General features: G+C 60.8%; 1 protein-coding gene across 1 annotated transcript; it reads right to left on the bottom strand.

The window, feature by feature from the left end:
- Positions 1-9,537: 9,537 nt before the first annotated feature.
- FOXO6 (forkhead box O6) lies at positions 9,538-48,203 on the bottom strand. The gene is made up of 2 exons (XM_071576706.1): positions 47,767-48,203; positions 9,538-14,241 (listed from the first exon to the last, which is right to left on the bottom strand). The coding sequence occupies exons 1-2, from the start codon at positions 48,193-48,195 to the stop codon at positions 12,829-12,831; spliced, it is 1,842 nt and encodes a 613-aa protein (XP_071432807.1). The 5' UTR covers positions 48,196-48,203; the 3' UTR covers positions 9,538-12,828.
- Positions 48,204-55,000: the final 6,797 nt, after the last annotated feature.

Here is a 55,000-nt window from a genome sequence, read left to right as displayed (position 1 = left end):
CTGTGCCAACCCCACCAGGAGCCCCAGGGACAGGGGTGCTTGTGGCAGCAGTTTGGGACCTGGAGCACCCCCAGGTGCTGCCCCAATGAGAGCAGGGATGGGTTTCTCAGGACAGGAACCAGCTGGGACACCTGCAGGCCATGGAAAAGAGTGAGGCTGGAATGCAGAGGCCTGGATGGACCCCAGAGTCAGCTCCCATGAGCTAATCCTCCGTGATGTGTTCTATTCCCTGCGCTGCCTGTGCTGGGAGATCAAGGCTGGGAGGAGGGAGGGTCTCTCTTCACTAAGGTGCTGGAGAAACGTCTCCTTCGATGAGATTTCACCTTACCTCTCCTTGCCACATCTGTCAACTTCTGCTAATTACCGAGTTTGCTATCACCCTCTGCACTGATGTGAAGGGTAGGGAAAACAGAAAAAGGAGGTTAAGGGATTCTACAATTATAAATGATGTCTGGCAGGCTAAGGTACCATATAATGCATTATAAGCACTTAAAAAGCTAACCCATTCTGTCTTCTTTCTTTGGCATAAATAATGGCTTTTTTATGAATAAATCATGCAGCCAAGGTCTCTGAAAATAGCAGGAACCTGGAGCAGAATGTCTCCATCCTCATTTTTGCTAGGACAGCAGAGAAGTCAGCAATGCACTCCATCACTGCTGATAAACGGGGCGAGCACAACTCCCAGTAATGAAATAGGGAGATAAAGTTTCGGGAGGGCGAGCGGGGCAGGGGGATGTTCCTGCCAAAGCACCGGTTGCACCCGCGCTCCAAACGAAACATAATGGACTCCGAGGAGATAAGCATTTTTATCCTGCCCCATGAATAAAGCAAGACCTCATAACTCATAGACAGACAAAGCTGCCAGCAACTTAAAAGTGCTTCCTTCTGCTTCTGGTTTGTGTTTCCTTTTAATGAAGCTCCTCCAAAGCCGAGGGGGGGCTCAGAAGTGGGGCTGGAAGCAAGCCCTGCCTTTGCGCGTGTGGAGTCCGGCTGGCGGCGGGCGGTGGGCGCTGGGGAGGGCTGGGAGGGCGGCGAGGAGGACTGGGAGGGATGGTGGGATGGTGTGGAGGGCTGAGAGGGTGGCGGGGAGGGATGGTGGGATGGTGTGGAGGGCTGGGAGGTCGGGAAGGATGGTGGGATGGTGTGGAGGGCTGGGAGGTCGGGAAGGATGGTGGGATGGTGTGGAGGGCTGGGAGGTCGGGAAGGATGGTGGGATGGTGTGGAGGGCTGGGAGGTCGGGAAGGATGGTGGGATGGTGTGGAGGGCTGGGAGGTTGGGAATGATGGTGGGATGGTGTGGAGGGCTGGGAGTTCGGAAAGGATGGTGGGATGGTGTGGAGGGCTGGCTGGGCGGCCGCAGCCACCCAGACCTCGGCACAAAGGACTCCCAGCTGCGATGATGTGCCGGGCCAGGCAGAGAGGGAGGTCCTGCTGCCCTCACAGGCAGGGCGGAGTCTGCCTGTGGGCTGAGAGGGGGCTTGGGGGGGATGGGCACAGATGCTCTGCTCAGCCCCGGCTACCTCTGCACCCTGATTTGCCCTTCTCCAAAGGGTCTCTTGTCTCTGGCCATGTGGACACCCAGCGGTTCCCCTCGCCAAGGTTCTCTCCCAGCCCACTGGTGAGGCTGCAGATGTCCTGCTCCAGCCACATGGAGGGATCACATCGAGGCAGGGCTTCAGGTTCGGACCTGCCTTGCCGGGCACAGGGGGTCAGACTCCCCGTTCACAGTGCCCTGCACCCCACACCACTGGGTGCTGCCACAGGCCTCCCTCTTCCAGGCACAGCCCACCCTTCTGCTTCTGAGAAGCCAGTGAGGAAAAGCTCATCCCCTTAAAAACACATCCCATGTGAGGGCAGCGGCACCTCCATTCCCATCCCACACTGCCGTGGGGTTGGGATTCACATCTGCCCCAAGCACCTCAGGGATCCCCTGCAGGGTGGTAGGTGCAGACCAGGTCCGGGGGCTCAGCCCCCCACCAGCACTCTCCAGTGCAGGGGCCAAGCATGGGAAGGATTTTAGGGCTGTCAGGCCTCCCACAGCTCCCAGCATCAGGTGCCAGAGAGTGCACAGGTCCTGGACAGAGGGACTCTGGCACTGCTTCTGACCCAAGGCTGGAGAAAAGCCACACAATGGGGAGTGGGGACAGCTGGATGGGATGGGGACACTGGGTGTCACCCCCTCAGGTCACACTCAGACAGAGCAGCCCTTATTCCCTGCTGAGGCACATGGGTCCACTGCAGCCCTCACCTTCCCTGGACCATGGGATGTGTTTGCAGTCAAGTCCTTCCCATGCCAGGGCAGGGCAGGTGGCACCAGAAGAGCCAGGAACATCCAGTGAGTGCTCAGTGGGGAGAGGGACTTTGTGCTCACAGCAGGGCTGGGCACCTGCCAGGTGTGTTTGCAGCAGGGCTGAGCCAGGGGATGTCACCAGAGCTCCAAACAGACCTGGGATCAAACAGTCCATGGTGACAGGAGTGAGGGTGCCCACCTGGTCATGTTCCCACAGGCACAATTTGTGAGGGTCCAGCCAGGGAGCTGATGAGTTTGGGAAGGAGATTGTGTTACCTCCACTCAGAGCATTGCCTGCAGCAGTCATCACAGTTCCAGCCCAGCAGAGCTCCCCTACAGTGTCCCAGCCTTCCCAGGACATTGGGATGGCCTCAGACTGAGGGACTGTTCAGCAGCAGCCACAGCCCTGAGTCCCTGCTCTGGGGCTGGGACTAAACCCTGACTTCCCGAGGAGCTGCTGCTCCCCAAAGCCAACTGTGCTGCCAGGCCTGGGGCCGTGCACGGGGTGGGAAAGGCAAAGCTCCAGCCTGTCCTTGGAGAAGGATGAAGGAAAAATGGAGCTGGAAAAAAAAAACAAACAACAAAAAACAATTAAAGTGACTTTGGACAAGGGCCTGGAGGCACAGAACAAGGGGAAGTGGCTTTCCACTGCCAGAGGGCAGGGTTAGATGGGATACTGGGAAGAAACTTCTCCCAGTGAGGGTGTTAAGGCCCTGGCACAGGTTGCCCAGAGCTGCTGTGGTTGTCCTATCCCTGGAAGTATCCGATAGCAGGTTGGACAGGGCTTGGAGCAACCTGGGCTGGTGGAAGGTGTCCCTGACCATGGAAGGCAGGGGGGGAGATGAAACGAGATGATCCTTATGGTCCGTTCCAACCCAAACCGTTCTGTGATTAAAGCTATACGGGGTAGGGTCCTTTGCCCAGCAGCCCACTGTGCCAGTGCTCTGCCCTCAGGGCATGGCTGGCCCATCCCCTTGGAGGGAGGCAGCACTGGGTCCTCCCCTCCTGGGGACTCCTGGGGCTGTGCTCTCTGAGGACCTGTTCTCTGGGGACATCATGCCATGCCATGGACTGTCTCACTCTGTGCCAACCTCCCCGAGGGGTAAATGAGCACATGCCTCTGCACATACAGGCGTGTGCACACACTGTTCAGAGCCCCTCTGCCCAATCATTCTGGGGGGCAAGCTCAGTCAGAGCTCAGCAGAGGTGAGCACAGCCTCAGAGGGACCCTTTGCACACCCCTGCAGCTGTGGCACACACCAGCGCCTGGTGCCAGAGGCTTGGGCTGGAGCTGGAGTCCCTGTGAGCTGCCTTCTGAGCTGGTGGCTCCCATCCCATGACAGGGCTATGAGGTGCAGCCCTGCTGATCCCAAAACACCCACGGGCTGTGTGTGGGGCTGCACGTTCACCCACACCTGTGCAAAATGTACAGGCAGCTACCTCCCCAGGGAAACACCAGTTTGCGGGACCTGTGCCCCTGTGGCACAGCTGGCACACCCTGGCAGCGCCGGCCCTCTTTCATACAGGGGGTCCTGTGCTGAGCTCACAGGTTGGGGATAGAGGATCTTTGTGCTTTCCCAAGGTCTTCATGCTTTCACAGCAGATTCTTCCCTCTCTCCTCTTGTTTTTGCTGCAGGGAAATGAAGGTTTCCTGGGGACAGCTCCTCCTCCTTCTCTTTTTTTCTCCTCCTCCTCTTCCTCCTCCTCCTCCTCCTCCTCCTCTGGGTGTCCCCAGCCTGCCCACAGTGTATCAGCCATGCAGCCCATGCTGAGGGGGTGCTGTGGAGGATGAGGAGCAGGGAAGAAGTTCTCCCTGCCCTTGTGCTGGCTCATGCTGGCAGCCCCCAGGCCAGGTGGTTGGGTTGCATCCTTGGGCTTCATTCAGCACGAGCAGCTTGTGCTGTTTCTCCTCCTCCCTGGGGTGGGCTGCTCATTTCTGCCCCATAAGACAATGCCCTTTTTCAAAAACAAAGAAATTATAAAGTACATATGAGCATATGGTAACATATATTCTAGGCTGCCTATGTGGCCAATTTTCTGTATGTTACCATATGGTGCCGCGTATTTAGCAAAAATATAACTTGACTGTTTCTCTTTCCATATGGGGATTCTTTTGCCTTAATTAATAACATTGAGCAAAAACTCTTTCTAAGGTTTCCAAGATTTCTGCAAGGGAGTATCTTATGACAGACACATGCTCCTGAAGGCTTTCCTCCTTGTTTGTCTGCAGCCTTCTGTCCCCGTGCTCTCCCGTGTGCTCCAGGGGTGGCTGTGGGGCCGTGTGCCCGTGGGATTGTTGGCAGGGAGGTGCTGCCCCCAGCTTGGCTCCTGGCTCAGGGAGCCCCTGTGCCCCTCAGGACCTGATCTGCAGCCCCAGGAAGAACACAGTGATGTGCCTGTGGGTTGGAGCCCTCCAGCTCTTCCAGCAGCTTTGAGGAGCTGAATTAATGGAGCAGAGGGGGAATGGGGAGGGTGGTGGTGCAGCACAGAGAGGATCTGTGGCCACACAGGGACTGCTGTCTTCAAAGGAGCAGAAAGCAGCACACTTTGCAGCTCTCCAATTAAGTCTCTCAAGTGCCAGTTACCTCACAGAACAGTAAAATATGCCAAAGGATCCTGTCAGGATGAGCCTGAAGCCAACACCAGTGAGAGGAGCCAGCCCTGGCTGTGTCAAGGCAGGATGGGGTGAGAAGGGTCAGTGGCACAGCCCCAGCTGCCAGAGACCCTCCTGCTCTGCCAGCCAAAGCCTGTCAGTGAAGACAAATCTCTGTGTGGCTCCAGATGTGTCCCTTGTCCCTCAGGGATGTTCCCACAGGCAGAGCAGAGCTGATGTGGATGGAGAGCAGGGGTAGCAGGGGAGATGCTGAATCTCCACATCTCCCCATTCCCTGGGTCTTGATGAGGATGCTGAGCTTCCTGCCTTCCTCCTGCACACTCTGGGGGTGGAAAGGGACACAGGCAGTTCCTGGGATGGCTTGACTTTTGGGATGAGCCTCTCCCTCCTCCTGCTCAGCAGTAGCACAGCTCACCAGGCACTGCTCGCCGAGGGGCTGCCCCACTCCCACCAGCAGGCAGATCCCTCATGGTGCTCTGCTTGAGTGTTCTCAGCCTTCCTCAGCCCCCCAGATCCTCTTTCCTACCCTGTGCTGATCAGATGGGCCAGCTGTGCTTGCAGGAATGGGATAGGAAGCAGTGCCTTGCAACTGGGCATGAAGGTGGAGGGGCTTGGCTTTCCCTGCCATTCACCCAAGGCACTCAGTGCAGCCCATTTATGGGCAGAATCGAGGCTTTGGGGCCAGTGGGAACCAAGGGCTCCTCGCCTGGGCTGTCCTGGGCCCCCTGGCTCCTCACATCCCAGAGCTCCCCATGTCAGAACAGTTCTCTCCTGAGGAGGTCACCAGGAGCTCTAATAAACCCCTTCTGCCCCTGCCTGTTCCATTCCCTATCCTGCTCTTCCTCAGCACCTTCCCACATCCCTGCCCTCAGCTCTGCATGGATGGTCTGGGTCCACACGTACCTCCTGCCCTTCCAGAAGGCCTCCTCATGGGGATGCTCTGGAGGACAGGTCTTGGGCATCCCCTTCCAGTGGCATTGCAGTGTCTCCCAGGCTGCACAGGCATGGGCTGAGCCAGCTGCCCTCCTCAGCCCTGCTGGCTTCATCCAGACCCCTTGGATGGGTGGGATGGGGAGGAAAGGCTCCCATGGACCATGTGCAACCTCCCTAAGGGTTCCTTGGGCAGTCAGGGCAGCTCTGTGTGACCTGGACAAGCCAGCTCATGAGTCAGCTCTCGATCTCTCAGCCTTGTTCTGCATCCCCAGAGCTTTCCTCTTGGAGACCTGAGCTGAACTGGAGCCCAGGGCTCTGCCCAGCTCTGCCACCTGGTACTCCCTGCACTCCAACTGGTGTCTGTCCAGGCTGAGCACCTCCACAGCAGATTCTGGCAGAGTGGGACACAAGGGAACTGGCAGAGTGGCAGTCACCAACACCTCTGTTGTGATGGGGCCCTACCAGCACCTTGTGTGCAGCTGTTCTGGCTCAGGACCTCACAGTTGCCATTTAGGTCTGTTCCACCATTTCCTTCTGATCCCCAGAGCAGGACAGAGAGTGGGACATGTGCAGAGCAGGCCATCCTTGCAGCCAGATGGAAATCCTCCACGGCCTGAGAGTCCTGCTGGGGAGTGTGTCTGGTTGGTGGCTTGGGCATTTGCAGCATGGCTTTGAGCTCATGACATTTCCAAAGGGTAGGACAGCAGTTTCACCAGCAGCCTGGATTCCTAAATCTGTGTGACAGGCTGGTTGCATCCAGGGTATCCATGTGCCATGAATGAGGTACTGGTGGGATGCAGCTCTTTCACAGAATCATGGAATGCTTTGGGTTGGAAGGGACATTAAAGCTCATCCAGTTCCACCATGGGCATGGGCAGGGACACCTCCCACCAGCCCAGGTTGCTCGAAGCTCCACCCAACCCACCTTGAACACTCTCAGAGACAGGGCAGCTACAGCTTCTCTGAGGGACCTGTGTCAGGGCCTCAACACCATCTTGGTAAAGAATTTCTCCCCAGTGTCCCATCTACCCCCGCCCTTTTCTGTGGGAAGCCATTACCCCTTGTCCTGTCCTTCCAGACCCTTGTAAGCCCATCTTGACCCTGATGTTGTGGTGCTCATCTTCCCATCTGGGGCAATGAGACTGAGGAGGTGGCTCAGGGAGGGGCAGAGGGACATGAGACCTGCCAGGACACAGAGAGCTGGAGCTGGAGGCCAGCTCTGGGCACACCTGGGAGACTGAGAGCACAGGGAGTGGAGGACGAGCAGGATAAGCTAGGAGAGGGTTGGGATGAAATCATAGAATCACAGAATGGTTGGGGTTGGAAGGGCCCTTAAAGATCATCTCATGCCACCCCCTGCCATGTTCAGGGACACCTTCCACTAGACCAGGCTGCTCAGAGCCCCACAGTAGGGGAGCAGCCCCTCCTTGGCAGGGTGTCCCTGAGCCAGCCTGCGTTTCATACCAACAGCCCCTGCCCCCTCCTGCCCAACCTCTTGGCACAACATCAAAGCCCACCCTCCCAACAGGCTGCCAGTCGTGCCTGGGTAAGGGCAGTGGGTGCTCCAAGAGCGGTGGAAAGGCTGAGCCTGCCAAGCTCCTGGGGACGTGGTGGCATTCGGAGACGGCACTGGGAGAAGGTCAGTGCGTGCAGAGCAGGCACAAGCTGTCAGCACAGAGCTCTGTGGAGCCTCTGCAAGGAGGACAACCATGGGCACTCTGCTCAGGAGCTGTCAGGTGATGCCCAGCACTGGGGGTTTGCAGTCCAGGGAGGAAAACCAGGACACTTGGCTGAAGGACATCCCATAGAGCTGTTGCTGAGTTTTGGTGCAGAGCACACTGGAATTTCCAGGGCCCTGGGAGAAAAGTGGAGGTTGGCCTAATGTTTTAAAAGGGGAAACAGGGCGACGTGGGTAATTTCAAGTCTGACAGCCTGACATTGATCCCAGGGAAAATAGTAGAATGGCTGATAGGGAACACAATGAATAAAGAATCCAAAAGGGTGATATAATTAATGCCAATCAACAGGGATTTATGGAAAAGAGATCCTGTTAATCCAACTTGACAGCTTTCTTCCTGTTGCTTTTTTTTTCCTTTTTTCCTTAAGAAACAGGATTACAAGTTTCTCCAGTGAAATGGTGAGGTTTGCTGAGGACATGGGACCAGCAAGGGATCACCTGGACACTGTGTGTTTTATCAAAAAAATGGGAAAACCCAACCAACCATGTGGGGTGGTTTAAGACCACATGCAGGAGATCATGAGTGGGCACAGACTGACACTGCAGGACCTGCAGGGCATTCTCCCACTGGCTGGTCCCACCAGTGATGGGAGGATGCTCTGGGCTGTGTCCCAGCAGCTCAATGGGCGCAGGGATGTTCTGATGTCACTGGTGGTGCCGGAGGAGGCAATGGGGGTGATTTACACAGTGGGGAGCACTGGGCATCAAAGCTCCATGGAAAGACCTAATAATGCTGATGGAGAGTCCAAAGGAGGCGACGGAGATGCCCCGAGAGCTGGAGCTCTTCTGCTCTGGAGAGCTGGGGCTGCTCACCTGGAGAAGAGAAGGATCCAGGGAGACCTGAGAACTCCTTCCAGTGCTTAAATGGGTTCCAAGAGAGCTGGAGAGGGACCTGGGACAAGGGATGGAGGGACAGGACAAGGGATGGAGGGATAGGACAAGGGGGAATGGCTTCCACTGCCAGAGGGCAGGGTTAGGTGGGATATTGAGGAGAAATTCTTCACCAAGAGGGTGGTGAGGCCCTGGCACAGGTTGCCCAGAGACATCCCTGGAAGTGTCCAAGGCCAGGTTGGCCAGGGCTTTGAGCAACCTGTGCTAGTGGAAGGTGTCCCTGCCCGTGGCAGGGGTTGGAATGAAGCTGGGCAGGAAATAAATTCAATGCATAAAGGGGAAATTTTGATCTAAATTGCTGAAACAGCAGATGGAAAGGGATTTCCAGGCCAGTGGCTGGGGCTGTACCCAGGGAGCCTCGGTGGGGGGGCAGGGGGGAGTGGGTTAGGGACAGCAGGGACAGGGCACAAGCACTGACAGGAGCTGGACACGTCCCCCATCACTCCACTGGGCAGCAGTGACTCTGAGGCAGATCAACAGTCTCAGAAAATATTGGTAAAAGTCAGTAAATACATTTTCTTATGGACTGTCCAGGGAGATATGCAGAGGTCTGTGCCCAGGTGGGACTGCACCTTCTCACTCTCTCCCACTCCCTGACAAGGTGGTGGAGTCAGGTGGGGGTTGGGCTCTGCTCCCGGGGAACAAGGGACAGGGTGAGAGGAAACAGCCTCACACTGTACCAGGGCAGGTTTAGGTTGGATATTAGGGAAAAGTGTCTTCATGAAAACGTGTCAAGCCCTAGAACAGGTTGCCCAGGGCAGTGGTGGAGTCACCATCCCTGAAGGGAGTTAAAAGACATGTGGATGTGGCACTTGAGGACATGGTTTAGTGGTGAGTTTGGCAGTGCTGGGGGAATGGTTGGACTCAATGGTCTAAGAGGGCTTTTCTAACCCTAAAGATTCTATGGTTCTATTTCTATGACCTCCATAGCCCAACGGTCCCCATGGTCTGGGTGCAAGCTCAGTGTCACCATCCTCTCCTTGGGAACACCCCAAGTTCCCCAACTTCCCTGGGGGCACCATCCCCCCTTTCTTAGCCCCAACACACAAGCACTGACTGTGGCAGCCCCACCTTGTAATATTTAAAACAATTTTATTCATGAAAATATGCTGTACAATGCACTATACACAGTTCTTTACATTGCCACATACACAAACTCTAATAGCACAACCAAGAAAGTTACCATTGCCTACGATAGATGCGTGGTGAGAGATGACACCCTCCCCCCCAGTCTGTACAGTTATAAATACGAGGGAAAGGATAGACCCAAAACCGCCGTGTGAAGCAAACCAGGGGCCCTTGGGCATCCCCCCACACCAGCTCCAGGCAGGGCTGGGAGCAGAGGGAGCTCCTTGTCCACTGGGCTACACTGTGGGGCAGGGGCACCAGAGGGAGAGGGAGAGATGGAGCAGGGAGGGCGAAGCTGAGAGGGGTGGGATGGGAGGTGGCCTCACTGTTTCCAGAGAGGGAACCTGGAGCCTTGGGCACCCTAGGCAGTGACATAAAGCCCTGGTGTCCCCTTCCCCACACTCACAGTCACAGAGGGCAGAGCCATGCCAGTCACCCCCAGGACCCGCCTGCCCCACAGGCATGAAGCACAGCTCCAAAACCCTTGTGCCACCACCACCAATACCCAGGCACCATGGCCCTGCATCCCCAGGTCCCTCGGCAGGGCCAGCCTGTGTCCCCTGCCCCTGCAGCCACCCCCTGCCCCGGGGTGCCAGCCACTGTGGGGGTCTCTGTGCCTGCCCCCCGCCGTCCCTCGCACCGCACGACGACTGTACACACGACGCTTTGAAACCAACACGACTCCACCGCACACACGACAACCCCACGGTCACGAACCACAACGACAGCTTGGCAATGGGACGTGCCCCGGGGGGCCCGGGGGCTCCAGCAGCAGGCAGGGGGGCAGCGGGGCAGGCGTGGGACAACGGGAGGCTTTCCTCCTGCTGTTGGTGCAGCTCCCCCTCTGCGCTGATGGTTGGCCCATGTCTGTGGCAGCACAGGGGGCTTGGGGGTCCCTGTGCCAGAGAACCCCATCTTCCAATGCCTGACTGCTGGCCCGTGCTGCCCAGTGTGCTGGTGTGCTGCTGGATCTGTGCCTTGAGACTGGATGCCTGGAAGAGCCAGGACCCCAGGACCCCCTCCCCTTCCTCCCATTCTGGAGGGGCAGAGCCCCCCTTTTCCTCCAGGGCAGCCCCAGCTGCCCTCCCTGCCTCTGGGTCCCTCACACCCCACGTGCTGAACCGGGGGGCCAGGGAGTAAATAGCCATTTGCAACTGCTTTCCAAGGATTTGAAATATTCCTGAAACGAGAAGCGGAGTATAAAAGGAATATGGTAATGATCCTGACCAAAGAATAATCCTTTTTAAAAAAGCATTCAAGAAAGATTATATATAATAGAATATATTAAATTCTGTACATGATCAAATAATGTAAACATAATTAATTAACTTGTAAGAATGTCTTTAGAGACTGTGCCTGCCATGTGCCCCGGGGGGAAGGTGGACGGTGGCACATGGGGCTCCTCTGTCACACTTTGCCACAGACCTGTGGGTCAGGAGAGGAGCGGGAGGTGCCCACTCACGGGTCCCCCTGCCCTGGCTCCAGGCAGCTGTGCTGTCCCGGTGGGCTGGCTGGGACCCCGTGCCTGCACTGTGCCAGAGAAGCTGGTCCTGGCGTGAGAAGGGAAGAGCTGGGCTGGTTCAGTGGGCTGACCCTGCTGCCAGCCGGGGGCAGGGGTTAGAGAAAGCCTGTGATGCCCAGGAGGGAGAACGGCTGAGCAGAGACTCCACAGGACAGAGCAGCAGCTCCCACTGCCTCCTCCCAGCCCCTCCACTGCCTCCAGAGCACACACCAGTTGCTCCTGCTGCCCACCAGCCTGCCCCCTCCAAAACCCAACTGCACCCAGAGCTGAGTTGCCCCACAGCTTTGCAGGAGGGCTGTGGCACCCTGGCCCACTCCTGCCCCACTGAGCAGTGGAGCCAGTCTGGTGTCCTGACACGCAGCAGGACCACATGTCAATCGTGGTCCCCATCCCCACAGAGCCTCAGCCCCTGGCAGGTGGGTGCACCCCTCTAGCTGACAGGCCTCTGGACCAGCTCTCCTGGCACCTTGGGGATGTGCAGTGAGCCCACTTGGACAGGCATGGTGGCACTGGCCCCCCAGGAGCCCCACAGCCCTGGCTGTGAACCCTGTGGCACCTCCCTGAGCAATGTGGGGCACCCAGGCTTGGGGCAGGATGGACCCCACACTGCATCCAGAGGCCTGGCCACCACGTCCCTCCCCTCCTCCCACACACACCCCCACTTCTCAAAGATGACCCACATCACACCCCCCAGCTTTCACCCCATCATCCAACACCCAAAGCCAAGGCCAAGCCAAGATGATCCTTGTGATGGGACACAGCCACCAGCCATACTCACAGCCTCTCTCTCCTTTCACTAAGCTCGACCCTTTCTTCCTTCCAATGCAAAAACTCAATGGCAAAAGAGTGCATGAAATCAAATAAATACGCTCCCCTCCCCGACTCTGCGAGCTGCCCCTGAGCCTCCTGCACGGGGGACCCATTCCAGCAGCACATCACTCCCAGCAGGACCACTCGGGACCCTGCCCATGCCTGTTCTGCAGCGTTCCCATGGCACCCCAGCCACCGGTGGGCATGGGGGCTGCCGAGGTGCTGTTCCCAGGGCTGCGGACTGCACACCCTCCCCTCCATCACCACCCCATTCTCACTGCTCAGTAAGAGAACCTGCCTGAAGCCACACCAGGACACCCACAGTAGAGGTGGCCTGTGTGTGTGGGCTTGGCAGAGCTCTGACCTCCACCAGGACCAAGGGGTGATGAACCCCCTCTTGCCCTGGGACAGAGTCCCCACTCCTGACACTTCTGCCCAGAGGACTTGTTTCCCAAGGTGGCTGAGAGAACAGTCCCTTCCCATGGGGGATGACCACACAGGGGGTTCCCACACCACCAACCATCACCACACCATCACCCAGCCCAAGGGCAAATCAAACTGGCACCATCACAGCAGAGCACTGGGACTATCTGGAAAGGCTTTCCCTTTCTGCTACCCCCCTGGATCCGCCTGGCTCTGGCTGCCTCTACCACCCAGCTGCCCTGTGTCTTCTGGAGGATGCTCATGGGAGGACCCAGCAGACCGGGCACAAGTGGGGCTGGGGGCCCTTCCCCATCTCAGTATGTCACCCTCCAGTTTGTGTTTCATGTTCAACCTTAAGCTCAGACCAATGGCTCTCGCCCATCTTAACAAACAAAGGCAGAAGAGAAAGGAAAAAAAAAAGTTAGTCTCAATGTTCCCCTCATGGCTTCCCAGTGGTGAGCCCCCACCCCGGGGTGGGTGTCACCCGGGCACCCAGCTCTGGTTCGTGGGCTGTGGGCCCCCGGGCAGCGCAGGCACGTTGAGCCCGTTCTGCGGCGGGAGAGCCGAGTCGAAGTTGAAGTCCATCTCGTCGCTGTCCATAAAGTCATTCAGGATGATCGACTCCACATCGCACTCCAGGCTCCCGTTGAACATGTCCAGGTCCAGGTCTGCTGGGAACCTGTCTTGGCCCAACATGGGGGGGTGGACGGCCCCCGGGTAGGGGCCCTGCAGCGAATCCAGCAAGCTCATGTGTGCCCCTTGGTTATTAGCATAGGAATGCAGGTGCCCGTGGTGCGGCATGGCCGTCATGCTGCACGAGTCACTGGGCAGGCTCATAAGGCTGACAGGATTGGCTAAGGCACTGGTGTGGACCGCAGGGTGGTGACCGGCTGGTGACGGGTGGTACAACGCGTTGCTCTTCATGAGAGAGCCCGGGTGGGACGGGTAGGAGGACAGAGCCTGCTCCCCGCCCCCGCACAGCAGCGCGTTGTGTCTGTGGCCACGGGCCGGCACCATGGGGCTGGCCTGCGGCAGGGGCAGGTCCCCCGGGACCATGCTCTCCTTGTGCGCGTAGGAGATGGAGGAGAGCAGGTCCTGCAGCGAGGCGTTCCTGTAGGAGCTGACAGGCGAGAAGGTGGCCTGCTTGTTCTCCTGGATGGTCTGCATGGGCAGGCGGCGCATGAGGCCCATGGCCGGCTGGCTGTAGATAGTCCCGCAGTAGGTGTTGCTGGCAGCCCCCATGCTGGAGCACTTGGAGTTGAAGGTGAAACTGGAGCTCCGCTGCCGCAGGGCGGCCGGGGGGAGCTGCTGGGAAGGGCTCATGGTGTAGCCGTCCTGCAGGTCCTCCAGCATGCTCTCCCCGAGGCTCTCGTTCAGGCTGATGGTGCCGGTCAGGTCGGTCAGACGGGGCAGCTCCACAGAGCAGCGGGCGTTGAGGGAAGGAGACATGGTGCTGGAGGGGCTGGGGTACATCAGCGGGGAGGAGGGGGTGCCATCGTCCTCCTCCAGGTCATCGGGCTCATGGTTGGCCATGATGGGCGAGAGGCGCCCGCTCAGCGTGCTGGCCGTGGAGTTGGCCCGCGTCCGGAAGTCCGCCCAGGCGTCGTACTCGTCGCTGGCATGGGACGCGGGGCTCTCCGACCACTTGGCCTGCTGGGAGGAAGGGCTGTCCTCCCCGCGCTCCTGCGTCACCTGCAGCTGCTTCTTCTTGCTGGCCTTGCCCTTGATGCGCAGGAACTTGCTGTTGTTGTCCATGGACACCGCCCGCCGCCGCGGCGTCTTGCCCGTCTTGCCACCCTCGGGGTTCAGCATCCACCAGGAGCTCTTGCCGGTGCCCTCGTTCTGCACGCGGATGAAGCGGGTGTGCAGCGACAGGTTGTGCCGGATGGAGTTCTGCGGGGACAGCAAGGACAGGGGCATGGTCAGCGCTGCTCCAGCACCACAGAAGGAAGGGGATGCCCACGGGGCTGGGGGTACACAGGGCATCGTGGGGGCCTAGGCTTCATCCCCTGGGACACCACAGATGTCTGAGCCAGAGGGTTTGGGGCTGGGAAGGCTCAGCTGGCACGACCCTCCCACAGCCTTGCCAGGCATCCCAATGCCAGGCATTCCACTTCCAGGAGCTCATGGGGCACAGCCCTTTGCTGCATCTACCAGCTCTGTCATTAGGGCAGTTATTGTCATGGCAGGGACCTGAAGAAGCAGGGCCAGGCCTCAGGGGACCTTTCTTCCCTGGAAGAAGCCTGGGGGAGGGACAAGGTGAGGAGGCAACAAATGCACAGGTCCAGGTTCTCTCCATCCCTCCCAGCCCCAGCCCACCACAGGCCCAGTAGATCCCATGGGATGCTCCCAGCACAGCCTGCACCTCTGCAGAAATCCCACCCCACTCTCCACCAGCTCCACAGGGATCCCCTTTGGGCACCGACCCTCTGGGGTGGACTCCAAGCCCCTTCCCCTGCCTGGCATCATTCAGGATGTGCTCCCCTCCTCCCTCAGCACCAAGAGGTAGGAGCATGCCCTGTGCAGGGTACATTGGCACCACCACAGCCCAAAGCAACCTGCTGGCACCATGTAAGTGAGATCTTGTCCCCAGAATGCCTGTCACTGCCTATGAGCAGGACTAGGGGCCCACACTGTGGTGGTCTGTCTCTCTGTGTGTCTGCACGATGGCCCTGGTGGCAGGGACACACATCCTGCTCTGGGAGGCTCAGGTACCACCACACAGGGGGTCTGCAAACCCAGCAGAACCCCCACTGGCCAGAGCAGGACTGGCTGGGGCTGCTTCCTCCCTGGACACTTCTGGCTCCTTTTTCCACATCCAGTATCTCAGGGGATTCCCTGCTGAGAGGAGCACTTGGTTCCCTTGGCTCATGCTGGCAGACACAGCTCTGCTCCCTGGCCAGCACAGGGATTGCCTTCCAGGAGGCAGGAGCAGTGGGTCATGTCCCAACACAAGCATCCCCAGACATCCCTGCCCTGTGGGGTGACAGGCTGGGGTGACCCTGGAGTGATGTCTTCAATCCCTTGGCCTGGGGAGGAGAGGGGTCGGAATTCGAGTACAGACTGGGAGAGGAACCAATGGAGGGCAGCTCTGGGGAGAAGATTCTGGTGGGTGAGAGGCTGGACATGAGCAGGCCATGTGCACTCAGAAACCAACTCTATCATGGGCTGCATCAAAACAGGAGTGACCAGCAGGTTGAGGGAGGGGTTTCTCTCCCTCAGCTCTTGTGAGACCCCATCTGCAGTACTACATCCATCCCTGGGGTCCTCAGCACAGGAAGGACATGGACCTGTTAAAGCAGGTCCAGAGGAGGCAAAGGAGATGCTCCAAGGGCTGGCGCCCCTCTGCTCTGCAGCCAGGCTGGGAGACCTTGGTGTGTTCACCAGGGAAAAAGCTCCAGGGACATCTGAGAGCCCCTTTCCAGTGCCTAAAGGGGCTCCAGGAGATCTGGAGAGGGACTTTGGACAAGGTCCTGGAGGGACAGCACAAGGAGGAGTGGCTTCCCACTGCCAGAGGACAGGGTTAGATGGGATACTAGAAAGCAATTCTTCCCAGTGAGGGTAATGAAGCCCTGGCACAGGTTGCCCAGAGAAGCTGTGGCTGCCCCATCCCTGGAAGTGTCCAAGGCCAGGCTGGACAGGGCTTGGAACAACCTGGTCTAGTGGAAGGTGACCCTGCCCATGGCAAGGGGTGGAACAAGATGTGCTTTGAGGTCCCTTCCAACCCAAACCACTCTGGGATCCTCTGGCACCTGCCTCTTCCTGCTGATGTGCAGCTCGTGGGATGCCACCCCAGCTCCCTGTGCCTCAGTTTCCCCAGGAGCCACAGGAGAAAGGCAAGGTGCAGAGCCCATGGAACAGCATCATTCCACAGTGTAGAGACCCTTCCTCCAGCTCTGCCTGCAGGCTCAGGGCTGGGCAGGGGCTGCTGGAGGGGGGAAGCAGCTCCCTGGCCCCTGCCCAGCTACAGGAGGGACGGAGGGACAGGGAGGGGGTGGAACCCACAGTGCCAGGGAGAAAGTTTGGTGCTGTTGTGGTGTACAGTGGAATACTAATGAAGAGGCGAGTGAGCTCCAGTCTCATCTATCATATTATGTAATGGCTTACTTCTCTGCACTTCATTTATTTGGAGATTGCTCCCAGGCTGGCTCCTCGCCAGCAGCCACCAAATCCAAGTCTACAGAAATCAATCTCGCGCTGACTGATTAAGCCGTGTTTAGAACTAATTGCTCCTTCGTGTGTGGGGAGAATAAATTACGGGCTTTAATTTCACATCTTTAAAATGCAACTGCAGGTATGGGCCAGCCATTAACCCCTTCCTGCAGGCTGGGGAGGGGGCCCAGGGGTTGGCTGGGACACTGAGCTGCCAGAATGCTGCTCATCACCTTAGAACAGAGGAAGGCCAGCCTGCCTGGCAGGGAGAGCTCCCTGACTCCTCCAGCACCTCTCCCTGAGCTGCAGGATGACCCAAGCTCTCCTCCACACGACCAGGCTGCCATGCAAGAGGCAGAGACAGAAGCAGAGCGCGTGGCTGTCACTGCCTTGGCGGGGCACGGTGCCCCACGGTGCTGCCCTGCACCCTCAGACACTGGGGAACGCCCAAGCTGGGCTGGCTGGTGAAGCTGCTGGGCCCTTCACAGAAGGAGGGACTCCCAGAATTGCCGCAGTCCCTCCCTGCCAGCACTCCCCGTGTCTGCTCAGCCAGGGAGGCAGGAGATGCTGCAGTCCCATGCAGCTGGGACGGAGCTGCCATGCAGAGCAGGGGGGCAGGGGCTGGGGTTTGGAGGGTTTGGGGATGCCACAGCTAGATGGGGTGACATTCAGCATCCTCTGCTACTGCATTCCCCCACCCCACGGCTCCAGTGCAGGGCACTCAGGCACCCCACACCCCCCGTGGTCCCCAGGCAGGTGACAGGGCTACAGGGCTGGCAGGGTCAGACTGCCGACGGAGAGGCGGGAAGGGGAGGCTGCAGCTTCTTCTGCAGCCCAACTTCATTAAGAGCCAGAAGGCAGCAGCAATTAAGTGCGAGGTGCAGCGGGCCCGGCTCTCTCCTCATTAGCACCCCGACACGCTCGGCTGGCCGTGGCTCGGCACACCAAGCGGGTCCAGGGGCGGCACCGGGGCGGGCTGGGAGCTGATTAACGGCGGCCTGGCAGGGACCTGCTCACCCACGACCACCCCAGCGGCTCCCAGACCCGGCTGGCAGGGAGCGGGCAGTGATGTGCAGCAGGTGGGGACACAAGGGGGACATCAGGGCTGGCAAACTCCCCCGACAGCAGCTGCTTTGGCAGGGGGGTGTGCTGGGGATGCAGGAAAGGCGGGTGCCAGCCCCAGGGTCCCCACGATGCCTCTGACACTGCTCTGCCCTGCACCACTTCTCACAGCCACCTGCACCACTGGCCATGCCCTGCACCCTCCCCGTGCCCCCCTCCCCATCCCTTCTGCCCCCCTGTCACCCCTGCCCATCGACCCCGCTCCGATGGCTCGGCTCCTGGCCCGCCATGGCCCCACAGCCCCAGGTACCCAAACGGCACCGGGCACGGAGCACCAGTCCCCAGCGCACACCCAGGCCGTGCCGGGGGTGATACCCTTCCCTTCGGGCCCCAGCGCTCCCCCCGAGCCTTTGCCGAGGGACCAGGGATGCTCTGGGCAGCAGAGGCGAGGGCTGCAGGTGGACCGGAGACCTGCTCAGCCCAGTCTGGCACCAGGGAGAGACGAGGCTGAGCCCGTGCCAGTCCCAGCCACCAGCTGCCGGAGGCTTTGCAAGCTGCAAGACCCGGGTGCCATCCCGATGCCCGTCTGCCGGGGGCTGGTCCTGCTGCGGGGCCCGAGGGGGGGCAGTGGGCACCCACAGAGCCCCTCACCCCTCCCCAGGAGCCCTCCTCCGGCGAGCCTCATAGTCAGGGGAACAGGCAGTGTGAAATCGGTCTGATTAGCAATTAGTCCCATTGTAAAAGGATTAGCCAGACCTATTGTTTGAGGGAGTGACTTGACTGTCAATGGGCATCTGGCAGCACTGATGATGATGATGATGATACTGCGGTGGGCGCCATTCCCCATGTCCTCTGTCCAGACAGGATCCCCTAAACGAGCATCGAACCCCGAGATGAGCCTCGACCACCGAGACAAGTACGACCCCCGAGATGGGCATCGCTGCCAGACCCAGAGGGGCCCTTTGGAGGGTCCCAAGCACCTGCCCAGCCCCACATCCCGGGGTTACTCCTCCAGCCTTGGGGTGCCCGTGACTGCTGGGGTAACCTTAGCACAGCACGGAAGGGGTAAACAAGTGTAATTCGAGTGAGAGCAATGGGAGAGCCAGAGATGGGGAGAGCAAATGAGGGGCCCTGTGGAGCCGTTCCATCCCTGCCACATCCCCTGCCCTCCTCTGCTGTCCCCAGCACTATCCCTGGGCTGCCACCCTTCCCTTCTGTCCCCTCAGCACCTAACCCACCGAGCCCAGCTGCTCCCCACACAATGCCGCACCTCCAGCCCTGCACTCAGAGCCCCCCATGGCCAGGGTGTGGCGGGGGCCGCCTGCCCAGGCTGCCAGTCCATGCAGCTAATGAGCCCGTTCATTACCTGGTGGGGATTCTCACTCACGCAGTTGACAGGGACAGGGACAGCGCTGCTAACAAGAGCTCTGCCGGCTGCTCTCTGGCAGCACAAGGACGGCTCCAGGGGTTAATTGATGCTTATTCACTTCTTGCACATAGAAATTGCCACTGTTGGAGGAAATACTGCGGAGGGCAGAGGCTGCCGAGAGCCTCGATGGGGCCCCATCCCTGGGGACGCTGTACAGGGCAGGTGGTGGCATGGGAAATTCAATGGTGATACCCCCAAACACACCCTATTCACCCAAGAAATGGCTTTGCCCACGGGCACCAGCAGCTGAGAGTAGGATGGCCATCCCCGTGGCCTCCTGGCACCGTTCCCTGGGCACTGCCAGCCCTGGTCCCGCGTTGGTGTCACCATCGTGCCCGGAGCAGCCGGTAGCTGAGCGCAGCCCACCAGCCCTGGCAGCGCCGCATCCCGAGCGGGGCCCACGCCCGCCTGGCGAGCAGATGGCAGCTGGCACACGTGGCAGCACGGCCCACACGCCGAGGGATGCCAGGCACCCCAGATGCTCACGAGTGCCCCGTGATGACAGCAGCCGGATCCCCGTGCTGTGCCAAAGGCAGGGAGCGGGCAAGACCCCGTCATCTCCAGTGGCTTCAGATGCATCAGCCCCTCATCAGCCCAGCCCACATCAGCCCCAGCGCACCCCACCCCAGCCCTCCATGCACGGGTGGGACAACTCAGCGAGGGGACATAAACCCAGCCCCGCGAGTGCCAGGGTTCCTCCCTCCTCGCACCGGACTCCACAAGGACAGGACCCAGCGGCACTGGGAATCCCTGCCGGCCCCTCTACCGTGAGCAGCCCCCGTGATCTCGCCCTCGCCCCGCTGCCCTGGGGGCACACAGTGCCTTGTCTGGAAGGAGAAGCCCCCGGCACAGGGCTTGGCGAGGCAGTTTGGAGCAGCCTCCCTGTGTGTGGCACCTCCCCCTGCCCCACAGCTGCAGCCTGAGCCCTGCCCCGCCCCACTGCACATCGCGGTGTCACTGCCCCATAGCAGCCCCCGTGCTGCTGTCTCCCATCACGGGCAGCCCTTTGCAGTGCCCTGGGGCCAATACAGCCGCCCCACAGCCAGCCCTTGGCACTGCCCCACACACGACCCCTACACCAGCCCTCTGCATGACCCACAGCTTCCCACACTGTTCCCCACAGCAAAACCCATGCACTGCTCCGTCAGCTCCCAGGTGCCCTATGGCAGCCCACAGACAGCCTCCGCAATGCCCCACAAGCCCCTCAACACCCCGCAGTGCCCCACAAGCCCTCCCAGCCTCTTGCTCTGTCTCGGCATCCCACTGCCAGGTCACTGCCCCCAGCCGATGCCCAGGTCCTGTCTGCCACCTCCCCCTTGGGGGCTGGGGCTGTCCCCCCTCCCCAGCACGTCCTTCCCCGGGGCTGGAGCTGGGCGGGGGGCACAGGGGCTGCCCGCTGCCCCCGGAAAGGACACGGCAGGGGCAGGGGGAGGCACCCGCCTCCCCGCCGCGGGGGTCTCGCCGGCGGCTGCGAGCGGAGGCAGCGGATTCGGGTCAGCGCGTCCGCTGAGCCGAGCGGGGCTGACGTGCTGCTAATTGAACCAAATGCCCATTAGAGGCGTGAGGGGCCGTGCCCGCCCGGCCCCGGCGCAGGTGGCTGACACGCGAGGAGCCCACGGCGGCGGGGCCGGCGGAGCATCCCCGCCCCCGCTCCGAGCGCGGCAACAGCTCATTAGCAAGCGCTAATCACCTCCGGGGCTGCGCCGACGCGAGGGGCAGCTGCGGCGGGCGGGCTTCCCATGCTGCAGCCCCCTCCCTGAACATCCCCCTGGCCCCTCTCCGTGCCACCCCCCGTGCCAACCCCCCTCAGGGACCGGGCAGGGGTGCAGCCTTGCCCTGCTCCACAGATCCACGATGCCATGGGGCAAAAGGATGGCTCCAGACAAGCCCCATGCTCTTGAGTGAGGGAGTCCAACTGGGACCCTGCTCTGTGGGGCCAAGCTGTACCAACCCCTCCCCACATCCTTCTGGCATTCCCTGGGGTTGGGGTGATGGTGTGTCTAAGACAAACCTCTCCTGAAGGAGAACGTCCACGTGGGAACCACCACCATGACCCTGACCCTCTGCCAGGATTCTCCAGTCCCATCCCAACCCCTAAATCCAGACAGAGCCTGGCTGGGGCTGCCTGAGCTCCAGGCAAGTTTCAGGACCAACATAAGTGATATGGAACTGGGTGGGCCCCTGGGGTGATGCCCATCCCCTGCCTAGCCCTGTGCTGGTCCTGGCCCACTTCCACCACACACCTCATGGCTCACAGGGGGTTCAGCCCTGGTGAAGCCCCTGGTGCAGCCCCCCAGTGCAGGCCCCCTGCACACCCTGGCATGGTGCTGCTCCTCACCACCACTGTGCACTTGGCAGCAGAGGTTGTTCCACAGTTGGCTCTGTGCCTCTCTGCGCCTCCTGACCACAAGTTCTGCAAGCAGTTCCCAAACCCACTAGAGACATGACTGATGCCAATTAAACAACCCTCCACTTCCCGCACCCCCCAGCAGACCCCCATGCCCAGCACTTGTTCCACAGCCCTTGCCCAGGGATACTGGGGCACCCCCACACTGCAGCTTCCCCTGTACCCTGGTCCAGCACAGAGCCCTGGGGGTGCCAGGCCATGGCGGGTGCTTGGCTCAGCCCTTAGGCCACCCAGAGGGGTGAGTCCCTCTGCACCCCTCCTGGCCAGGAGGGTGCTGGCAGAGGGAGATCAGGCACACCAGCACCCTCCTCATGCCCAGGCTGAACCTGGGTGTCAGCAAGGCACGGGTGGCAGGCACAGTCCAAAATCCCTCTCCCAGCCCTGGAACTGTTGCCATTGCCATGGCAGTTGCTTTATTTTAGCCAGCTGCCATCACTCCACATTCCCTTCAAAACCAGGAGCATCCTCCCTGCCCTGGTGGGTGTTGCCTTGTCCCCCTCCCCGGGCACCTCGCTGAGAGCCCAGCGAACACCTGCAGTGCCCATCCCTGTGGAATGGCTTTTCATTGCAACCCAGAGGGGACAGAAACAGCACCAGCATCTTCTCTACATCCCACCATGGTCAGTGAGGTTCACACTGGGCTCCAGTGAGGTGGCTCAAGGGACAGGTCATAGAACCATAGAATGTCCTGAGTTGGAAGGGACCCCCAAGGATCATCAAGTCCAGCTCCTGGCCGTGTACAGGACATCCCCAAGGATCCCACCATGTACCTGAAAGTGTTGTTCAAATGTTCCTTGACCTCTGGGTCTCCACAGCCTAGGGGGAAGGGGAGGGAGGGATGGATGGATGGATGGATGGATGGATGGATGGATGGATGGATGGATGGATGGATGGATGGATGGATGGATGGAGACAGCATCAGGACAAGTACTGGGTAATTTCAGTGTTGGAAGGACACCTGGATGTTCAATCCAGCTCCCGCAGCCTACACTAAGACACCCAATGGGCTTCTTCTGATGGGGCCAGCACAGCCCCAAAACCCACTGTGACTGTTCTGGGGCTCTGTGTGACATCCCCTCCTCCAGTGATGGCCATGTCCAAGCTGGCTCAGGAGGGGCCAGAAGAGGCAGTTCTAGTGCAGCAGGAGGGGAGAGGTCCCCTTACCCCACAGTGTCTGTCCCAAGCCCTGTCCTGCCCCATCACCCCAAGGGGACTGTGCTGCCCTCCCAGCTGGGACTCTGTCCCTGAAGGGGTGGCAGGAGCAGAGGAAGAATGGGGAAATCAGTAATCCCTCTGCAGCCCACATGCAGAACCACAACTCCATGAATCCCCCAGCACCCTCTGTCCTGCCCCATGTGCTCCCCAGGGGGCTCATTAGATCAGAGCAGGGCTGTGGATAACGAGCAGGCACACACTGCTCTCCGGGGACACGGGCAGAGCGTGGGCAGGGCTGGGGATCTGGGGACCTCCTGTGGGAGTGGGGGGATGTTTTGGGAGAGCCTGGCCTTTCCCCACTCCCTGCAAGCAGGCTGGAGCCCAAGAGGTGCACCACACAGCTGTGGGCACACAGAACCCCACTGCAGGCTCAGCCTGGCACTAGGTACTCCCAGAGCCACGGCCCAGGCAGAGCCAGGCAGGGGCAGCAGGATGCCCTGAGGGCACGGGGATGGGCTGGCTCCACACCCTCCTTGGCTATGGGGTCTCTACCTGCAGGCTGCAGATGCCAGTGCAGGGCTGGCAGAACACAGAGGACAGTCAGGACCCTTGCCCACCTCCTGCCTTCCCCCAGCCCCACACATCCTGTATCCCTGCCCGGAAATGATGCCAAGGGGAAGGGGGGTGATGGACCAGGTGAGCCATGTGTCACCCATCCCTGTGTGGGCTGGCCCTGGCACAGCTGCCTGCTCGCCCTCAAGAGCTGGAGGTGCCTGGGCCACCTGCCCAGGGCAGATGCCTGGGGGACCTCATGGTGCCACTGGGCACAGCCTTGCTCAGGGGACTTGTACCAGACCCTGCTGCTTGCCCAGCTCATGCCCCACCCCACAGGGATGCTGAAGGTGGGCCGTGGGGCAGGGGGTACTGTGCAAGGGAGGAGCAATGGGTCAGACTCTGCCTCCCACTCTTTGCAGCAAGAGCTCCAGCAAGTCCCAGCACCCTGGTCTGCAGCACCCCGGTACTCACAGCTGGAGTCCACATCCTCTCCCTGCTCCACCACAGCACCAAGCCATGTGCTAACAAACCCCCCAGCTCCTCTCCCCAGACATGCTGAGCACCCCCTTCCCCAAGAGAACCACACATAGGGTGCCATGCCCCCCAGAGCCACCCCAGCACTGGATGGGACCTGGAGCCTCTCCAAGGGTGCTGGTGAGTCATGAGCTGCCAGTACAGCTGGAAATGCCCTGTAAGGTGCCTTCATCCAGCTGAGAGACATCAAACCCCCTGCCCTTGGGGGCAGAACACACTCCCAGCCTGCCTAGACCCCTCTCTAAGATGTGAGACCAGGTGAGATGCCTTGGGAAGACCCTCTCCACCAGCAGCCACTTACCCTGTAATGCTCTAATGACACCCCAGAGCTGCCCACCAAAATAGCTGCAGTAAATCACCCCGAGCTGCCATGTCATTTTTGCATGAAATTACAGGATTTTTTCCCCTGGGTTCAATTTCCTCCACACCAAGTTCTCACCGCAGCCAAATCATTAAAGCAGCCACACTCCCTTCTTCTCAGGTACCACTTCATCTCCCTGCTGGCTGCCCCCCCTGCTGCTGGCACTGGGGCTAGGGCTGGCTAGGGACAGCAGGTGCCCCAGTGCCACAAGCCAGCCCTGTCTGTGCCCCCACTGAGTGAACACAGAGGTGCTCTGGATCCAAGGCAAGGCCCATTAAATCATGCCCGGAGTCCCAGGGGAGAGCTGAGACTCACCAGGGACGGAAGGAGTGCCCCAAGCAGGATGCTGAGCCCCCATGGTAGGTTCAAACCCCACCAGGCAGAGGAGCTGCTGTTCCCAGGAGAAAACCATTCTCCTCCTCCTCCTCACAGCCTGCAGGAAGATGAGAGAAGCAGCAGGACTCAGCCTGCACCATCCCACATCACACAGCAATGCTTGGACAGCCTTGGGGGTGACTCTCCTGTGGGGTGGCATGAAACACCATCTCTGGGTCACCTGGCCAGCTGAGAGGGACACGGGTCTCACCCACATGTCACCCCTGTGCCTCTGTCCTGCCCGAGTGCACTGACCACACACAGCAACACTGAGCAGCAGCAGCAGGAACCCCAGACCCAGCAGGGTGTTAATCCAGCCCCATCCTCCTCCCTGTCTGTTCCATCCACACTGTCCTGATTTTCAGTCTGAGAGCTGCAGCAGAGCTGGACTGTTCCCAACAGAGCGTGCTGGGCAGGGAGCCATGCACGGGGCACCCGTGTTCCCCAAGGGCTCGCTCTGCTCCGGGTCTTCCCTGCCTGCCCCATGTCCCCATGTCACACCAAGGGAGCAGCCCCACGGGGATGCTCAAATTCCTCTGTGCTGTATCCTCCAGCTCCAGGCACGGGGCTTTCAGGGAGCTGGGGAGCAAAGCCAAACCCTTCCTGACACACTGTGTCCCACCAGGACTCCCACAGGACTGTGCTGGCTGCTGGGCAGAGACAGGCACCCCAAACTCTGCAAACTGGTTTGGCTGTGCATGGAAAGGTGCCTTTTGCTTCTCAAATAGCAACAGAGAATCCCAGACTGCTTTGGGTTGGATGGAACTTTAAAGATCATCCAACTCCACCCCCTGCCATGGGCAGGGACACCTCCCACCAGCCCAGGGTGCTCCAAGCCCTGTCCAACCTGGCCTGGGACACTTCCAGGGATGGGGCAGCCACAGCTTCTCTGCCCAACCTGTGCCAGGGCCTGCCCACCCTCACAGGTAATAATTCCTTCCTGCAAGAGATTTCATCCTGACACCAGCAAGCACAGGCTTGGGAGAACTCAGGGCTCTCAGTCCTGAGCAGGATGGGGACCAGAGGGGTGGCCAAGACAGCAGGGACATCCCTGCCACCAAATGCTCTTGGCTGAGAGATTTTTCACGGAACAGTTTTATTCCAACAAAAGAAAAAATATCACAGTTGCTCAAGAAAACAAATGTTTGTACCAGTTTACAGGTTTCGGGCCCAAGGGTGGGACCTCTGAGGGAGAAAATCCTCACCGTGGGGACCTACTGCACAGAAATGTGGCAAGAAGCACTATTTCAAAACCATCTCTGAAAATAAGGAGCAGTTTCCAGCCAATGGTGGTGTCGGGTCCATCTGGTCAAGCTCATGGCACCCCTGCCTGTCCTGGCAGGCTCTTGGCTGTCCCTGCTGTCCCCACACTGCTGTCCCTCACAGGACTCTGCCCACAGCCCAGCCCACTGCAGCACACACCACGGGCCCCCTCCTTGCTCAGCCTCACTCATTCCTCAGCCCCAGCCCCTCCTCCAGGGCCAGCACATGCTGAAACCCTCCAGATCATCCCTGGAAGTGCCCCATCCCTTGATGTGTCCAAGGCCAGGCTTGGATCACCCTGGGCTAGTGAAAGGTGTCCCTGCCCTTGCCAGGGGGTAGAACTGGATGTGTTTAAGATCCCTTCCAATCCAAACCATTCCATGACTCTATAAAACCCCCACACAACTCTCTTTTTTACACTTCCATCTTCATTTCTTGCCCTTATACATAGGAGATGGAGGGAATGGAGCCCCATGTCCTGGGCACAGCCCACCTGGGACAGGCAGGATTCGGCCACTGCAGGGAGCAGAGATCCCCATGGCCACCCACTTGGCAGGGGCAAACACAGCACACCTGGAGCTCACAAAGAATGGGGACAGGGAGGCAGTGGCAGGAGCTGACACAGGTGTCACCATGTCCCTGCATGGCCAGAAAGACAGTGGGAAGTGGCCTCACGCTGATGGCCCTCCCAAGTCCCAATCCATGTGCCAGGGAATGTCAGCCTGGAAATGCTGTCACAGCTGAGATGCCCTTGAGTGTGGCACCCTCTGCCACAGGGACCTGAGGGACATCAGGCACCCCCAAAGCAGCCCCTGGAAAGCAGCCCTGTCCCCAGGGTCCCACTGCCTGCTGGTCCCACACAGACAAAGGGGCTTGGCTACCCCACACCCACAAGCACGCTGGGGCTGTCCCAGCAGGGCTGAACCCAGCGAGCCTTTCATGCCACTCAGGCAGCCAAAGTCTCAGTGTGTGCCCGGGGCTGCCCTGCTGGCCCAGCCACACACAGACCCTGCTGGGACAGACAGCAAGACACTGGGGGGAGCAGGGAGGACCCCTGGCCACAAGCAGCCTGTGTCACACACCCACCCCAGAGCCCCCTGAGTGAGCAGCCCGTGTCACACACGCACCTGAGTGAGCAGCCCGTGTCACACACCCACCCCAGAGCCCCCTGAGTGAGCAGCCTGTGTCACACACCCACCCCAGAGCCCCCTGAGTGAGCAGCCCGTGTCACACACCCACCTGAGTGAGCAGCCCGTGTCACACACCCACCCCAGAGCCCACCGAATGAGCAGCCCGTGTCACACACCCACCCCAGAGCCCCCTGAGTGAGCAGCCCGTGTCACACACACCCACCCCAGAGCCCCCTGAGTGAGCAGCCCGTGTCACACACCCACCCCAGAGCCCCCCGAATGAGCAGCCCGTGTCACACACCCACCCCAGAGCCCCCTGAGTGAGCAGCCCGTGTCACACACACCCACCCCAGAGCCCCCTGAATGAGCAGCCCGTGTCACACACCCACCCCAGAGCCCCCTGAATGAGCAGCCCGTGTCACACACACCCACCCCAGAGCCCCGAATGAGCAGCCCGTGTCACACACCCACCCCAGAGCCCCCTGAGTGAGCAGCCCGTGTCACACACCCACCTGAGTGAGCAGCCCGTGTCACACACACCCACCCCAGAGCCCCCTGAGTGAGCAGCCCGTGTCACACACCCACCTGAGTGAGCAGCCCGTGTCACACACACCCACCCCAGAGCCCCCTGAGTGAGCAGCCCGTGTCACACACACCCACCCCAGAGCCCCCTGAATGAGCAGCCCGTGTCACACACACCCACCCCAGAGCCCCCTGAATGAGCAGCCCGTGTCACACACACCCACCCCAGAGCCCCCTGAGTGAGCAGCCCGTGTCACACACACCCACCCCAGAGCCCCCTGAGTGAGCAGCCCGTGTCACACACCCACCCCAGAGCCCCCTGAGTGAGCAGCCTGTGTCACACACCCATCCCAGAGCCCCGAATGAGCAGCCTGTATCACACACCCACACCAGAGCCCCCTGAGTGAGCAGCCCGTGTCACACACCCACCCCAGAGCCCCGAGTGAGCAGCCCATGTCACACACCCACCCCAGAGCCCCCTGAGTGAGCAGCCCGTGTCACACATCCACCCCAGAGCCCCCTGAGTGAGCAGCCCGTGTCACACACCCACCTGAGTGAGCAGCCCGTGTCACACACACCCACCCCAGAGCCCCCTGAATGAGCAGCCCATGTCACACACCCACCTGAGTGAGCAGCCCGTGTCACACACCCACCCCAGAGCCCCCTGAGTGAGCAGCCCGTGTCACACACCCACCCCAGAGCCCCCTGAGTGAGCAGCCCGTGTCACACACACCCACCCCAGAGCCCCCTGAGTGAGCAGCCCGTGTCACACATCCACCCCAGAGCCCCTCTGGCACTGGCTCACCAGCCAAAGTCATGCAAGTGGAGCAAGGTCAGCACAGGCCCCCAGGGATGTTTGTGAAGCCCCAGCCCCACGGGCTGTGGGAAGGAGGGATGCTGAGTGTTCCCCCCCAGTCCATGACTGCTGCAAACATGGGGAACTGAGGCATAGAGGGGGGGTTGCAAAGGGACTCCGTGCTCCAGGAGCCAGCCCTGCTATGTCTCACAGGCCCAGCCTGTACCCCCTGGGTCAGCCCAACCCCTCCCAGACACCCACCCCTCTCACTCACAGAGGGGGTGATGGCACCCTGGGGTGCCCTGTGGGTGTCCCCAAGGAGGATGTTCTCAGGGGTCACTGGCACAGCATGTGAGGTGAGGGGCTCACAGCAGGGCTGGTGCCCGGGCAGGACAGGGTCCTGGGGATGAAGAGGGATGGGGGGGTCCACCCCTGCTCTGTCCCAAGGAGCACCATCACTGTGCCCCAGGGTAGCAGCCAGCAGCTCCTGGGGGTTCCCACCCCCACTGGATGCTGGGCAGGAACTAAAGGCAAACGTGCTCTGGGAAGGGAGATGGAAAAACCTCCCTTTTCCCAGGGGGCTGAAAGAACAGCCCCATGGCATGGGCCAGCCCCAGGTGTGTCACACAGCCCTGCCCAGGATGTCCCCAGTCACACACTCAGAGGAGGCACAGCCTGCACCCATCCTGCACATGCATCCCCTCAACCACAGTTCACACCACCCCTCCATCCCATCCTGCAGCCCCCTGCACCCCTTTCCTGTGCCCCCATCCCCACATTCCCTTTAACTGCCCACATTCCCAGCGCTCCCTCCCTTTCCCCTCCCAGCCCCATCACCCTCTGGTGCTCCTCCCCTGCCATCCACGCCGGCTGTCCCGTGACTCAGCTGACCCCCAGAGCAGCAGTTTGCTCTGCACCTGCTCATGGTCCTCCCCCCACCACCCCCACAGCTCTGGGCTAGGGTCCCACCAGCCTGGGCTTATTCACAGCACAGGGAGCCAGGAGGAGGGAAGGAGGAGAGGAGGAGAGGAGGAGAGGAGGGGGGCCTTCCCCATGCTCAGCAGCTGCCCAAGGGTGGGCTTGAAGCCCCTCCTGTGCCTCAGCACATGCCTGTGCCGGTGATGAAACTCTCCAGATAAGGATGTTCCCAGGCATTGCCAGCATCCAGCAGCTTCCAGGCATCCCTTGAGCCCTTTGGGGGTCACTGGGTGTCCTGCGCAACACTGCCCGTGACTCCCACAGCTGAGCAAGGCACAGGGCAGTCCACAGACCCCTTGTGTCACTCCACAGACCCCTCGTGTCACTCCACAGACCCCTTGTGTCACCCTACAGACTGTTGGCGTCACCCCACACTGACACACTTGCTCACACACATGAGGTTGCACCCTGTGGGCTCAGCCTCAGTGGTGGGCTGGAAAAACAGAATCCCCCTGGGACATTCCTCTGCCTGGGGGGCTCTGCAGGAAGGGGCAGCTGGATCCCCTCAGCATGGGGGATCACCCCTCAGGTGATGCTGCCAAGGGGGCCCATGCAGGACAGGGACTGGCTGCCAGCAGGGCTGTGGCTCCCTAAAAGTGCCCCAGAGGTGCCCCTGCCTGTGCTCAGGTCCTGCCCAGCACACAGGGCAGAGGACAGGATCCAGGGGAAATCCCGGCCACTGCCACGCCACAGGCTCTGATTTCATCCAAATACATTCCCTGGGCAGGGCCAAGCACGGCTGCCTCAGCAGGGGAATTTCCAGGCTCTGGATCCACTGCTGGAGAAAGCACCTGGAACTGACACCATCCTGGGGGGTTCCCAGCCAGTGAGAGGGGGATGGGATCCCGACCTCCCCTGCCCTGGGATCCAGAACTTCATTCTCCTGCCACGGGGCTTAGGGGGTATCTGGTCTCTTAGAGATGTGCACTGGAAGCAGGGAGGGTTTGCCACCTGGGATGGGATGGAGCAAAGCTGTTGGGGACAAGCAGCAAAACTGTTCACAGAGCACAGGGGGCACTTTGTTCCCAGTGTGTTCACCCCTGGATGGGCTTATAGCATGAAGGGAGGCAAGCACTCCAGCACCAGCATCTACTGGGATGCTCAACATGCCTCACCAGTGCCCTCCTGGAGGTTACACCTCCTTTCAGGACCAGTCGCTCAACAGTGACCAGGAAAAGGAATTCTCATTTGTCCTGGACACTTCCCGACATCCCGTGGCTATTCCCCTGGGAACACCGACTTGCCCACAAGCCCAGGCACAGTCCTCAGCCCTTTGTGCAGGGATAGGGTAGGACACAGGGTGGGGACAGTGTCCCCAAGCCCTGCTTCTCATTCCCACCCCTGAGCTGCCCATTGCTCCCCACACTAGGCAGACCCACGAGGCACCTGCAGTGAGCAGAGTGTGGGTTGGGCTCTATCATGACAGGCAGGGCTGCCTGCTCCCCAGAATGTGCTGGGCCATGTGCCTCATCTTCCCATCCCTGCCTTGGAAAGAGCAACACTGGGACCTGTCAGCCTGTCCTCCCATCCAAGGCCACCAGGAGCCCCCACACCAACACAGCCCTTGCCTGGGTGCTGTTGGGTGGCGGGTGGCTGGGCACAGCAGAGAGCAGGGGGTGGACTGCGGGGACCCCCACCAGCTGCCTGCCAGAACTCCCGGATGCTGGGTTACCCGGGAAACAGGGATGACATCGCAGGGGATGCAGGGAAACTCTGCTCGAGGTGTGCGGGATGCCATCGCCGTTGCCAGGGAAACAGCAGGCGACATCCTGCAGGTAAGGTGGGTGCTGGGGCGGGGGCCTGGCAATGCACCCCAGCTTCGTCTTTATCTGCTTGCAGTCCAGAAGGGGTTCTTGTCCTGTGGCACATGCCCTGGGGGCAGTGAGGTTGGCCCTCACTTTGCCATCACCCTGGGGCACTGGTGAGGTGATAAGGAGGGGACCTGCCCCTTGAGAACACTGTCACCCCTCCAGGGCTCCTCTGCTGGACTGGAGGGGCAGGGAGAGTGGAGCTACCCTGGCTCTGGCTGAGCACTCTGCTCCCTACTCCCCCACACTGGGTCTCCCTGCAACAAGGCCCAGGCAGTGTTCCCTTGCCTGCAGCTCCCACCCTCCCATGGTCCACAGGCTGGCAGTGAGCCCACCCCAGGAAGGGGGAGCTTTGCACCCCTGTGTCACCTTTGCCTCAGTCACAGTCTCTGCTCTTGCCTCCAAGGACTCAGATCACCAGGAATACCCCAGGATTTTCCCCCATGCCCCAGACTTTACCACCACGGATGCCCCGTTACCCAAGTCAGGGTGTCCCCCTCTCCAAGTGCTATTTGGTCACCAGTGGTGGCAGGAAAGCCACAGCCGAGCCCCTGCAGTGTTCTCTGGGCTGCACCTGCACACACACTGGCTGTAGGCAGCAGGCAGGGGGCAGGATGAAGGGAGGCAGGCAGTGCATACAGGGATGCTGCCAGACTAGGCAGAAAACCAGCAGGACCAGGGGTGACAAGGAGCCAGGAGAGCCACCATGGGAGTGGGAGGGGGGACCACGTGGTGCAGCCTGTCTCCCCAGCCCAGCTCTGGGAAGGACTCACCCGGCACAGGAGAAGGCGAAGGAGGAGGAGGGGAAGGAGGCAGCCACCCTGGGGAGGCAGCGGGATCCCTGCAGGCTGCTGCAAGGCAACAGGAACACAACAATCCCCTCCTGCCTGTCTCGGGGGAGTTTGCCACCTGAGGCAGAGCAGTTTTACCTGTAATGGCAAAAATTACATCAGCCAGAGCTGCCGGAGCAGCCGGTCCCGCTGGGCTCGAGGGAGGAGCCGGATCCATCCCACACTGCCCCGAGCCATGGGGCCGCTGCCCTCCTGCAGCGAGGAGGCTGCGGAGATGCTCCAGGCCAGGCCCTGCAGCATCCTCGGGACTGGTTTTTACTGCTGATGGGTTATCTCTGGAGCAAGAGCCCCCAGTAAGCTGCGCCCACACACCGGCAGCGATGCCTTGGGCTGTGGCATCAGCTGTCACCGTGGTGGGAGCTCGTGGCCCACGAACCCTCCACGGGTCCAGGCTGCCAGCAGGGGCTCGTCTGGCACCTGGAAATAAAAGTACCAAAAAACGGTGTCTGGAAGAGACGGTGTCACAAAATGTCCAAAAAGGGGCAGAAGGAACTGGTGCCCAGAGGCCCAGAACGAACCAGCTCTGGACTGCAGTGAACAGTGTCCTGAGCCTGACCCCGAGTGTTTGAACCCATTCACAGCCGCCCTGGACATTGTTTAGGGTGTTCCTGGGGGTGAGAGGATCGGGACTGCGGCAGGGCTGGGGCTGCCGGGATGGAGCACAGAGCGCAGGGAGGCGGCGTGGAAGGGACAGTAATATCCCTCCAGGCAAGCGGCTGCTCCCGACTCCTGCGCCCTGGAAGCCCATCCTGAGGGGTCTCAGCACCCGGGGTCGTGCCTCGGCACCTCCCAGCTGGGGGGCGACACCTCCCGCCGCTCCATGGGGTCCCCGAGCTGTGGGCACCTGCCTGCGGTGCCAGCCTGGGTACAGCCTGGGGATCTCCCCACAGAAGTGGGGGTGACGGGACACCTCCACCCCGCGAGGTTCGGGCCGTTCTCAGGGGGTCTGGCAGCCCTTCCGACGCCTCCGCGGGACCCCGCCCGCCCCCACGCGCCTCCCGGCTTCGTGACACGGAGCCCTAATTGAATTAGCCGCTGCTGCCCGGGCAGCGCAGCCTGCAAACCATCCTCGAATTCCTGGGCACGGCGCCCGCTCTCTGTCTGCTGCGCGGCCCCGGCCCCCCGCCCGGCGCTGACCCGGCCCCGGGGCGCCCCCGGCCCCCCAGCCATGGGTGGCAGCGGGTCCGGCCGCGCTCGGAGGGGTTCGTTGTGCCAATCCCCCCTGCGCGCTGGGGCCGGGGGGCAGCGCCGGGGGAGCCCCCCGTGCCTCTCGGCCGGGGTCAGCTGTGCCGTGGCAGCCGAGCCAGCCCGTCCCCGCGCCAGCTTCCTCCGCTACAGAATGTACCGAGCCCCGGCGGCCCCAGCCAGGGACACGATGTGCTCCCCGCTCCAGGCCCTGTTTTTCCTGGCCGCGCTCCTGCTCCGCTGGCGGCCGCGCTCTGTCACTCAATGCAGCTTTTGTTCGCTCCCCGCTCGCCTCCCTTCACACCTCCATCCCACCCCTGCGGCCCTCCCAGAGCCCTGCGGACCCCGACGTGACCGGCCCCGGCCCCGGCTGGCCCCGGCCGTGACCGTCCCTTGGCCTCTCCAGCGGCTCCACCATCGCCTCGACGGCTTTTCCCCTTCCCGCGAGGGCGGTCAGCGCTGCTGGCAGCGGCAGAGGCTGCTGGCAGCGGTGGAGGCAAAGCCATCCCAAAACATTGTGTACCCTCCTGAGCACCAGCTCCCTGTGCCATCCCACAGGAGGGAGGAGGTCACTGTCCCCCTTCTGCCCACAGCCCCACCCTGCCCAGGCACAAACTGGCTGCCTGTGGTTGACAGGTCCATCCGTAACTCCCTTGTGGGTGTCATTGGGGCTTAGCCCATGGGGATGTCCCCCACCCCCCTTGCCAGGCTCAGCACTGTGCCAGCCCCATCACTGATGCTGTCCCAGCCACACAGCACTGCTGCCCTCCTGGGACCCCAGGGACCCCCAGCCCCACTGCCACAGGGGTGACACCCACCTACGATGGGATCTGGGCAGGGCAGGACATGGACCTGCCCACGCAGGAGAGCTGAGCACATCCTTAAATCCTGACAGCCACTGGAAAATGGGGATTTTCCATTAAAATGACAGAGGGCAGGTTTAGATTGGATATTAGGAAGAAATCCTTCCCTATGAGAGTGGGGAGGCCCTGAGAAGCTGTGGCTGCCCCACGCCTGGAAGTGTCCAAGGCCAGGTTTGACAGGCTCGGAACAACCTGGGCTGGTGGAAGGTGTCCCTGCCCATGGAATGAGATGTGCCTTAAGGTCCCTTCCAACCCAAACCAGTCTGTGACTCTGTGATTTGAGATGCAGTGCAGCAGCTGATTTCAGCTTCCCAGTCTTTTAAACATTTCCTATGGGAAAAGGAAAGGAGTCCCTAGGATGCCAAACTGCCAATATCCCTTTTAACCCATGGGAGTTGCCTCCTGCCTGCCCTTCTCCTGCCTTCCCTTTTCAGCCATTTCGTTATCTGAGTTGTTTGACCCAAATTCGCTTTTCCTTTGTGGAAAAAAACTCCCCACCAGCAAACATTGCCCAACTGACTTGAAACCAGCTCCCCACAACCCCAACTTTCCCTGGCCTCAAGAGCCATCCCCATACCCACTGTCTGGGCACAGCACAGTGTCACAGGGATCCCAATGATCCACACACTGGAACGGGTACAAATACTGGGACAAACCCCAACTGCCCAGGCACAGCCGGGCACAGGCCAGTCCTCCTATCCCAAAACCTGGTCTGTGGGGCAGGATAGGGTGAGGGTGAATAGGAACTGTGTTCCCAAGAGCATCCCTATTACCACGTGTCCCCACTACCTCTGCTCTGGGCTTTGGCATGGAGGCAGGAGGGACATGACCCAGGCCCTCTTCACCCCCAAAATCACCGGTGGGTCTGGCTGCCAAGCAGTGTATACCTCCACTGAGCACTGGGGCAATCATCCACAGGGCAGGGACCCCCAGGTCTGCATTCCTGGGGAGACACCAATGATGCAATCCCTCCCCATGGCACCACCATCCCCCCATGCTCTGGCATCTCGGCATTCACCTGGCTCTGCTCCCTCCATTGCCCCTCACAGCCTGAGAACAGCCAAACCTGCTCCATCCCTCCACTTCCCATCCCCTCATCCCTCCACACTCCATCCCTCCATTCCTCCCACAGTCTGGGAACAGCCACACCTGCTCCATCCCTGAATCCTTACACCCTCCAACCCTCCCCACAGCCCGAGAACAGACAAACCCACTCCCACCCCTTGTACCCCATGGATTAAGTCTGGTGGCATCACTCCTGCATCCCCAAGCCCCTTTATTTCTGCCCCCCTCATTTTCCTGAGGCTGCTCCCTTCCCTGGCAGCGGGAGGGGGGGTCTCCCCGGCATCCGTCTGGCAGCTCAGCCCCTGTCGCCACGGGGGCATTAGCACCAGAGCTGCAGGGAGCTCCCCGGGGAGAAGTAAGTGGATCAAAGGGTTTTAGCAGCAGACGGCTCCCAGACAAATCTGGATCGTCTTCAAGGCAGCCACTTGCGGCTACAAATGCACTTTCTGCCTGCAGCTTCCCAGCCAAAAGTTTCACACCGGCTTTAGTGCGTTTAACCCCTCGCTGCTCCCGGCCCCGCAGCCAGACCCCAGCTGGATGGGGGCTCGACCCCTCCTGGGGTAAATCCAGCCCTGCAGGAGTGGCTGGAGGGACTCCAGAGGGGCTGTGCATTTTTGCAGACACTCCCCACCCCACTTTGCCAAAAGATAAGGAGTCCTGAGCCAGGCAGCCAAACCACCCGTGTGTCGCTCCAGCATCCCCAGCGCCGTGACAGGGGGAAGCTGAGCCATGTGGGTGGACAGCAGAGGGAAGGCAGCGATGGCCCGGGGGTGCCCACTCCCCCCTCCCCTGCACACGTCACCCCCAATCCTGGCAGCAGGTTGCAGGTGACAGACCCCCCCCTCTGTCCCACCCCACAGCCCTGGCCAGCCTGGCCTCCCCTTTCATGACCCCCCCAAAGCCAGGCGGCGCTGGGGGTGGCTGTTGGGAGCAGGGCAGGGAGAGGCTCTGCTGGAGCTGCTGCCATGAATGATTCAGGCACGATGGTAATTGCAGGAGCCCCCGGGTTTGCTCACTCTCCGAAGGCAGGAGCGGGATTTGGGCTGTGGGGAGGGCTGTGGGCAGGCAGGGGGGTCCTGTGGACCATCACTGGTCCTATTTCCCTGGGGTTGTGCCATCATTGGGGTGCCCCAGCGAGGCAGGAGGGGATCTCTGGCATCCTCTGGCTGAGGAGCCACCTGTGCATCTTGACTAGGGTGACCCTGTCCCAGACCCCTGCACCTGGGGATCTTGCTGGTGCCTTGCCAGTTAAACTGGGAGCTTTGGGGAGCCAGGCTGGCCCTCCTGCAAACACTGATCACCCTGTGTCTCCTCTTGCTGCTTGATGGCAGCTGTAGGACCCCCCACTTCCCAGCCCTGCACCCCACGCTGTACAGTCCATACCCCAAATCTCCCAGCCCTGCACCCCACACCCCAAATCTTCCAGCACTGCATCCCAGCCTTCCCACAGCACCAGACCCCACGTCTCCCCATCTCATTCCTCAGTCTCCAGCTGTGGGATTGTTCCCCTGAGCCCCATATGGGCATGGAGAGGTGTCCCTGCCCCACAGGGATGGGGACAGAGGTCCCTGCCCTGACCCCACTGTGCATCCCTGAGTTAACACTGTCCCCCTACACCGGGTCCCCATCTCAAAGCCCTCCAGCCTCACCACTGACACGGCTGCCTGGCAGGAGCCTGCAATTCCTTGGCTGGCTCAGGCTCCAGGATGGAGGGAAAACAAGAGAGGCTGAGCCAAAAAATCTGCACGGGGGTGTGTGGATCCTGCTGGGATCCCAGTAGTGCCTGGCCAGGAAGGGGCAGTGTGAAACCTCAGTCAGGAGGTCCTGGCACGTGGGAGGACACCCAAGGACATGTTGCTGAGAAGCTGAGGATCCCCACCCCATCGCAGAAGAAACAAAACTGCACCCCCAGACCTATCTGGGATGGCATCCCAGCTGCTGGTGCTGGTGTGCCATGGGGCAAGGGTGGGCAGGGGGTCCCCCCTAGAACACCCCATAACCCACAGAGCACAGAAGGGTCAGGGAGGCAGAGCTGAGCACACCAGGGCTCGTGGACATTGGCACAGAGTCCCAGTGAGAGGGAATGTCCCAGTGCTCAGAGTGCACTGGGTCAACTGGGAATCCCACTGATGGGCAGGTGGCAGTGTCCCAGTGTTGACTCCAAGGTGCAGAGCTCATCCAGGACAAGATGCACCGGGCAGAGGGTGCAGGTAAGGGGTCTCTGGCAAGCACAGGTGGGTTTCTCAGTGTTATTCAGGGTATGGGGGTGCACAAGGGGAGTGGGTGCAGGATGGTGGGGTGCAGCCTGCAGAGTTTGGGGTGCAAGCTTTGGGGTGCAGGTTTTGGGGAGCAGGGTGTGAGATCCAGGGTGCAAGGAGTGAAGTTTGGGGAGCACAATGTGGGGGGAATGGTGGAGAGTGCAGGTTCTGGTGTGCACAGTGCAGGCTTTGGGAGGCAGTGAGGGGTGCAAGGCACAGGGTGCAGGATGTGGGGTGCAGGCTTTGGGGACCACAATGATGGGTGCAGGTTGCAAGTTCTGGGGTGCAGAGTGCAGAGCTTGAAAAGTACTGTGGAGGTGCAAGGCACAGGGTGCCAGGTGCAGGTTTTGGGGTGCAGGGTGGTGGCCTGGTACAGCACAGCACTGCAAGGAAGTTCCTGCCAGTGCAGCCCCTGCGTGCCTGGGGCTGACATTCCTGCTGCTCCCACACGTGCCCCCCACACCCCTCACCCCACCCTCGACTCCCCTGGTGCTCCAAGGCCACAGGTGCCCAGGCCTGCCCTGCCATGCCCAGGCAGGCTGTCCTGCCCTGCCGGCCCTGCCAAGGCTGGCACAGCTCCCTGCTGCAGCCCAGGCATGTCTCCAGCTGTCTGGCACTGTGCCCCCGGCCCCTGCCCCATCCCACCTGCCTGGCCCTGTTCCCCAGGGCTGCCCACAGGGCTCTGCCCAGCACTGTCACAGGCAGCTGCCGGAACATGAGGCACAACGGGCACAACCACGAGGACGTGGTGGGTCCCAGGGCTGGGTGGGCACTGAGTGGTCCCTGCGTGTGGGTAGAGGGCTTAGCAACCACAGCAGGGTGAAGGGTATCACAGGGAGGAAATCAGCATCCTCCACCCCTCTGCCTGGTACCTGCAGCCCTGGGGACACGCTGCCAAAGGCATCAGCCAGGGGCTGCCATCCTGCTTCCCGGATTTGCCTGAAAAAGATGAAATCCAGCGGGAAGAGGAGCAGTCCCACAGGCAGCTCCTGCCTTCAGCAGCGAACTGCACTGCCACGCACACCTTCAGCACCGGCACGGACCCAACGGGACCCGCCGTTAATCCCTGCGACAGAACAGAGCTGACTGTAACGACCCGCGCCGTGATTGCATCACACCTCGGGAACGGTGTGAGCACAAACCCTGCAAAGAGACTCCTTGTCTCGGCTTTTTTGTTTTCCCTCCAGCTCACAGGTAATAGCCAGGAATGGGCAAACCCTTTTTTAATGGACTCTTAATAATGCTGTAATTTCCCTTTGCAGGGAAAGTTTTCCAAACAGTCAAAGATTCAAAACAAAGCGATGATTGTTCCTATTAGCATTAAATTCTACTCTGGGAGAGAGAATAAATCAAGCAAGGGGATTCAATTCAAAACAGAACTATAAAAAATCCAATAATGATTTTTTAATATTAATAAGAAAAATATATTGTTATGCACCCTTAGCATTTAAACTTCTAATCCAATCAGCGCAAAGTGCAAAGATAAATCACAGCCACCAAGGAGAAGGGAACAACCATCAAGCAGGCAGCAATAAAATGCTGTCTTACATCCCTGGGACAGGCATAGGTTTGACAGTCCTGAAAAAAAAAAAGCTGAAATTTATGAGCCTGTCGCTCCATGAGCTTGTGAATTCCTTCCCTGCATCCCACACGCATGTTCCACCTGGAGCAGGAGGCAAGAGCAGCTGCTGGCCAGGCAGGACGCAGGCAGGAGGGGATGGCCACTGTCCTGGCTGGTGTGGCCGGGCAGAGCCAGGGACTTGCCCACCTTCATGCTGCTGAAACCCACGCCCAGCCGCTGTTGGAGCTCCAGCCAGCTGTGCTGCAGGACAGGATGGCTCCCAGAGCGCTGCAACCACAGGAGGAAGAGCCAATGGACTCCCTGCTAAAGGAGGTCACAGCACGGTCCTAAGCGTGGCACTAAGCACAGTCCCAATCCTGATCTCCCACCTCTCCCATCCTTAGAGCTCACAATGGGTGTTTCCGATCCCGCACTACCAAACACGCCCAAGAGTCCGGGCAGACTCCAGGGATGCTCCAGACCTCATCACACCATGACATGGTGCCCACTCCCCCAGCAGCGACAGATGGAGCCAATGGTACCCCCAACACCCCTCTGTTCCCTATCCTTGTGCGAGGGATGCCAGGCAGCCCTCCCCACTCTCTGGATCCACACGGCAAAGCACATGGCCACATACCCCCTGCAGAGTCCTGCCGGGCTGGGAAATGTCCTTGGCTTTGCCAGAGTCACAGGCTGGGAATGACCTGGCCAGGCTCCCCACAGCTCACACCGTGCCACCCCACTGCAGTCACTGGTGATAACGGCCCCACAATTCCCCGACACAGCCGGGCTCCTCTCCCTGATCTCTATCGGCTCCGGGGGACGCTGCACTGCCAGAGGGATCAGGGACGAGCCCAAGCGAGCAGCGAAATGCCACAAAACGCGTTCAGGTCTCAGCTCCCCGCGGATTCCCGCAGAGCCCGAAGCTCAGCGCTGCCGCCGAGAGCAGCTCCATGTGCGGGGAGGGAAATGCCGAGAGCAGCTCCATGCGAGGCAGGGAAGCGCCCAGAGCAGCTCCATGCGAGGCAGGGACGCGCCGAGCAGCAGCGGCACCTGCAGCGGGCGGTCCCAGCCATGCGACGACCGAGCACAAAAGCCATCTCAGCCGCGGGGAGTTCCCTGCCGCCCGGCACAGCGCTGCTGACGCCAGAACCAGGGCGAGAGGGCGTTCGGGGACAGGGGACCGGCCACGCTGCTCCTGCTCGGGGACACCCCGGGGCCTCTCTCCCGCCGGCTCCCTCCCAGCTGCTGAGCTCCCGGGGGGAGGCTGCTGGGGATGGAAAGGATTAATCACAGCTATTATGGGTCCAAACCTGACACGTTTTGCGGCGTTTCTGTTCCACTTTCCCTTCGGAGGGTTTGGGCAGAGGGTTGGGCAGCAGGTGCCAGGCTCATCCCCAGGCTCCTCAGCTTGGCACCGCATGGCTCCAACGCAGCCAGTGACACCCTGTCACAGGGTAGCAAAGCTGCTCCCCGAGGAGCTGAGAGCACCCAGGCCCTCCTGGCACTGTGCAACATCTAAATTTTAAAGACAAAATTAAGGCTGAGGTGGCCATAAATCCTCAGCATGAAGCAAAGAATGGCACAGGTACCATCGAGCCTGGGGGCTGCTCCAGCCAGACGTGTGGCCCAGAGGCTCAGCCCTCCTGCAGGGACATCCAGGAAGGCTGAGGAGGGGGGAACCCCTTGTCGTATCACCCCCACACTGCCCTGCCAGCCTGGCTTCTGGGGGAGATGCCAGCAATCCCCGGGGTGGCACAGTCACCAGCGCATAGGGCCATGACCACAAAGTGCTTGGTGACCTGGAGAGTGGGCAGTGCCACCACTGAGAGCAGTGCAAGGCTTTCTCAGCAGGCTCTGAGCAGGACCTGGCACCCTGGCACGCAGTACCATCCCCAGCACATTCCTCAGGGACCTCGGCTGGCACAGCCCCATGGACGCCCATCTAATCCACACCCCAGAGCTGGCCTGGCTGCAGCCTGCTCCCAGTCCCACAGGAGATGAGCCAGGCTCCTCAGGAGACACCATGGCTGCCCTGAGGAGGGCAAGGGTATTGGCAGGGCCAGGCTGCCCAGCCATGGGGCCATGAGCACCAGGATGTGCTTCCCGGGGGGCACCCACAGCCCAGCCGAGGGTACCCACATGGGGTGGGCAAGCAAAGGGGGTTTTGGGGGGGTGGGGTGTGTTGAACTCTTGAACCCACAGGCAGGAGATCAGTGCATTACCTTAACGCCAGTTAAAAATAACCGTCTCGTCTCTCGAAATGAGCCTGTCTGCAATTACAGCTTGGCATGTCTGCTCCGGAGCGTCCCCGGGCTGGCACCGTGCCAGGCGGCGGCTGCGAACAACCCTCGCCTTTCTTCTCCTCTGTGGTGGTGCCTTTTTTTCCTTTGGTTTTTTAATGGGGTTTTTGGGTTGGTGGTTATTTTTTTTCCCCTTGCCAAATCAATCCAAGGTGGCTGCTCAGTACCCAGCTTGGGCTCCCCCCACCCACCCAGCACACCTTCAAAAGCACCCAGTGCCTGCGGCACCCACTCTCTGCAGCATGGTCATGCTGTGTCCCCAAAGTCCCCGAGGATGGGGGGCACTGCCACCAGCCCACGCTCCCAGGAGGCTCGTGCAGTGGTTTTGAAGGTCTTTCCCACTCTGCCCTTGCAGTCCCGGTGCACATCCGAGCGTGGGGTGTGGGCTGAGCGCAGGTGAGGAGCCCAGCACACCCCAGACACACACATAGGAGGGCAAGGGCACACATGCCAGTGGAGGTGTGTGGGCACAGGCAGTGAGTGTCTGGTGGCATCGCTGCCCAGCCCCATGAGCAGCACAGGGAGGGGGTCTGTCTGCACGGGGGGATCTGCATTCCAGGCTGTTTGGGATAGCTCCTGGGCCCTGCAGCCCCAGGGGAGCAGCAAGGTGGGCTGCACTGCTGCTGCATCCCTGGCTTGGTGTGTTCAAAGTGTTGCCAAGCCCTGCAGCAAAGCCCAAGAGCTTTCGCACTGCCAAGCCCTGATGGGCATGGAAGGATGCCCAGGGTGGCACAGGGGTGCCAGGGAGGGGAAGGATGAGGCACCAGGATGCAGAACTCAGTATCACACCATCCTGCTGGTAAGCCCTGGGACAGCCCCCCACCCCACAGGACAGCAGCAGTCCTGGGGGATTGGACACCTCCTAGTGGAAGGTGTCCCCACTCATGGCAGGGGGCTGGAACAAGATGATCTTCAAGGTCCCTTCCAACCCCAACCAGTCTGTGACTCTACGATTCTACAACACTCCACAGCCAGACAGACCCATAGCAGGCAACAGCTTAGGATGCCCTGGGATGCTGGAGCATCCCTGCTGGGAGGGAAGGGATCAGCCTGCTTTGGAGGTCCCCGTGCTCCCCCCCCAGCAGCGGGTGCCTCCTCCTCCTCCTCCCTCCCGTAGCGGGTGAAAGCGAGCTTTGTGCCGGGGCTTTCAGTTCTCCTGGCTGGCGCCCGGCCAAGGCACCACATAATAATGAACAGATGCTGTCCAAAATGAGCCTCAGCGGCAGACAGGCGAGCCTCCGTGTGTCCTTCCATAACCCAAAGTGCCTTTCACCTCGGCACTAATCAGGCACCTTCGGTGGGAGCCGACAGGAAGTGTCGGGCTAATTAAAAGTAATGGGAGCGGGGAGCAGGCACCCCACCAGGGGGTCGGGGCAGGCAGCTGTCTCCCTGCAGGCAGGGTCGGCGTGGCAGGGCAAGGGGAGACCCAGATCCAGCTCCGGAGCATCCCCATGGAACATCCAAGGGCGTGGTGGCTGTGAAGTTTGGGTTGGACCAGGCAGCCTTGGGATGGGGGTCCAACCATGCCCAGACCCCACTGAAGTGGAGAGATTCATGCTTTTCTTGTGGGGTCCCCCTGCACGGACACAGGGGTGACAGGTGTCCAACCCCACTCCTAAAGCCCTGAGGACCTCCCACTGCCAGCAGCATCCCAGTGAGGGTCCCACTGGGATAGGACAGGGGTGACAGGTGTCCAATACTGGTCCCTAAGCCCAGGGGACCTCCCATTGCCAGCAGCATCCCGGTGAGGGTCCTACAGGGATCGAAAGCCTGGCAACAGAGCTTCAGCTCACTCTCACAACACGCCTGGCCTACCCCACTGGGGGAACAGCCTCCCTAGAAAATATTTACGAGGCTTTTTAATTACAAAATTCATTTCCTAGGCCAGGATGCTGGTCCTCTTATCCCAGCACCAGGAAGCAAAGGGAGGGATGCACACAGGGATCCGCAGGGGGATGGATGGCGAGAATGCTGGGCTGCGAGCGCTCTTCTAGTCCACAGGATCTTAACTGTAGTTTATATTCCAGCGGTTATTAAAAATAAAGGGGGAGAGCAGGGGGGGAAGCTAAGAGCAGAGCAAGCTGTTCATTTGGAGCCTATCCCTGGGGTTTAATAAAGCCCCACTCGCTGCTGTAGTATCATTTTTATGCTATCATAAAGCTGGACCATTTAGCAGGTTTGTGTTACTTCAGCAGTTAGCGCTGCATGAGAAGCTATTCCAGAAGAAGGGAGAGAGGGAAAAAAATGAGAAGATGAAAATCTCCAAAAGGAGAGAGAAAAATGAGGTGGGAAGGAGGAAAGGGGATTCCTCCCGGCCATGCCGCTGGCAGCACTGCAGCACATCAGGGCAGCTCAGGGGGATGCCAGTGGGCTCTCCCATCCCGGTGTGAAGCCAGGGACAAGCAGGAGATCCCACTGCTCCAGCCCTGGGCTGCTAAAGGGTTGGGGACCCCAACTCAGCATCCAGGGGGACCCTGACTGTGCTGCAAGAACAGGTCAGAGGGGACCCCTTACATGAGGGGGCCCCAGGGGTGTTGGACCTGTGGGGACTGGGGAGCCAGGGTGGCTTATCCAGGAGCTGTTTGGGGACAGAGAAGGTCCCGAGGTGAAGGAGCTGGCAGCTCCCCCCAGCTCTGTGTGGTTGGCCCCCGGGATGACCAGGCTCTCCTGGCCCCTCTGCTCCCGACCCTGGGCAGCTCTCTCTGGGGAGCATCAGGCTCTCCGTGCTGCTGGAAAAATCTCCATATATGGAGAGGATGGGATACGTGACCGAGCTGAGCTGAGCCAAACCACCCCTAAGGGAGCCCCGACCGGGCAGCCCCCACTCAGCCCAGGTCCTGGGGCTATGCCCTGCTGAGCCCCCCGAGCCATGGGCACCCACATTGCTAATCCCAGCACAAAGGGAGCTGTGCAAGCCCAGATCCACCTCACCCCCAGAGATGGGTCACCCCTTAACTCTCCCCTTCGCCCTGGGCCACCCCTCATGGCAGCACTCTCGCCCTCGCTGGCACATGGGCTGCCCTCCGAGAGGGGAAGGTCGTCCTCATCCGTCCCAGGTGCTGAATTGGAGCCTCTCCAGCTGCACTTGGCAAGGCTCCAGAGGCACTGTCCCCATCCAAGAGGGCAAGGGCCAGGACTCGGGCAGGGGGCGGCACCAGTGACAGAGCCACAGAGCCAGGAGCAGCTTCCCTGGAGGATGCCCTCGGGGTGCCCAGCTGGGCTCTGCCCCCATGGCCATAGCTCAGGGGTCTCCATGTATAGCAGGGAGGGGAAGCACCCTGGTACCCCAAACCCCCAGATCCTTGAGCAGCAATGGGCACTTGGACCACTATCGCACCCAAACACCATTTCCACTCATTTTGTTCCCTAAGTCATTTCCATCCTGCCCTGCAAGAGGACAGTGGCAGTCGGTGGGGGTGTGTCCCTGTAGGGCAGCCCCCAGCCCCGAGCACGGAGCACTCCCAGCTCCCATGGGCACACACAGCCCCCGTGCCAGGCACAGCCGCCGCTCAGCCGACCCAGCAATATAAAGGAGGAGGAGGAGGGAGGGCTGGGAAATTAAGGTTTTCAGCGCTGTCAGAGCCGCATCAAACAGGCATCCACCAGCTGATGGCTTGATTGTTATATTTTGGATGTCAAACCGGAGCAAGCAGAACCCTTTAAAATGCATCACTGCTGCTGCCTTTCTGACGGAGGGTGTTGGTTTCCCATTAACAAGAGGGAAGCGTGAGCTGGAGCAGAAAACTTCAAGCGCTTTGGAATTGATAAAATAACAACTCCCTAATTAAGCAGAACTGTCAGTCAGTGGGCGCCCACTGCCCTGCATCGAGAAGCAGCAGCAGCTCCCAGTGCATGAGCCCGACACCGGCTCAGCCCCCTGCAGCACCGGGAGCACAGAGGGATGCACATCCTGGGGGGCAGCAGCCACAGCAAACCCCAGTGCTCCTCATTAGACCTGGCTGGGTCCTGGTGCTCATGCTGGGCACAGCCAAGGTGTGTGTGTTCTGCGCCTCAGTTTATCTCACCAGGAAAGATGTGGCTGCCCCATCCCTGGAAGTGTTAGAGCAACCTGGTCTAGTGGAAGGTGTCCCTGCCCATGGATGGGGGTGGAACGAGGTCACCTGTTAGGTCCCTTCCAACCCAAACCATTCCACACTTCTATGATTCTATGAAACCATGTAATGCAAAGCGCAGCCTGGTGGAGGAGAGGCCTGACCCCAAAATGTGCCCTGGGCCAGCAACCTTCCCCTCTGAGAGGCAACAACCAGCCTGGGGCACACAGTCCTGAGGGACACATCGAACACCATGGCCAGGTGCAGGCTCAGCATCCCCACTGCCAACTGGAGGCAGGAAGGGGTCTGGCTATGAATGTCCTCCCCGTGTCAGAGCAGTGCAGAGAGGGTTTGAAGAAGTCAAGAGTAGGGTTTGAAGTGTTCCAGGCCAGGTTGGATGGAGCTCTGGGCAACCTGGTCTACTGGAAGGTACCCTGCCCATGGACATAGGGTGGAATGAGATGGTCTTTAAGGTCCCTTCCAACCCAAACCATTCCATGATTCTAAAAAGTCCTGCCAGAGCACAGCACAGCCGGTGCCTGTGGGGACACCGGGCCCTCGGCCAGGCCCCCAGACCTCCACCATCCCACTCTCTCCAGCACAAGGAGGCTGAAAGGAACTAATTGAAGAACAGCCAAGACCTCGCTGTGACTCTGCCGTGCTGGGAAATGAACCACTGCAGCCTTGCCACACTTCTCCCAGGCCTGGGGCCGGAGGGATGCGGCATCTCCGGGGCTTCTTTAAACAGCCACCAGTGCTCACTCCCACAAAACCAATGCCCAGCTCTCTGAGTGCTCCCTTGGCACCCAGGGGAGGGGACACCAAGGGGACTTGGGGCAGGGGACTGCCAGGAGGGATATGGGACTGTGGGGAAGGTGTTTAACCCCTGACATGCTGGTGTCTGATGAAACCACTGCACAAAGGGGGCCTCCAATGCCAGCCCTCACACCACCATTCCCAGCTGAGGACTGTGCACCTGCAACACCAGGAGAGGATCCAGGGCATCCTGCTCTGGCCAGCCCAGAGCACAGGCAGGTCGGCAGGACTCTCTGCTTGGCAGCCCTCAGCCCAACTAGGAGGTTCAAATCCCAGTGCCAAGGTAGGGGCAAGGGAGGCTTCCAAGAGGTAACCAGCCCTGAGCAGTGCAATCCTGGCAGCACAGCCACCTGCCCACAGCCCAGGCAGAGCCCTGGCAGATGCTCCAACCCAGAGATGAGCCAGGAAAGGAGAGAACATCCCATCACAAGAGTGCACAGAGGTGAGTCCACCTGAATAAGCAGCTCTTCCAAATACCCCAGGATTTGGAGCTGGACCCTCCCCTTGCACATCACGCACCATGAAACCCCCACTGACACATGTGGCTGCCTGGGAATCCCTTAGCTCCTCATCCCAGCCCTCCCAGCTCCCAGTCCAGAGCCTTGACACACTTGCCCTGCACATCTCCACATTCCATCAGAGCATGTGCCCTGCTGTCCCCACCAGGTGTGAGCCTTGTCTCCAACCGGCACCCAGGGCAGTGCAAGTCTTGCTGCAGGTGGAGATTGGAGAGGCACCACACAACCAGCACCTCCTGCCACCGCCACAGCTCTGACGCCCTTCCCTGGCCAACTCCACACCAGGGGGACATCGGCTGCGCTCTGCCCACGAGTGGGTGCCCAGCCTTCACACAACATCAGCTCCCATAGTCTAGACACAGGTGCCAGAGATTCCAGCCTTCCTGCCCCAAAAGAGCCCTGTTTACACCCAAGAAGGACCCCCTGAGGTGGGCGGGGTCCAGAGCCAGGACACCCATGCCAGAGCCACAGGCTGGTGTTAGAGCCCTCGGAGCCTCATCACACACTAATCACACTGGAGGTGACAGGGCTTAGGGGAGGACTTAAGAGAAACCAGCTCCTTTTTACTGACACCATCTGGACACAGCCGATCTCTTCCCCCTTCACTGTGCAGAGCCCAGCGCCAGCCACAGGGGCAGGGGCTGGGGTGACCCCCAGACCCACAACTTGCCATGCCATCACCCACGCCGGGAATGGTTGGTGCCAGGGATCCCCAGCTCCCACCAAGACAGAGGGAAATACTGTCCCTGCCAGGGAATCCTAACGAGCCCACAGTGCCAGCCGAGAGCGGAGCCGGGGAATGCCAGCCTGGAGCTGCGGGGACCGCGTGCCGCCCTCATGGTCCACCGGGGAGGCGGACGCGGCCTCGGGGAAGGCGGGGGCTGAGAAAGGGGAGACGCACTGGGCACAAGCCATGCTGGAGACACCTGTTTGGGGACAGCCCTCGCTCCGGCTGCCCTCCCGAGCACGCCACCAACACACTGGAACCAGTCATGGCCGGGGTCCCCCCAGGTAGGGGCTTGAGAGCTGTGACGTGGAGTTAATTCACCATACCCCTGTGCCTGGGGTTGTCATTCACCGTACCGCGGTGCTTGGACACCGGGTAGAGCCGGCCACGACCTCGCTGCCTTGTCGCCGTCCCTGACCCCCCGGGAGGATGGTGGCACCGCTCCGGCGCTCAGCCCGAGCCCGGAGGGTGACACAGGGACAAGCTCATTCCGGTTTCAACACGCAACAACCACGAGGCACCAGCTCTTCCCAAAACTTGACCGAGCCCTTACCTCCCTAACTGTGAGAAACCCCCAAACCCCCACCGCCCGGACCGAGCTCCGGCTGCCCCAGGAGAAGCCTCCAAGCTCCGGCACACCTTCGGGAGAGGGGGCAAAGTTGCGCTGGGGTTGGGGTCAGGGGGTCAGGTACCTTCCAGCCGGCGGAGCTGTTGCTGTCTCCTTTATCCTTAAAGTAGGGGACGTATCGCACCATCCAGTCGTAGATCTGGGAGAGGGTGAGGCGCTTCTCCGGCGAGCTCTCGATGGCTTTGGTGATGAGGTCGGCGTAGGAAAGGTTGCCCCAGGCGTTGCGCCGAGAGGTCTTGGCCTTGCGGAGCTGCCCCACATCCGCGCCGGGGGGCGGCGGGGGCGCGGCGGCGACTCTGCGCTCCACCGCGGCCACCGCGTTCTCGGCTCCGTCCCCGCCGGCCGCCAGCGCCGAGGGTCCCCCCGCGCCCCCATCCTCTTCCTCCGCCGCCAAGTCGGGGTGAGGGAGAGGCCAAGTGCAGGAGCGGGGCCGGCTCTGCGGCTCGAAATCCGGATCGATCTCCACCTGATGCGCCTGGAGCTTTTCTTCCATGGTCCCCTCCCCGCCGTCCCCCCACACCCCACCCCCGAAGTTACGGGTGGTTTCCACCCAAAAAAAAAAAAAACACAAAACAAACCCCCCAAAATCTCGAGAGGGAGAGGAGTGCGAAGGCGGGCTCCTTGCCCGGCTGGATGGGAGAAGGGAAGGAGGAGCCGCTCGGTGCGCGGGTCCTGGCGGGGGGAGCCCCGAGTCCGGGGGAGCCCCGGGTCCGGCAGCTCTACGAGGCGGCTCTGCCGGGAGCGCCGAGCCGGGGCACACGCTGCATGGTCCTCGGCCGCCTCTCCAGCTTTGGACGAAGCGGGGGGGTGGTTTTTGGTTCGGATTTGGTTTTGGTTTGGTTTTTACCAGCCGCGGAGCTCCGGAGCGGTTCCCGGCTCGGTGGCCAGCGGGGCTGCTGCGGGCGGGCAAGGCGCGGGGGCGGCCGCATCCATCGGGCTGGCGGCGCGGTCAAGCAGCAACAGATGAACCGGAGCGAGCGGCGGCGGGCGGCATCCTCGGCCGGGGACCGGGCGCTCCGGGGCCGGGCGGCGGGGCACCTGGGCGGGGGAGAAGCGGCACGGAGATGGGGGACAGCCCTCGGCGCGGCGGGCGCAGCCTCCCGCGGGCGGCCCGGTGCTAGGTCCGGCGGCGCGGCGGAGCCATGCTGGCGGGCGGCACGCACCTGACAGCGCCGGCAAGGGCGGCGGCGGCGGGCGGCTCCCGCCCCTACGCCCCCCCGCTCCGCTTCAGCGGCCGCGCACCTGCCCGCCGCCGCCGCCGCCGCCGCGCTGCCGCCACGGCGCGGCCGGGCCACATGCTGGAGCGGCCGCCGCTCGCTCGTTCGTGCGCTCGGTCGCTCCCTCCTGCCCTCCCTCCGCCGTGCCCGTTCCCGAATGCGGGCGCCGCCGTGACACAGGGGGAGGGCCCGCGGGGGCGGGGGGAGGGCGGGGGAGGGGAGTGCCCCCGCGCCGCGCGGGGCAGCGGCGGGGCGGGCCGGGATGGAGCGGGAGCGGAGCGGAGCGGGCCGGCCCCGCACTCCGGCCCCGCGCCCCCCCCGCCCCGCCCCGCCCGGCCGCGACCCCCGCCCGGCCCCGCCGCGGCCCCACGTGCGCCCCGGGCGCCCCCCATTGTTGCCCCGGGCCGGCGCCGCCGCCCCATTGGCTGCAGGCGCCCCGCGGCCACGCCCCCCCGCGCGCTGATTGGCGCAGCGCCGGCGGGACGCTCCGCGCGCGGGGGGGATGAATGGGGGGAGCGGCCCCGCCCCTCGAGTGACGTCACGGGCTCCGCCGCATCCGCGCGTTACCCCCGGCAACGCGGAGGGACCCCCGACATTGCGGGACCCGCCCCAGCAATGCGGGACCCGCCCCGGCACCGCGGGACCCGCCCCGGCAATGCGGGACCCGCCCCAGTAATGCGGGACCCGCCCCAGCAATGCGGGACCCGCCCCATCACTGCGGGACCCGCCCCATCACTGCGGGACCCGCCCCAGCAATGCGGGACCCGCCCCAGCAATGCGGGACCCGCCCCATCACTGCGGGACCCGCCCCGCCGGGGACACCCCGAGAGCGGCCACGCCCACCACGGGCACACACCCCCTCCGGGACACGCCCCCTTCAGCTCACGTTCCTCCGCGCTCACGTTGTCGGGGCGACCTCGATCCCGACCCCGACCCCAATCCCAACCCTCATCCCAATCCCGATCCCGACCCCGATCCCAATCCCAACCCCCATCCCAATCCCGATTCCGACCCCGACCCCAATCCCAATCCCCATCCCAATCCCGATCCCGACCCCGATCCCAGTCCCAACCCCCATCCCAATCCCGATTCCGACCCCGACCCCAATCCCAACCTTCATCCTAATCCCGACCCCGACCCCAATCCCAACCCCCATCCCAATCCCGATTCCGACCCCGATCCCAGTCCCAACCCCGATCCCAGTCTCGATCCCGATCCCAATCCTGCCCTCGACCTCGATCCCGATCTCGACCCCAATCCCGATCCCAATTACGGCCCCGACCCCGATCCTAATCCCCAGCCTGATCCCAGTCCTGACCCCAATCCCAATCCCGGCTGCGGCCCTGCCCGGCCCCGCTGCCGGGTGACTGCCCGGTGATGTCACCGCGGGACACGCGGTGTCCCCGCGCTCAGACGCACGAAGCCCACGCGGGGCTGGGCAAACCCCTCGTCCTGCACCCCCTGCATCTCTCACCCCGCACCCGCTGGGGACACACGTCTGACCCCCACCCGCGCCCCCCTCGCTGCCCCCGCCCCAAAGCACCCCTCACGCACCCACCGGGGACACACACTGGGGACAGGGGGGCCGCACCAGCGCTGTGCCCCCCACTTTGGCCCCCTCCTCACCCCAGGTCCTTCCCCACGCTGCCCACTCTGTCCGTGCCCGCTGCAGACCTGCCCCTCCCCACCTGCCGCGCCTGGCTGGCCCCAGGAACGCTGTCACTGAGTTTCCTGCATCCTCCCGGGCTTTGTCACCTTCCGTGCCACCGGCTGTGCCTGTGACAGTGTCTTTCATGCCACTGTCACATGCGAGCCTGTTCCTGTAGCCCCGTTCGTGGTCGGAGGGGACGGGCTGAGGTTACCCAAGCAACTAAGGAGCTGATGGTTCCAGCCTGGGAGTGCTCGGGCTGACAGCTCTAATAATATAATAAAGTATAATATAATCTAATAGATATAATATAATGCAATAAATATAATACAATATACAGGCAGGACTTGACAAGTGCTCTGTTTCACAACCCACTGCAACAGTGGTGGCTGCAGAGGCTCCATCTGTCCCTGGAGGCACATCCAGCAGCTGGGGGCTTAGGGGCACTTGTTCCTGATCTCCTGCCAGGCACTTGGGGCCCTGTTGGCCAAGCCCCACATCTCCTGATTCCTCTGGTTCGGGAAGGCTGAGCCAGGCTGGCACCAGATGTGCCCTGCCCAGCCTGGGGATACCACAGCAACCTTGGGACAGACCTGACCCCAAACTCCCCCTGACCCTACAGACCCCGGGGTGGTGCCACCCTGTACATCTCCCTGTGCCTCCCCCCTCCCCGAAGCATTTCTGCAGTGATCTATCCCAAACTGACCTTGCTGTGTTTTACCTCCTTCCCTTGCCCGAGGGCCTGCAGGCAGGACCCTTCCCTCTCCACAGCCTCTTGCCCACTTGGAGCCTGGGGCTGTTCCTTCCCTCAGAGTTGCCTTACTTAGTCAAAACGCTCCCACATTTCACACCTGCTCTTCCAGCCTTGTTTTCCCAGCCCAGCTCCCCAGTGCCAGGCTGAGTGGAGGGTCCCAGCCTGCACAGCCCTTCCCGTGGGAGCCTTTCCCTGCCTGCCGCTGCTCCATTTCTCTTGCAGCACTTCTCCTCCTCCTCTGCAGCAGGTGCATCTCCCTGCCCTCACCCTGAGCTGCCTCATCCCTTGGGGACGGTGCTCAGAGCTCCCTGCCCGTGCTGCCAGGTCACCCTGGAGCTTTATCAGTGCTTAATTCTGCAGGAATACACTGGGCTCACTCACCTGCCACCTCTGTTTCCCCACCTGCACAGCAGCACTGGAGCTGGCACACAGGGTTGGCCAGTGGCAGGGAAGGTGACAGGCTGGTGTTGGAGAACTTCATGGCTCCTTGCACCCAAAAGCAATTAAAGCTTGGTACTCTTATCCCATGGTGCTCCCATGCCATGATACTCCCATCCCAGCCTTGCCCAGGGCTCATCCCTGACCTCCTCTCTCATCCCCAAGGATGCAGAGCAGCACGTTTCTGGGTGCAGGTGACCCCAGCCAAGGCAGGCACAGCTCTGGAGTGCACAGAGGGGGATGTTGGATCCTCTGCCCCTCAGCAGCAACACGGATCTGGCTTCCAGCCGCTCTTTCCCAAGCACCTGGATAATTATCCCTCAATGCCCTGGCACCAGGCAGGAACATCCCTGTCAGCCAACTGAACGCTGTCACCGCCCCGAGAGCTGCAGCTCTGCTGCTCAGCCATCACTCCATGGGGACAGACAGGCTGGGGGCAGAGCTGGGGGAGCTCTGAGACACTGACTGTCTCCTTCATGCCCTGGGGTTCCCCTGGTCCCGGCTGCCCAATCCCAGCTGCCAGGTGCCCACCACACTGAGGAAGCAGGGAGGGTCTGTGGGATAGGAACTATGATTTAAGAGATGTTTATGAGTCAATACCCTCACAAATCTCTCCAGAGGCTTTTCAAGAGAATGGGATGAGCATGGACACTGCAGGTCCAGAGGGAAAGGGCAGAGCAGAACTACCTGGGAAGCAGCAGCAACAGGGAAGGGGTTGCTGGGTGGTTGGTGCTGCAGGGTCTGGAAACACAAATCTCCAACATCCTTAGGAAGTGGTCATGGCCTCAAACCTGCCAGAGCTCAGGGAGTGTTTGAACAACACTCTCAGGCATATGATGGGATTGTTGGGGTGCCCTATGAAGGCCCAGGAGTTGGACTCATTGATCCTTGTCCCTTCCAACTCAGCATATTCCAGGATTCTGTGATCTTTCCCATGCCAGTGCAGCCCTTGCCCGATGCAACGCCCTGTTGGCTTCCAGCAGCATCTGGACAAAGGTGTCCCATGGAGTGCTGTGCTTCTCCCTCTTTGTCCATCTTGCCAGGAATGGGGCTCCTCTGCCTCCGGCTCTGGAGCATGAGCCAGTTTGCTCTTGATGATGGGGAAGGCACTCAACACCTTGGTTTATTGTGTGAAGGTCCGTGTCAGGAGAGGGAGGGAAGGGGTGAAACGGATGTGCCCAGCCTTGGTAAGGTGCCCACCACATTCAGGGGGGGAAGAATGAGGCTGAAAGGGTAAACAGGAGCTCACTAGGGTTGGAATGAGCAGGACCAGCTCTGACACATCCTGCCACACACATGGGAGCTGCTCCTTGCAGTTGAGGGTGGCACTGAGAGGGGCTGCACCTGCCCTGTCTCAGCTCTGCCCCCAGAAAGCACTGGAGCTGTGCCCACCAGCAGTGGGTGGATGGACCAATGCCTGTGGGCTAGTGGATGGTTCAGTGCCCCAGCTGCTGCAAGTCACCTGCAAAACTGGTCTGAATGGTCTCAGAATGGTGTGAACAGAAGGACCTCCAGTGTGCACCTCAGCATCTGCCCCTCGTTGGGCAGGAGAGCTGGGAGAGCAGGGTCTGGGCAGAGCTGGGGGATCACAGTCCCCTACATGAAGGGAGAGGGGGCAGTTGTGGGAAGAGAAGGAGGAGCAAGAGGAGGAGCAGGAGGTAGAGAGGTGCTGCTCCAGGCATGTGCTCATGGACTGGATCCCAGGAGGGCAGTGCAGCCTGAGCTCCTGCTCCCCCATCTCCCTGGTAGCTCTGGGCAGAGCCAAGGCTTGGTGTCCTCTCCTGGTGCTGCTGTCACCTCCCATCCCACACCACTCAGCTGGCAGGATCTCCATCTTTCCTCCACCTGACTGATTCCCACAACATCCTGTGCAGACCCCTCTACCCTTTCCACCCCCTTCAGGTGTCAGATTGACAACACCTGAGAGCTATTTTGAATCCCCCATTCCCTTCACCATTCCAGTAGCTCCAGAGTCCACAGCAGAACCCCACGGGTGGCGATGGAGCTGCAGGAGCTGAGGAGGGACCATGTTGGGTAGGGCCCTGTTGGAAGGCAGGTAGAATATCTGCCCATCCCAAAAGCCACCAGCAGGCTCCAAGGACTGTGTTTGGGATCAATTTGTCCCACTGCCAAGGAAAAATTCAGCATCACAGCTCAGCATTCCCAGCTGCAAGGGCACCACAGGGAGAGATGAAGGGGAGTGGCAGCAAAGCAGAGGTAGTGGCAGCAGAGGAGAGGGAGGCATCTCGGGGTATCCATCACATCCCCAGCCCATGACCCTCACCTCAGGCCCCTGGTCCTGATGGGAAAAGCCAGACCAGTTGTTGGGTGCCTGCAGAGAGCTGGGAGGGGGCAAAGCCCCAATCCCACCCCAGCAGTGAGTGAGGCAGCTGCTCTGCTCTGGGAGGTGAAGCCACATGTGCAACACGTCCTGTGAAATGAGAATTCCCCAGAATGTTAATTCAGGGCCTGGAAACGCCACGTGTGACGAGCCCTCGTCGCCTCCTCACCGGGAAGTCGCAGCACGAAAGGATCTCAAGCGACTCCTATTAAAAAGTACTTTCATGGAACATAAAGTGGAAGTTAAGTGAAGGAAATGATAAAGTCAAAATGAAATATTTTTACTTTCCTGAAACGAACTTGGTGTTTTGACATGATCGGAATAAACATTTTGACACTGCTGAAACAAGAAAGTCAAAGTGATTCCGGAGGCTTCTTCCCAGGGAAAACGGCAGAGAGATCGACAAGTTCCCAGGGAAAGATTTGATTCCTGTAAACCCCTGTTTTCTGATGGAAAACCATTCCAGGTAGTGTTTTCCTTCAGCCCTGCACAAAGAACAGGTTTCCAGGTGAGACCAGCACCTGACTCACTTCCCAGAACTGTAGCAGGGAGGGAAATCTGCCTTATCCTGCTGGGAAAGGGAGGGATGGGGTGGGATGGACTCACCCTGAGCACCTCAGGTCTAGATTCTCCCCCACCACATAAGGACTGATACTGAACCTTCAGTCTGTGTAAGAGGCACAGACGGTTCAACAGCAGCAGGATTTGTCCCCTCCTTCATGTCCGTGCTCATGGTCACATTGTGTCAAACCAAATGTGTCACAGCAGGGCTAAATTTTCTTTGGTTTTGGGGGGGAAACTTCAAGAACTATTTTTAGTAGTTGAAAACACAAATAACTGAATTCTGAAGGGCTGGAGTTTTGCTGAAAAACCAGACAGACACTTTAGCAATGGTCTGGT

This window comes from Pithys albifrons, chromosome 24, assembly GCF_047495875.1.
Source record: "Pithys albifrons albifrons isolate INPA30051 chromosome 24, PitAlb_v1, whole genome shotgun sequence".
NCBI lineage: Eukaryota > Metazoa > Chordata > Aves > Passeriformes > Thamnophilidae > Pithys > Pithys albifrons.
The sequence above is the reverse complement of the archived record's forward strand: the minus strand, read 5'-3'. Positions and strand labels throughout refer to the sequence as shown.

Bases quoted from the DNA above. Each gene is read 5' to 3' on its own strand.
- FOXO6 (XM_071576706.1), bottom strand. From the start codon at position 48,195: ATGGAAGAAAAGCTCCAGGCGCATCAGGTGGAGATCGATCCGGATTTC. The intron at 14,242-47,766 runs GTACCTGACCCC...CTGTCCCCGCAG, and splicing joins ACAGCTCCGCCGGCTGGAAG to AACTCCATCCGGCACAACCT.